This window comes from Erpetoichthys calabaricus, chromosome 11, assembly GCF_900747795.2.
Source record: "Erpetoichthys calabaricus chromosome 11, fErpCal1.3, whole genome shotgun sequence".
Lineage (NCBI taxonomy): Eukaryota > Metazoa > Chordata > Cladistia > Polypteriformes > Polypteridae > Erpetoichthys > Erpetoichthys calabaricus.
Genome location: NC_041404.2, coordinates 37022276 through 37094364, shown reverse-complemented (window position 1 = coordinate 37094364; position 72089 = coordinate 37022276). Strand labels below are relative to the sequence as shown.

The window sequence follows — 72089 nt, the reverse complement described above, 5'->3', positions numbered from 1 at the left end:
CAAAAATTGTCAATCGGTTACATGGCAAATTGGTTAAATGCATATCAATAGACTATGCTGAAACAGTTCGTAGTGATCGTGCTGAAGATGAAAACATCAACTTACAATATCCCGAAGAATATCTACAAGCGTTAACACCATCTGGTCTTCCTCCACAACAATTACTGTAGAAAGAAGGATGTATCCAAGAAAGGTCATGTAGTACATCTTCCACGGGTAACATTAGTCACCAAAGGAGATCTTGATATGCCATTCGTATTAAAACATTAACAGTTTCCCATTAGAATAACTTTTGCGAAGACAATTAACAAATCTCAGAGCGAAACATTTGAATAAGTCTTTTTATTTAATAGATTGTAGTACTAGGGTGTTGTACCATGTTAGCCATTATGAATGTAGAGAAAAGCCAAGCAAAATGACATCTTTTATTGGCTAACTAAAAAGATTACAATATGCAAGCTTTCAAGGCAACTCAGGCCCCTTCTTCAGGTGAGATGTAATACAGATACTGGAGTTCCCTGTGTTTATATACACATTCTAGGACAAGAAACAACATTGGTAAATCTTTAAATGAGAAATCTTAAATGTAAAAAATTAATAGACTCCTTCAGGCTAGGGTTCATTTAACAAGAGAGAAGAACAATGTATGGTCAAGATCTTTGGATAAGATAACTGTCCAACAAAGTCTTTTGAAGTTTCTAATGAGTTTTTCAATACAATGTGGATCTGTAGACAGGTTGTTCGTGTTAGTCTGAGAGATGCAAACAGTCCTCATATCTGGCCATTAAACTCTTGTCTCTATTCAAACCATGTTGCAATGTGTTACATTTTAGCATGAGTTTAACTTCCCATTCTTTTCTCTCTTGCTGTGTTCTGAAGTTGCCCATAAGCACTGTGACTTTAAAGTCCCTCTCACAGTGTCCATGGCTGTTGAAGTGGGCCGCTACAGGAACATCTGTGTTGCCACATTTAATGTGGAAGCTGTGTAAATTCATTCTCTGGCGGAGTGTTTCTCCAGTTTCTCCCACATAGAGTACAGTGTCAGGACTTTTCATGCAGAGAATTAGGTAGACCACATTAGATGATCTGCAGGAAAATGACCCTTTATGTGATGTTCTAGTTGGCAGTGTGGTATAATTATACATTCTGTATTATAAATGTGGGCACACGTTTTACATCTTTTCTGTAGGTAGGGAGATGTGCCATTTTCTGTTGGTTGGAGCTTCGGTTAATTAGTTACTGAAGGTTTGGTGGTTGTCTGTACGCCAGGAGGGGAGGTTCAGGAAATACATTTTTCAGTGTTTGGTCATTGTTTAGCATTGGCTGAAGTTCTTTTATAATTTTTCGAAGTGCTTCAAGATATGGGTTGTAGGTGACAACAAGCGGGATGCGGTTCTTGTTGTCTTTGTTTGTATATTCCAGAAGGTTCTCTCTGGGTATGGCAGTAGCTCTTCTTATTTGAGTGTCTGTTGTTTTGGGGGTATAACCTTGTCTGATGAAATCTTGTCTGAGCTCCTGCAGTTGTTTATCCTAGTCTGTCTGGTCTGAGCAAATACGATTGTACCGTATTGCTTGGCTGAAAATAATGGAGCACCTTACATGCTTGGGGTGGAAGCTATCACGTCTTAGGTAGGTCCTTCTGTCTGTTTGTTTGTGAAAAACAGAAGTTACAAGGGTGTTGCCTTTCAGTTGAATGGTGGTGTCAAGGAAGCTGACTTCTGTTTTTGAGTAATAGTAATTCAGCTTCAGCTTTATGTTGGGGTGAAAAGAATTATATTCATTATGAAAATGGAGGAGGTCCTTCTCACTGACAGTCCAGATTATGAAGATGTCATCTATGTAATGGAGATACAACATTGGTTTTAAGATGCATATTGACATGAAATCTTCCTCCAATTTTGCCATAAATAGGTTTGCATAGTGAGGTGCAAACCGACAGCCCATTGCAGTCCTTGTTTGTTGCAAGTAGAAAGATCTTGACCATACATTGTTCTCCTTTCTTGTTAAATGAACCCTAGATTGAAGGAGTCTATTAATTTTTTACATTTAATATTTCTCACTTAAAGATTGTTTCTTGTCCTAGAGTGTGTATATAAACACAGGGAACTCCAGTTTCTGTATTACATCTTGCCTGAAGAAGGGGCCTGAGTTGCCTCGAAAGCTTGCATATTGTAACCTTTTTAGTTAGCCAATAAAAAGTGTCATTTTGCTTGACTTTTCACTATATTTAATAGATTGAAAGAAACAAAATTCAATCACGGGCAGTTATACGTTACGTTGTCACAATGAAAGTCCAAACACAGAATCAAAATTCAATGTGATATTGATGAAAATTTAATTAAAAAAAATGTTTTTACTGAAGTTTTACAGTTAAAGTGTAAGGTTAAAAAGTATTTGTGTATTAATTTCAAAGTCAAATAGAACAAAATCTTATTATGCAATGAATACCTCTAACGCATCATGAAACATAATTTACTTTCAAATTATTATGTTTTACTATTTTTTACTTAGTTCTATTATGCATATGTAATAATTTCCATGAAAATAAAAATCTGTTTAAATTGTACAACCGCATCCCCATATGCGAGCGACAGAACCGCAAAGAGGCTAATACGTAGCGCAGGCACAGGGGTTGGCGAGTGAAGCGAGCAGGGGGCAAAGCCCCCTGGTTGTCAGTATAAAAATCTCTGTTAGTCACAATAACAAGCATCTTCCATGTGTTTCAGATTTTTGACAGACACATATTAGGTGTTGTCCTTATTTATTTATCGTTAGATTTTTCCATTATCATAGTATCATTTTCTTTACAGATGCTGCCATTTCTGCATTATTTTCATGGGCACTGCCATGCTATTGATGTGAAATTCTGTGACCAACAGCAGTGCAGTGTACAGGGCTGGATTATGGTGCAATGGTGCTCCCTCAACCCTTCCATTGCTTAAATGACAAGATAGTAAGACTCAATAACTGCTGAAGGTGAAATAAAAAAGGTGAAAGGTCCTGTTCAGCCTATATACATCGGACTTCCAATACAACTCGGAGTCCTGCCACGTGCAAAAGTTCGCTGATGACACTGCTATCGTGGGCTGCATCAGGAATGGGCTGGAGGATGAGTATAGGGACCTAATCAATGACTTTGTTAAATGGTGCGACTCAAACCACCTACAACTGAACACCAGCAAAACCAAGGAGTTGGTGGTGGATTTTAGGAGGCCCAGACCCCTCATAGACCCCGTGATCATCAAAGGTGACTGCGTGCAGAGGGTGCAGACCTATAAATATCTGGGAGTGCAGCTGGATGACAAATTAGACTGGACTGCCAATACTGATGCTCTGTGTAAGAAAGGACAGAGCCGACTATACTTCCTTAGAAGGCTGGCGTCCTTCAACATCTGCAATAAGATGCTGCAGATGTTCTATCAGACAGTTGTGGTGAGTGCCCTCTTCTACGCGGTGGTGTGCTGGGGAGGCAGCATTAAGAGGAAAGACGCCTCACGCCTGGACAAACTGGTGAGGAAGGCAGGCTCTATTGTTGGCATGGAGCTGGACAGTTTAACATCTGTGGCAGAGTGAAGGGCGCTCAGCAGGCTCCTATCAATTATGGAGAATCCACTGCATCCACTAAATAGTATCATCTCCAGACAGAAGAGCAGCTTCAGCGACAGACTGCTGTCACTGTCCTGCTCCACTGACAGATTGAGGAGATCGTTCCTCCCCCAAACTATGCGACTCTTCAATTCCACCCGGAGGTGTAAATGTTAACATTAACATTTAACATTATACAAAGTTATTGTCTGTTTTTCACCTGCATTATTATCATTCTTTAATGTAATATTATTTATTGTATCATTATACTGCTGCTGGAGAATGTGAATTTCCCATTGGGATTAATAAAGTATCTATCTATCTATCTATCTATCTATCTATCTATCTATCTATCTATCTATCTATCTATCTATCTATCTATCTATCTATCTATCTATCTATCTATCTATCTATCTATCTATCTATCTATCTACAAGAGATTAAAACTTACCTAGATCATGTGAAAAAGAAATAAAAAAATAAAGAGCTTAAGGGTCGTTACAGAAATCAGCTGAAGAGTTAAATGCTAGCCAGACCCAGCCAGCTGTGTTTACACTCGATGGTAGCAAAGCTGTTATGCTACGAGATAGAAACTAACGTAATATCCGATAACACCATCAAAACAAACTTTTAAACTTTAGTCACTTACCATACCCAAGAAAACATTCTTTAATGATGCAAATTAGAATCGAACATGTCAGATAAGGACAATTAAAAAAATTTGACTAAACTCATTGTATGGCAGTAAAAGAGTTATTATGGGCATGATAGCCAGGGGAAGCAACTCTGTGGTGCCCCCCTTCCCTTGGTGCTCTAAGCACGTGTTTATTTTGTTTAATGGTGTAGGAGGAAGTGGGCATTGCCCATTCCGCTAGGCTTCATTGGCACACCAGGTCTGTAAGGCAGCTGCAGATTTAGCAGACTTCCAGCGCACAAATCTGCCACTGGCACTCCAAGCTAACCATGTTAAATTTGTTGATAAACCAAAAATACTCGTCAACAACATTTTTTCCGTAACAAAAATGGAACAAAAACTAAATAAAAATGTGCCTTTAATGACAATGACTAAGACGAATGCTTTCAAAATCATACTTAACGAAAACCATCCATCCATCCATTATCCAACCCACTATACCCTAACTACAGGGTCATGGGGGTCTGCTGGAGCCAATCCCAGCCAACACAGTGTGCAAGGCAGGAAACAAACCCTGGGCAGGGCGCCAGCCCACCGCAGGGCGCACACACACACCAATCACACACTAGGGACAATTTAGAATTGCCAATGCACCTAAGCTGCATGTCTTTGGACTGTGGGAGGAAACCCACACAGACACAGGGAGAACATGCAAACTCCACACAGGGAGGAACCCCTCCGCTGAAGCGAACCCAGGTCTCCTAACTGTGAGGCAGCAGCGCTACCCACTGCGCCACCATGCCACCTGATGAAAACCAAACAAAAGAAATGTTACAAACAGACAAGTGGACAATGAGCGGTGTGAATCTCTTTGCACATATTTATCACACTTGAGATGGTCTGCCAAGAAATGACGAACGTGAATGCAGTGGTGCAATTTTAAAAGCTTGCATGCATGCTTGTAATTGAATAACACTAGTTTGGGTGCCATTAGGAAATCATCTTGTCAGGCAGAATCCTGCTCCACTAAGATCCACTATGACGGCCAACGTGATTGTCAGGCGAAAAAAGCCGTCAGAAATAAGGACCAAATTTAATTACAACGCTGACGAAAACAAAACCTGGCGTAAGTCATGTGGGATGAAGCTCACAGGAAAGAACACCACAAACCTGAGAGGTTTCTAGAGGTGAGCCATTGATTCATGCCAAGGTATGTAGCATAGGCGGCGACTTGCCCAATGCCAATACCATTACCTCTGGCTCTTATTGACCCTGCTAATACGAATGTGTCAAGTGGGATTGGGAAAAACATGCTTATTAATGAAAAATTAAAAAAAACAAAAAACAAAACAACACACAGACAGACACAGAGGATTACCAGTTTTATGCCTTCATCAGTTGCTTAAGAAACAGATGTGTGCAGCTTTGAGGGCGCAATCAGATGCGCTCAGCCTCAGATGTGTGTTTTAACTGTTTAGCTTGTAGTGTCACGCATTTCCTACAGCAGATGAAATGACTGAGGGATTACTGGAGAAGATGACAGTGGTTACCCAAACCTCATTGCTGGTTGTAGAAGGGGCCTCCATAACAGTTCAAGTTTCAGGGCCCCAAAAACACAGGTCCGCCATTGTCTAAATCTGAAAAACCCTCATTTTTAGGCCATGTTTTGTGCAGAAAATTATAGTCTTATGATAACAAGCCAGCCAATAGGTGCCTTCAACAAAAATGATCAGAAGGACTTGACAATGTGCATTCCACATCAGCTGACCTCAGGAGCTTACCCCCAATTGGGATACGAAGGGTCAAAGTTACTCCTTTTTACAAAATTTAAAAAAAATGGGGATTGGTAATGTAGGCATGTGGAGTGTCTTTTTATGCTATTTCAGGATTGCTGGTCATGAATATGACAATATATTTGATTCTTTACTGGAGGTCCTAGCCCTCTAAGAGCCACTCCTTTTAGGTTATAAATGTCACATTTTAAACATACCTGTAAACATGAAGAGTTTCTGTTTAGACAATTTCAAGGTCAACGATTACGAATATGATATAAGTTTTGATTTTTGAAGCTCAGTAGACCTCTATATTTCTATTACAACCGAGAATATTAAGACTTGAGACATTTAAATTCATGCACACATTGTAAAATTTCTAATATTTTCACACAACTATTCTTGTTTATTTATATAAACTTCTCAAAAATATTAAAGGAACACTTTGAAAACACATCAGATCTCAATGGGGAAAAAAATCCTGCTGGATATCTCTACTGATATGGACTGGGTAATGTGTTAGGAATGAAAGGATGTCACATCGTTTGGTGGAAATGAAAATGATCAACCTACAGAGGGCTGAATTCAAAGACACCCCAAAAATCAAAGTGAAAAAATGATGAGGCAGGCAGACGAGTCCATTTTGCCGAAATTTCATTGCAGCAACTCCAAATCGTATTCAGTAGTTTGTATGTCCCCCACGTGCTTTTATTCATGCCTGACAATGTCCTTGGGGGCATGCTCCTAATGAAATGACAGATGGTGTCCTGGGGGATCTCCTCCTAGATCCGGACCAGGGCATCACTGAGCTCCTGGACAGTCTGAGGTGCAACCTGACGGTGTCGGATGGACTGAAACATAATGTCATACCCAGAGGTGTTCTATTGAATTGAGGTCAGGCGAGTGAGCCTGTGGGTCCAGTCAATGGTATCAATTCCTTCATCCTCCAGGAACTGCCTGCATATTCTCGCCACATGAGGACGGGCATTGTCATGCACCAGGAAGAACCCAGGACCCACCGCCCCACCATAGGGTCTGACAATGGGTCCATGGATTTCATCCTGATACCTAATGGCAGTTGCTGTTGTCTAGCCTGTAGAGGTCTGTGCGTGCCTCCATGGATATGCCTCCCCAGAACAACACTGACCCACCACCAAACTGGTCATGCTGAACGATGTTACAGGCAGCATGACGTTCTCCACAGCTTCTCTAGACCCTTTCACGTCTGTCACATGTGCTCAGGGTGAACCTGCTCTCATCTGTGAAGAGCACAGGGTGCCAGTGGTGGACCTGCCAATTCTGGTATCCTATGGCAAATGCCAATCGAGCTCCACAGTGCCAGGCAGTGAGCACAGGGCCCACTACAGGACATCGGGCCCTCAGACCACCCTCATGAAGTCTATTTCTAATTGTTTGGTCAGAGACATTCACACCAGTAGCCTGCTGGAGGCCATTTTGTAGGGCTCTGGCAGTGCTCATCCTGTTCCTCCTTGCCCAAGGAAGCAGAATCCAGTCCTGCTGATGGGTTAAGGACCTTCTACGGCCCTGTCCACTTCTCCTAGAGTAACTGCCTGTCTCCTGGAATCTCCTCTATGTCCTTGAGACTGTGCTGGGAGACACAGCAAACCTGGCAATGGTACGTATTGATGTGCCATCCTGGAGAACTTGGACTACCTGTGCAACCTCTGTAGGGTCCAGGTATCGCCTCATGCTACCAGTAGTGACACTGACCGTAGCCAAATGCAAAACTAGTGAAAAAACAGATGAGGAGGGAAAAATGTCAGTGGCCTCCACCTGTTAAACCATTTCTGTTTTGGGGGTCGTCTCATTGTTGCCCCTCTAGTGCACCAAAGCAGCTGAAACTGATTAACAACCCCCTCTGTTACTTAACTGACCAGAGCAATAGCCCACAAGTTTCATTGACTTGATGCTGTACTCTGATTAAAAAGGGGTTCCTTTAATTTTTTTTGAGCAGTATACTTTTACCCCATGAAGCAGATCAGCACATTTCTCATCAACATCCCGAATTAGGGCCTCTGGACTGCGGCGGCGTAATGCATTCGGTCAAGCGTGAACTCCATTCTACTATGCAAACTGTATTTTGCAATATATCCGAAATTAAATGATTACACTGATTATTACGTGGGATATTCAAAACGTTTCCGCACTTTTAAAAAAACTATTTATTAAAATTACATCACTTTTCTATAGTCACCTTCGTTTGCGATGCAATTTTCCCAGCATTGTACCAACATTTTAATGCCCAGTTACTACTCCTCCCGTCTTCAACGTTTCCAACAAAAATATAAAAGTGCGGAAGTTTTTTGAAAGTCCCTCGTATTATTTTTTGTTAATACACAGCTTTACGATTTTTTTTGCTCAACATTCCTGTCCACCTGAATATAAGTTCACAATATCAAGTAAAAATAATTTCAAAGAAGGAAATATACAAACAAACAAATAAATAAATAAATATATAAATAAATAAATAACAGTCAAATTAAGCGATGGCGCTAAGACTTGCGTCGAAATGACCAACGAGAGCCCCGCACCCTCACCAGTGGAGAGTCTCACGCCGAAAAACGGTGTGAAATACCGCGCTGCTTTAAGGTACCCGGTGTACCCGCGCCACATTGCTAAGAGTGAGGAGCCCTCGAGCTAAGTCACCCAGGGGCCTGTGGGGGTCTTAAACGGACATTGTCACGACTGAACAGATTGAATCCAAGTTTTTCTATAGGTGATAGATCGGAATATGATTGAAAGAGAACAACGGATGACGACACTTTTGAGTGAGTAAAAGTAATTAGTAACTTGTATTTTTTTTTGTTTGTAGACATTTATTCAGTCCCACTGTATAATGAGGCACTACCAATTGTATGCTTTGATGCCAACGCAGAGTCGAGCCTCTTTTTAGCAGTTTTTAGCACTTGGCCGAATCAGCTTTAAGCCACCTTTATAACGTCACCAAACACCGCTGGCTTCCCCGTACGGTGTTCTTTTCCACACCACATACCTGCCCCAAACCACTCACTCATAAATAAAGGTGCCCGCTTCAGAGCAATGCCACCAAAGGACCCATCAACAACACGAAGGTTCCAAAAGGAACATTTATTAATTTAGATCCGTTAACAGGCTCCATACAGTAAATAACTGCATAAATAGATGTTTAACAGATTTGTGAAACACCAATGGCTCATTTCACATTTAAAAGGACTCCTGCTGCACACAGTAATACAGGCTACGTCCAGGTTTTCTTAATCTTTTAGTGTCCTGCTGGGTAGCCTACAAATACCAAACGTTAAAGATTTCTTTTCTACATATAAGGAAGTTTTTAAAAGCACACAGAACCAGCTTCATATGCAATGAACTCTTCCCTGAATGAAATGGTGCTTAGTCAAGGGGTGGTGCTACGAGGAGCCACACAGCCCAGTAAAGATTCATAAAAGTGCCAGTATTTTTAAGAGTGTCGATGCTTTCCGTGATCTATGTGGCTTCAAGTATTCATTGTGATGTGAGATGTAAGAGCGCATTAATACCGTGGTCATTACTAAAATAATAAGATTACAGGGAAACACATAAATGTCAGTCAATCAGTCATTCTCCATCCCGCTATATCCTAACACAGGGTCACGGGGGTCTGCTGGAGCCAATCCCAGCCAACACAGGGTCCAAATCCCGGGCAGGGTGCCAGTCCACCGCAGGGCACACACACACACACGCAAACCAAGCACAATTTAGGATCGCCAATGCACCTAATTTGCATGTCTTTGGACTGTGGGAGAAAACCGGAGCACCTGGATGAAACCCACGGGAAGAACATGCAAACTCCATGCAGGGAGGACCCGGAAAGCGAACCCAGGTCTCCTTACTGCGAGGCAGCAGCCCTACCACTGCGCCACAGTACACGTAAATGTGATGTATATAAAAGTTTGAATTAAACCTCATTTAACCATCTATTATTTTAACCCCATTTTATCAATTATGAGGGAAATCCTAGAGTCATTAGGCACTAGGCGGGGGACGTGCAGTGCACTGGACTGAGGTGCTGGTCCATCGCATGGCAAACCAAAGCGCGCGGCCTGACTAACGGGAGTTTAATCTTGTCTATATTTAATCGTATTTCACCTCTTCCATATATGATTTTGGGTAGCTGCTTACATGATGAGAACCGTGATTTAGTAGTTCCAAATGTACAGTACTGAGGTAACAAAGTACACACTCTTTCTCTTTCAAATTTAGTTAATTTGGTGTGTTTTTTTTTCGACCTCTGGTTCAATTTACCCACAGTCCGATTCGTTTACTGAAGGTAGATGTGTACACGCCAATCGTACCAAAACATATCAAATGTACCAAAACATCCGGACCCTTCAGTAAGGGCGATCTCGGTGCGGTACTACGTCAACCCTGGAGCGGTTCTAACGAGGTCAACGTGATCCGACATTGGACTGATCTAACTATAAGAAACACGGTGCATTCTGGGTGAAACTGCCCGTGCTGTGACAGTCATTGTAAGCGTCTGTCGTCGGATGGTAAACATGGAACATTAAAAAACAATACGATTAATACACACAAAGGTACAAACATCTACCATAAACAACTCGCATAACTGCCAGTCTATAGAAATAGAACCTGATACTTAGCCCTCGCCCGCACGATCCCAAAAAAAAAAAGTAAATTCACTAGTGATCGGGTAAATCGGTGGCGAGAAACGGACAGCAGTGCCTTGTGAGACCGACGATCAAACCCTGAAAGTGATGTGCGCAGGTGCGGCCGCTGTGTGGATACTGAGGCACAGTAACTTTGAGACCTGTAGTAAATGTTAATCAGACTTTCCAAAATGAACACCATTAACAAATTGGTACAGGAGTTACGACAGTAGACATTGGATCTGAGGTAACTTGAATATTGGTTCCGTTCACATGGTGGGTACTGGAGAGCAAATGCGCAACATCACACAGTTAAATGAAAGCCCTTGAGATTGCCTTCTTCAGCGCATCTGTTTTAAACTTGCCCTTTTCGTACTATGCGCAATAGCACCTAATACTTGTTTTGTTCCGTTTGTTTGGTGACAGACGTTTTGTTCACACACTTGTGCTTGGTAGATGAATAGAAAATAACGGAAAATGCGGCGGTGCGTAAACACAAGTGTTTTTGACTCATATTGGTATTTTGTTTCCCCGGGGAAAATGTTTCTGGCGAATGAAAGAAGCCGTCGACACGCCCGCGGGGCAATTATTGATATGCCTAGTTCAGTTTGAAAGTTTGCAATATGAAACGCTACCGAACTAAGTGGAATTTGAAACAAAGTAAGGAGCCACTTCTTGATTCGGAACAAAGCAAGCGAACTAGGAATATGAAAATGAATGTAAATAACAGTTCTGTAATTGCACTTTACCGAGTTGTGTAGGTCATCGCAGACCTCTGGCTTTACAACGAAACGAACAGGAATTTTTTGCACACGGAGTTGGTTCTTCGGGCTTTGAAAAGGGTCCAAATATGTGGACAAAACGGAAATCTTTAATGTCTAGGCTACCTAACAGGATACTCAACCTTGATGTTGTTAAATGCAGCAAGAATCCCTTTAAAATCACATTTCACACATCTGTTATCATGGTTATTTAGGGATATGAATCAAAATAGATAAGGTTCCCTATAATGGAACCTTCATGTGGAAGTGTCTTTTGGGAACCATTTATGGCAGTGGTTCTCAATCTGTGGGACGGGAAGTAACACAAAGGGAGGCACGAAGATGTGAAAAAAAGAAAACAAGAATCGAAAATATGAAAAAATACATCTATTGAAACCAAAATAAATTAACTTAAACTACATTCTGATACTAGAAAAATAAATATAGAGTTAGATAAATGTCGATAAAAGTTAAGAAGGTATATAAAATATCCATCCATCCATTTTCCAACCCGCTGAATCCGAACACAGGGTCACGGGGGTCTGCTGGAGCCAATCCCAGCCAACATAATAAAATATGCATCTATTATATATCATTAATTAAAAAATAACAAATTGGTATTAGTGGGCTCCTTTCAAAAAAACGTTAGGGGGGCACGATTAAAACTGTTATGAAAACTCGGGTCGCAAATACTTAAAGGTTGAGAAACGCTGCCCTATGGCATCGTTGGCACCTTTATTTTTAAGAGTGCAGTAATGGAGGTCATTGAGAATCCACTCCTGTTCTTATAAATGACATGAAAGCGAACTGCTGCTCCTTCCTTCCGATCTGAATGTTGACGAAATCTTGAAAACACCTCACCCTTCACACAGTTAATCAGTTAGCACTCGGGGTAAGAAAGGGAAAAAGAAGAAGAGATCGTATTGAGAGGAACCAGCAGCCCGGTAAGTAACAAACAGCATTTTAAAAGGAGCGCGCGTGACATTATGATGCGTAACTGTAGTTGTAATCGAATACAGTTTGAATATAAATTACATTATATTACATATACAGCTAATCATATCCATAGTGCTTTTTTTTTTTTTTTGCTTTGCAGAGAAACTTGTGTTAGTGTTGACTATGCTGTATAAAATGAACATATCTAGATTTTTTCTGGGAGGGTGACACAGTGGTTACCGCTTTTACCATATGGATCCATAGCCGTTGTTTCAAAGCCCAGGCTTGTTAATTGTGTGGAGTTTGCACATCCTGATGTCCACATAGGTTTTCCTTTCACATCTCTAAAGACATTCTCATGACAAATTCACTGTAAGAGAGTGTGAGCCTTGGTGTGTCTGTGAATAGATTCTGCGATGGGCTGGTGGCCTGTCTAGGACTGTTTCCTGCCTTTCGTTTGTTGCTGTCTATTGCCATCTTGAACTGGAATAAGTGGGATTTAGAATGTTTAGTTTTCTAAATCATATAGCGTGAGAAAGGGTCCTATATAGGTGTTGGTCCTCTAAGGTCACAGTAATTATGGGCTTCATTCCAACCAAAAGCTTAAATAGATGCCAGTCACCGATGCTTCTGCAGCAAGCCTCTTTGTCTTAGTTTTAACACCCCTCAGTAGCCTAAACTGTTTTATTCACCATTTTTCTTTGCTTCTTGTTTTCTAACTGCCTCCAGTTAAGAAATAAGACGACAACCAAAAGCTCATCAGCTAAATTGTTTGAATCTGCCATTGTATTCTCATCATAAACTGTTTCATTAAAACATCTGGAAATACTAGAAAAGTAAAAGATCAAAAAAGACTTTTTAGCTTTAGTCCACAGAAAATCTGAGTCATGCTCTCCAAAAAGTAAAATCTATTGTATTAGAAAAGATAGAAATGAGAGAACCAACTATCTGCTTTAAGTCAGAAAATACATGGGACAAAAATCTGCACCCAATGCAGTCATCCAGCACCAAGCACACAGCTTAAAGTGTCTGGCTTTAGAACTTTATAAAATCTTCTGCAATATCAGTGAGAAAAATTTTTCTAATATCAGAACATTTTCAAATCATCCTTATCCAAAATACCTGACCTGAAAAGCTTTACACCGCACGAGTTACATTACTTCAAAGACACAGACTCAGTGCGTTTGGAGGTAAAGTAGGTGACATCCAAAAGCACCCATTCTAAAAATGTAGAGAATGGCATTTGGAGGAACAGATAGATGAATATCCATCCATCCATCCATTTTCCAACCCGCTGAATCCGAACACAGGGTCACGGGGGTCTGCTGGAGCCAATCCCAGCCAACACAGGGCACAAGGCAGGGAACCAATCCTGGGCAGGGTGCCAACCCACCGCAGGACACACACAAACACACCCACACACCAAGCACACACTAGGGCCAATTTAGAATCGCCAATCCACCTAACCTGCATGTCTTCGGACTGTGGGAGGAAACCGGAGCGCCTGGAGGAAACCCAAGCAGACACGGGGAGAACATGCAAACTCCACGCAGGGCGGACCCGGGAAGCGAACCCAGGTCCCCAGATCTCCCAACTGCGAGGCAGCAGCACTACCCACTGCGCCACCGTGCTGCCCAGATAGATGAATAATGAAGCAAAAAAGAAATTAAATTTAAATTAAAAAATAAATAATAAAAAACAAACAAACAAAACAAAAAGGGCGCAGTGGTAGCGCTGCTGCCTCGCAGTTAGGAGACCTGAGTTCGCTTCCCGGGTCCTCCCTGCGTGGAGTTTGCATGTTCTCCCTGTGTCTGTGTGGGCTTCCTCTGGGTGCTCTGGTTTCCTCCCACAGTCCAAAGACATGCTGGTTAGGTGCATTGGCGATTCTAAATTGTCCCTGGTGTGTGTGCCCTGTGGTGGGCTGGTGCCCTGCCTAGGGTTTGTTTAACGCCGTGTTGGCTGGGATTGACTCCAGCACATCCCCGTGACCCTGTAGTTAGGATATAGTGGGTTGGAGAATGACTGACTGACTGACAAAGCAAAAAATCCAACATGAAAGCACAGATCCATCCAACCTTGTATGGACCATTTACTTTGGGCCCCTCACCAAACTGAGAGCATTGTTTAAATGCCACAGCCTACCTGAGTATTGTTGCTGACCATATCCATCCCTTTATGACCGCAGTGTACCCATCTTCTGATGTCTACTTCCAACAGGATAAAATACCATGTCACAAAGCTCAAATCATTTCAAACTGGTTTCTTGAACATGACAATGAGCTCACTGTACTCAAATGGCCTCCACTGTCACCAGATTTCAATCCAACAGAGCACCTTTGGGATGTGGTGGAACGGGAGATTCGCAGCATGGATGTGCAGTTGACAGATCTGCAGCAAATGGGTGATGCTCTCATGTCAATATGGACCAAAATCCCTGAGGAATGTCTCCAGCACTTCATGAGGAATTACGACAGGTTTGAAGGGAAACGGGGGTCCAACCTGGTACTAGTAAGGTGTACCTAATAAAGTGGTTGGTGAGTGTATGTCAGTAACAGAAACTTATAAAGGTTCTGATATTTAACTGGCACCCAATGACGTGTTTGCATACTGACACATCACCAGGATAAAGTGGAAACCTGGTTTTCTTATAAACCTCAGCTTACATGTACGCTTCTGGAGTTCTCCTTTGGCAAAATGCTTCCATGTCATTAAACTGTGCAAAAAAAGAGTTAAGCGGCATCACCAAAAATGAGTATGAAGCCTGTGATAATTTTCTTGTGCTATATAAATATGTTTACTTCTCCATGGGAGGTGAAGTAAGTAACATCTGTCCCTTTTTTACATCCTCGACCTGAGCCACCAATGAACCAGTATGAGTCAGTATGAACACCAGCTGCTGCACGACCACATCACACTGTTTCAACATGTCTATAGCAAGCGGCTGGATGAAACCAAAAGTGACACTTTATTTATAGGCTTCTCTTTTCTGCTTGGCTGTGTGACTGAGCCCTGCAAAGGATTGCCATACTGGTATGTGTGCCTCTTGCCTTACAACCCAGTGCTGCTGGGATAAATAATAATGCAGGTGTTTTAACTTCATTAAAATAAGTACTGCATTAGGCTACTCGTTACTTTAAAAAGTAATCTGACTACATAGCACACATGATACTCTCAACACAGCTCCCGAGATTGTCCTGCTGAGCTTAGCACTGTACTTTCAGCTGATCAACAGAAATTAAGTGATTTCTGAAATACTGAGACATATTTATTTTAGCTAGGAGAAGGAATAATGTGATCAGCTGAACATTTGCTTCTGGAAATTTATCTTGTGGACACTTTTACCCATGTCTGCTGAAAGCGTTTGCAAAGCTAACACACGTGTGGATGAGGAGTGTGCAACAGACATGAGCAGACTGCATACATATTATATTGTGTACACAGTACAAGGAAATTTTTACTTGCAGGTCTCCTAAAACAGTTGATAATAATACAAACCAACAAATAAAAGTTTATATACCTCTATTATTAACTAAACAGTCGCCATTGAGAGTGAATTCATAAGCAACATGACAGCATCCGATGGGTTCAGACAGTTTTCAATATGATTTACTGTTTATGTGGAATAATTCTGGTTTAACATGTTAGAAAGAGGAATGAACATTTACAGTAACACTGTGCTTTATTTTGTATTTTAACAGAAATGTCTCTGGATGGAAAGATTGCTCTCATAACTGGAGCTATTAAAGGAATAGGAAGAGCTTTTTCAGAAATACTTCTGAAAAATGGTGCTAAGGTAATGGGCTGAAAATCAGCATCCCTGTGCTACACTGAAACAAAATAATGAGATGGAAAAGGTGCACTTCAAGGACAAGTTAACTGTTCTAAATATTTGTTTATTTACTCCATCAGAAACAGAAATATAGTTTTTTGTTAAGTATTTTTGTATCAGTTAGACACATTATAAAATATCAGTAATTAATAGTATAATTACATTTTCAGTAGACTACATAAAATTATATGCATAGAAATGATTGTCATTTGGCTTATACGTATGGCACATACAAACAAATTGACTCAATCATCGATAATTTTGGTTACTACAGAATAGTAAAGAAGTAAGGAACTGTCTTTAATGAATCCAATTTGAACTTGCCATATTCGGGGTGGGGGGCATGGTGGCACAGGGGTAGCACTGCTGCCTCACAGTAAGGACTCCAGGGGTTGTGTTGCGGGTCCTCCCTGCGTGAAGTTTGCATGTTCTCACCGTATCTGTGTCAGTCTCCTCTGGGTGCTATGGTTTCCTCCCACAATCCTAAGTAATGCTGATTAGGTGAATTGGCAAAACTAAATTGGCACTAATGGCCACCCTGTGATAAACTGGCACCCTGCCCAGGGTTTGTTCCTGCCTTGTGCCCTGTGCTAGCTGAGAAAAGCTCTAGCACACAGCGCAACGCTGGTCTAGATTAAGCGAGTATAGAAAATGACATGTCATATTATAGATTGAGAACACTTTCTCTATTCATTTAACTAAATCTTTCTCTAGGACCTTAACATCATTATTTAAAAGTGAAATTGGTCTATATCATGCACATTCTACCTTTATTGTCTTTAGAAAGACAGCAATTGACAGTTCATGGTAGAATGTATTTCCTCTTGCTTCAGTAAACATTGCTAGCAATTGTTATGATCATATTTGGATATCATTTTTTTGTGGGTTTATTTGTAATATTTTAATGGATTTGCTGTACACGCTTAGGTATTTCTGGTTTTCCCAGAATTCAGATATTTAGAGGTTTGTTGTTTCATTTTGTACCATTCTGATTCCATTTTGTTTTGGTTTTGGGTGCTGCCATTTTGTGTACTTGTCATTGGAACAATAGAGTCTAGTTGCAGACCTCCAGAGCTCCACTCTGTTGAGGGGCCAATTACAGTAAATTGCACATATCTGATGATGTTTAGCATCTTTTGAATCATACATCATAACATCAGAACATAAGAAATTTGACAAACAAGAGGAGACCACTGAATCTATCAGGCTCATTTGTTTAATTGTCCCAATGTCTCACACAGATTCTTCTTAAAGGTTTTCAAGCTTTCTGTTTTAACTCCATGTCTGAGTAGTTTGTTCCAGAGTCCCACAACACTTTGCGTAAAGAAGTGCTTCCTGGTTTCAGTTTTAAATGCACTTCCCCTTAATTTCTGCTAATGTTCTCGAGTATGTGATTCATCTTTAAGCTGAAAGAATGTTGCTGGATCTACTTTATCAATATCAGTGATCTTACACGACACATGTGTGCCATATTTTGTTTTCAAACATACTTGCACAATGTTTAAGGTTAGGGTTGTTGGAAGGCTATCTGATTTATGAATAATCGCGACTGTTGAGTAGTTGTGCTTTGTAGTTGGTGTGCCGTGTAGTAAGACTGTCTCTTGTTGCGTAGTGCTGCGGGCTGTAACCAGACCCTTCTTTGGGTTTCTATTTTGCAAACTGTGAGGTACAGTATAAGCATGCAGTTCGATTTGCTGTTTAATTGCATAGTTCCAGAGGTCTGCAACTAGACTCCTTTTGACTTCCAGTTTCTAGGAACCATGGACCTTCTGACTGATTAAAACATCAGGAATTAACGTGATTTCTTCATCCGAGATTGTGGATTATCTGAACCTTTGCATACTAAAATTATCGTTCTGATTTTGAGCCCTTCTTTTATACTTGTGACTTCTAACTTTGCTTAATGTTCTGGTTTTGACATATTGATTTTTTTGATTCTCACTCTAGCTTTGTTACATGACTTTGTCTCATCTGCTAGTCACTTTCTTTTTGTCATCTTGTTTCATTTTTGTAATTTTTGCCTAACAGCATTAATGGTGTTAACTGAGTTGAAACACTTTTTTTATAAAATTTCACTGGATAACCGCATTTACATTAAATTTATGGCACTACAATAATAATTATTTTGGTTATAATTAATAATATTTGATTAAGATGACAGGGCCTGCAGATGTTGCTCATTTGTTTGCTCTCTGTCTGTCTGCGTGCTGTCTTGTTAGAAGTCATCGCGGTAACTGGCCCCTGGACTTTCTCTCCAAAAAGCCACCAGCTGAAGAACCAAGACCTCAACCACAGGCTTGAACCTCACCCATGATCCTATTGTAGCACAGATTCTTATTTGTTGATGTGAATTTAGTACCTTCACAGTTGTTTGTTTCAGGAAGTTAATGCAGGTTAACTCAAGCACTGTTATGAAGTGTGTGTGTGTGTATGTGTGTTGTGCGGTTAGCGCTATGAGATCTAAAACCTATTTTCCAGACAGCATGTGCCTCCTACCAAATGCAACTCTCTTTGTGAAGCTTTTCTTTGCTATCATTTATATTATGCTGCTGGCATTTCCCCTAATCTGTTTTATAAATGACTGTTATTTCATTTAATCAGGGACAGTTAACACCTTACAGTACACTGGACCTTTGGGTGCCCTTTTTCTGCATTGTTTGTATCTTTGGAGTCAACTGTGACATAATTCAGTATAATTTTGTCAATTCCTTCTTAAAGAACGCTCCTGCAGTGGTGACAATCTATATACAGTATATAAAAGCCAAATATCACTGACTCACTCATCACGAAATCTCCCGAACCATGAGGACTTGGGACTTGAAATTTGGAATGTAGGTTACCCTTGGCCCATAGGTGCTCTCTAAAGAACTTTTTTAAAAATTTCGGGGTCCAAGCACAAAATTTCTTACACTTTTTTAGACCTGTTTGTATGTCTGTCCACTTTTCACGAGAGAACTACTTAACGGATTTAGATTGGGTTTTTTGTATAATTTCTTGAACATTCCGTTGATTTTGCAACTTTCTCATCATGCTAAGTATCATAGTTCGCTTGCAGTACCAATTTATTAGCCCGAATCCGAGAGAGACTCATCGGGCTGCGGGAACGGGGGTGGGTCCCTCCTCATTCAAGCGTCTGCCATGGGGTGTAACCTTAACTCCGCTTGGTTAGCAAACGAGAGAACTATTTAACAGATTTAGATCTTTTTTTTCTATAATTTGCTTGAACATTCTGGTTGATTTTGCGACTTCTCTCATTGCGCTAAGAATCATAGCCGTGGGGAATGGCTAGTCTATATATATAAAATTGTAAGGGGTTTCTGTATGTCAGTCTAAAACTCAACACACCCCTGGCCTTTGAAAGTTGACCTTGGCCTCAGTTGACAGATTATGGCATGACTCAGGCAATGCCACCCATGAATTTGATGTGTGGCTCATGGATGCCCCAACATTTCGCTTAAGAGTCCTTCTCATGGTCCACGAAGATGTGTTGGAGTGAATCTCATGACAGGAAATGCAGAGCAGCACATGCAAGCCGGACATATTGGGCATGAAAACTATGAGGACACCACACGTGTAGCACACACACAGAACAGATTCAAATACATGCAAACAACTTTGTGGAACACACACCAACAGCCGTTTCTGGAAATGCACAGCGATGCACCTTAAGTTTAAGATGAAATACACCGGTGATTGGTGATCAAACAGTGAAGAACATTCCACACACCAGTGACATGTGTGACGACTAAGGGACAATGGATACACGAAAGAAATACTGACAACTGCCTACGCAAACTTACACTCCACTCGCTAAAATGTCATACACACCATTTGACCGTGAGACACAGCACGATCCTTGTGACGATATGACAGCGGGACGCTGCCACACATACCATACTGAAAGCGCAGCCACAACGTACACAGGAAGTGCAAGAACATACACAATATCACATTCACAGTATCAACAGCTCCACATGTTTCACATCCAAGACAAACACATGCGATCAAAGCAGTTGAGGATGAAAAAAATTAAACTCCACACACCGACACGTGACAGCTTCAAAAAATTAGCATGTGCAAAACTGTTCAGATGATGAGCTTAAGCAAACACTTTTCTCCTCAGTTCCTTGCAGAAGTGCCTGATTTCATTAACACAAACAGTCCCTTCACCCAACCCTTTTACAAGTACAAGGGACATTGAGGAAGAAGTAAAACTACAGACACAGACACACAACATTCAGCTTTCAGTGGTTACAACTTTCACCCTCATTGCACATTCGAGCCTCTTAGCAGGACATCTAGCTTCTCAATCGAAAGTTAGTGTCACAGACACTAACTCGACACTCCAAAGATGGAAACACAAAGTGCCTACTCATTCAAAATTCATATTCACGTTTAACATTCTTTTGGTAGACTTCACCCCTTTTCATTGAAGGACTGGAGGTCAGTGTTCCACTAGTCAAGAATAAAGAACAAAGATTGACATTGTGATAGTTGTTATCACAGAAAATGAGCACAATAACATTATTAAGAGGTTTTCTAGGAATTTAGAGGGAACATTTGGTGCACAGGATGATTTCCCCCAGGTTTCAATCATCATATTTCTTTCAAATATCCACTAATCCACGTTTTAGCAAACGAATGTCTGTGCTAACTCAGGATATTCCTTATCTTTTTCAGGTGAGTCTTTTGGATATAAATACATCAGAAGGAAATGAACTAAAAACAGTGTTTGATAGTGCCTATGGTGAAGGCAGGACGTGCTTCATCCGATGTGATGTTTCATCTGAAACTGAATTAAATGGTAATGGAGATTTTCTTTTGTATTTTACAAATACAAGGCCCATTTTAAAGAACTAATGATGAAAGATAGCAATGTGATGAAAGGGTCATTGGTGGCATGCAATACTGATGAAACAAGCTACCAAAAAACATTTCTTAATTGAGAAAATGAAATGCTGTAATCTGTAAAATGAGTTGAAATTGAAGGGACCTATTTGTTTTGTTTCAATATACAGTATTTAAAATAAATGTTCCTTTTAAACTTAGTTTACATTTTCACTTACCACAGTTTTTGTAGTAAACACAATTGTGAAACAATTTATATGTAAAGTTCTCTAATTTGCGTAATTCTACAAGTGAGGCCTGTTCAGAACAAATGAGTCACTCAGCGAGTCAGAGAGTAACCTTGTGACCCTGTGGTTTCCAGTCCACACCTTGTCTGCTAGACGGACGGTCTGACGCATACTGCACAATGGCTAACCGCCCAGCAGAACTTCACCAGGAGCACAATATGCATACAGAAGGTTGAAAGCATGAAGAAGGTTGAAAGCACTAGGGCCTTCATTCCACCGCCTTCTCATGATCCATCCATTTCAATACCCTATTTGGCTGTGTTTGACCACTTCGAGCCTGTTACTCACCCCTTTTAAACTCTTTGGGGACTGAATATTTTTTCCAAAAAAACTCAGTTTTCTGAAAAGCACACAAAGCGATGGTTTCACGCATGAGTCAACGTAAAATGTCTGTTGCTATGTGCTGTGGCTGCTGTTGGCATATGTTCAGCATCTCTGGGAACAGTGGCTGTGTGGGGGCACCTCGATGGTCTGCAGGAATGCACGGTGGGCTGGCTGCCTTCGCACAGCAGGTGGGTGGCGGTGGGGGTTGCAGTGTAACGCAATCTGGTTTGTACCTCTTGACATCATAAGTGGTGGTCCTACCAGGCAAATGCTTCTGTAGGCGCATCAGCTACACAAAAGTGTTCAGCGCCACGGTCAGCTATGGACCGATCAGATGATGCCGATACCTCACTTTTGTTTTTGATATCCATCTCCAGATCACTTGCATCAAACTCAGAATCGAACAAGTCAGAGTCCTACTCAACGAAATTACGTAAAAGGTCCATGGAGTATTTTGGTTTGCACATTCGCTGTGGTCTCTTATCAGATGTCAATGCTATTTTAGAAGTTGTTTGCTCTTCGCTACTCATGCACGCGTAGGAAATCGAGGTTAAATCAACAAACTTATGTAACTTTTCTTCTAGCAAAGAGAGTCAAATTAAAATGTAAGAGTGAGTTTTACAGCTGATTACCGTCCTCTACTCCTGAATTTTGACAAAAGTCGACATCAGCCCTAAAAGAGTTAAAGCAACTGGTTTCCAGTATGAAGCCATCTGGCTCCCCCCTTGATGTTGTCCCTCCTCGACTTCTTAAGGAGGTCTTTTCTACCTTGGGTCCTTCTATTGTTACTATTATTAATGGTAGTTTAACTTCTAGTGTGGTGCCTAAAAATCTTAAACATGCTGTTGTGCAACCTCTGCTGAAAAAAACGGGTCTAGACCACTCTGTTGTGTCAAACTTTAGGCCTATTTTCAAGCTACCTTTTTTGTCCAAACTCTTGGAAAAAGTCATCTACATCCAACTGAAGTCCTTCCTGGATGAACATGCAATTCTGGAAGTGTTCAAGTCTGAGTTTCAAACTCACCACGGCACTGAGTCCACTCTGTTAAGGGTTTTTAATGATATTCTTTTAACAGTGGACTCTGGTGACTGTGTACTACTCATTCTTCTGCCTTTGACACTATAGACCATGAGATCCTCATCTCCAGGCTGGAGCAGTGGGTGGACATCACAGGTTCAGCTCTCCAATGGTTTAGGTCTTATCTCTCAGATAGAAATTTTTGTGTCAGCATTAACATCACTTCCACCTCTGTTGCCCTCCCCTGGGGGGTACCACAGGGCTCCATCCTGGGACCTCTTTTGTTCTCCTGCTGCCACTCGGTGCTGTTTTCTCGAAACACGGTATTTCATTTCATCTTTATGCTGATGACTGTCAGGTTTATTTCCCTCTGAAGCGTCCTAGTCTATGCTCTGTCCAGCCCCTGCTCGATTGCCTTATTGACATCAGCAGTTGGATGGCATTAAATTTTCAAAATTTTAATGAGAAAAAGACAGAAGTCATGCTATTTAGATCCAATGGCACCAACAGGACCCCCTGCATCGACCTTTCCACTATGGCTCAATATGAGAAATCCATGATCACAAATTTAGGTGTGAAAATGAATTGTACTTTAAAACTTGATAGCCATGTGAACGCAGTGGTAAAATCTTGCTTTTTCCAGTTGAGGTGGCTGTCAAAAATCAAACCTGTCTTGTCTAAACGCAACCTTGAAACAGTGATACCTGCTTTTATGACCTCTCATCTAGACTACTGCAATGCACTTCTTTATGGAATTAGCCAGGCCTCCATTGCTCGCCTACACTTGGTGCAAAATGCCGCTGCTCGATTTTTAATTGGTACAAGCAAGCATGAGCATGTTACCCCAATTTTGGCTTCCCTTCACTGACTTCTAGTTCGTTTTTGAATCCATTTTAAGATCCTTGTATTTGTTTTTAAATCCTTTAATGGTTGTGCCCCATTTTATTTGTCAGAACTGCTGCTCCCTTATGCACCGTCTTGCTCTCTCAGGTCAGCAGAACAGATGCTTTACATGTTCCTCAGACACAATGCAAACTCCGAGGTGATCGGGCTTTTTGATTTACAGCTCCAAAACTCGGAAACAATTTGTCATTGCATGTTAGGCAGGCTCCTTCACTTGCTGTCTTTAAATCTTATTTAAAAACCAGACTTTTACTTCCTTGTCTTTACCCCAGTTGATTATCTGTGTACTTTTTATTATGAATTTTTTCAGCTCTTATGTGTTTCTGTTTCTTTTACCCTTTGGTTATTGTGTATCGGATATGTTGGGTTTTATTGTACAGCACTTTGGTCAGCCTTGATGTTGTTTTTAAAGTGCTTTATAAATAAATAAATACGTGGCGGCAATTTACATTTTTAGAATTTGCTATTTGATTGATATAAATATAATTGGAGGATAAGCATATTTAGAGGATTGACTGATTGAATGTAAAAATTACTTTATACTTATTCCTTGTTGACATTTCCAGATGCATTTCAGAAGACAATAGAGACATTTGGAAGGCTGGACATCATCTGCAATAATGCCGGCATACTGGATGAACAGGACTGGGAAAAAATGGTTTCTGTCAATCTGGTACTGTGCTTCTTGATAATTTCTTCACTGATATCCTATAAAGTAGATCATTCAGTATTTTTGGACATTGGTAAAATGCTGTTGTGGATTTGGACACTTTATATCTTAAAACAAATGTCAGTTTGTTTAAATAATAATGAAATCCCAAAGTCCTGCAGCAAAATGTAGACAATTTGGCTTTATCATTGATAAGACAGTACACTTTACTGTGTTATGTTAGGCAAAAGATTAGTGAGGATGGCTGAAAATTTCCTTTAAGTAAATAGTGCCAGTGTCTCCTAATGGGGTCACCAGTGTTATTCAGCAGACCCCTTCACACACATATGCACTTGACAAAGCATTCATTACATTTACTTACCTGGCTGACACCTTTATCCACGGCAACTTCCAACATTTCTGAAACAATCATTTACATTTCTTTTGGTCTTCCTATTGGAGCACAGGGAGGTCATGTGACTTGATCAGGGTCAGCAGGCAGTCAGCTAAAGAAAGGAATCAATAAATAACTATAATCGTAATAAACGAACAAAAAATAGCAGAGAATCCGCAGACTACATAAAGGAAATGGGTACCTGAACAGAAAAGTGAGTCTCAAATAGCTAAACAATAACTATTACAATCGTAATAAACGAACAATAAAAGAATACAGAACCGCTAAGCAAGGAGAAAGGACGGCCTTATATGGCGTTCGTTTATAAAACAGCGGACAGGCTGTGTAAAGGCAGCTTCACAAAAAAACAGATCCTTAACAAATTGTTACTGGTATATTTTCCCTCAATTTAAAAAGGTTTTCTTTTCTTCTTAATAAAAATTTAAAAGCAGTACTTCGCTGGTGCGAAGCGCGGGGATTTGAGCGACTGACGCATACAGACATATTCATGAGTGCAGGTACTTCGGAAACAAAGCACCGTGTAAACCTAAAGTTTAAATTAAGTTCATAGACCTACAAAAGGTTGCCATTGATTTGAGGCAAGATTGCTTTTCTCATGTACAACTATACGTTGCATTCTTAACAGTAAGCTTGCACGGCTTGATCATATTACAACCGGAGTGCTGAACTGACAACGTGGTATACAAACAGAACTATAACAATCGTAAAAAAAAAAAAAAAACAGCGGAGAACCCGTGGATTAAATAAAAAGCCTGCTTCCTTGGCTGTGAAGCGCAGGGATTTGGATATATATATATATATATATATATATATATATATATATATGAATGTATGAATGTATATATGTATGTCTATATATATATATGTGTATATATATGTAGATATGTATATATATGTGTATATATATGTAGATATGTATATATGTATGTGTATATATATATGTAGATATGTATATATATGTAGATATGTAAATATGTATATGTATATATATGTGTCTGTATATATATATATATACTAGCAAAATACCCGCGCTTCGCAGCGGAGAAGTAGTGTGTTAAAGAGGTTATGAAAAAAAAAGGAAACATTTTAAAAATAACGTAACATGATTGTCAATGTAATTGTGTTGTCATTGTTATGAGTGTTGCTGTGTTTTATATATATAAAATACACACACACACATATAAACATATATATACATATACATATACACATATATATACATATCTACATATATATATATATATATATATATATATATATATATATATATATATATATATATATACATATACATATACACATCCACATATCAACATATATATATACACATATATACACACACACACGCTTTATGGGTGATGATTGTTTTACTGTTTTAATCTTTATTTTATTTTATTGTAGAATCAACTCCTATCTGCGCACAGCAGGGCAGCCGTGGGCGGATGCGTATGGTGTATTCACTCCATGTTATCGTGCATTGCGCTGTCAGTGGTATTTTGATAAAAGAATTTGAACAACATATAAGAAGCGTATAAATTATTAAACAGTAAAACATTAACATTTAAGAAGTAAAGTTACATGAAGTACTACTGCAGTGCCTTCGGGTATACCTCATTTTTTGTTTGCCCATTACATGCTTAAATGTATAAATTTTTTGGTGCACCTACCCGAGAACACGCGACATATAACCGAGCGTGGGAGAAGCATGGATTTTAAACACGCGTTGAGTTCATCTGCTGGTCTCCCTCGTGGAATAACTGGTAATGTTTGACTAAAATCTACAGCGAGTAAAACGACATTACCTCCTATTTTTTTTTTTACGATCTCTGAGATCTTGCTTTTTTCGGTTCAAGGCTTCATAAGCTCTTTTATGTTGTATGGTGTACTTATCCCAAACCATCATCTTTGAATGTTGCAAGACTTTCGCCTTGTATGTAGATCGGGGTAATTACATTCATTGCATTCCTAGTCTGAATCACAATCTGATTGTATGGGTGGTTACCTGGCACTGTAGGGTTGCCACCCGTCCTTTAAAATACGGAATCGTGCCGCGTTTGAGAATGAAATTGCGCGTCCCGTTTTGAATCAATACTGGACGGGATTTATCCCGTATTTTTTTTATCATTTTTTTTTTAAAGCAGCGTCTCATGCAAATCATCCCACACGCATTTTATGAAGATGCCTCCTTTCCTACTTTGGATTGGGTAATACTTGATGTCATCGTTAGTTTGATTGGTGTTTTTAACTGTCCAGTGAGTAGGGCGTGTCTTTTAAGTACAGTCTGCAAAGTGTTGGCACTGAGATGTGGCGTCAGCGCCATAGTTGAAGCCCCTAACGTTGCGGTCAGCAAGTCGGCAAACATCCGCCATGTGCCGTCTTTCAGTTGCGAGAAGCAGATCATAGAATGGTTGAAACTGTTGCCCCTAACGTTGCGCCACGGCGTGTGGTTCGTTTATACCTCGTGTCTTCTCATTAAAGTTTTATCTCGCGAATATGTTATTGCAATCCGCAGCGGGAGCGTTTCTATAAACTTAATTGAAACTTACGTTTTACACCGTGCTTTGTTTCCCTTATGAACATGCTTGTATGCTTAACTCGCTCCGTTCTCAATTGTTTAATTAATTTTTTGCTCTTAGCTGTTCGCGGCTCTTCCTCCATTTCCCCCTACTTCGTTCTTTTATCTCGCGAATATGTTATTGCAATCCTTAACGGGAGCGTTTCAATAAACCGATTGAAAATAGTTTTGCATTTACCTTTTTAGTAAAAGGCGAGCTTTTAAGCCTGAGAAATCACCCCGTAAATGCACACGTTTAATTGCACATGTGTTAATATGTATGGTTACACAGTATTAAAAGACAGTGAACAACGTCAGTTACCTTTGTTCCCGCGTTTGATAAAAGGTGAGCTTTTAAGCCTGAGAAATCACCCCGTAAATGCACACGTTTAATTGCACATGTGTTAATATGTATGCTTACACAGTATTAAAAGACAGTCAAAAATTAACGTCATTTACCTTCGTTCCCGCGTGTGACTCGTGCTGTAAATCTCTTCCTTGTATTTAGTTCACGTGATTACGTAGGAGGCGTGATGACGCGATACGTGACTCCGCCTCCTCCATTACAGTGTATGGACAAAAAATATGTTCCAGTTATGACCATTACGCTTTGAATTTCGAAATGAAACCTGCCTAACTTTTGTAAGTAAGCTGTAAGGAATGAGCCTGCCAAATTTCAGCCTTCCACCTACATGGGAAGTTGGAGAATTAGTGATGAGTGAGTCAGTGAGTCAGTCAGTCAGTCAGTGAGGGCTTTGCCTTTTATTATTATAGATATATATGTGTGTGTGTATGTATGTATGTATGTGTATGTATGTATGTGTATATGTATATATGTATATGTGTGTGTGTATGTATGTGTGAATATGTATGTGTATATGTATATATGTATATGTGTGTGTGTATGTATGTGTGAATATGTATGTGTATATATATGTTGATATGTGTATATATATATATATATATATATGTATATATATATGTATATACAGTATATGTATATGTAGATATGTGTATATGGAGATATGTATATATATGTATATATGTATATGTATATATATGTTTACATAACCTCTTTAACACACTACTTCTCCGCTGCGAAGCGCGGGTATTTTGCTAGTACCAATATAAAACTTTTTCCTCAGTAATCCATGCACTTGATGTTAAATCAAAGGGAAATGTTATAAAAGTTTAACAGTTTACACAAAATGAAAAACAGGAATTTCCAGATAAAACAATTTGTCTCTTTCCATCAATGACTACAAGATGGACTTTGCTTGCATACTGTACAGTGGGTTCACAAAGCATTCAAATGCCTTCACTTTTTCATATCATGCTATACTTCAGCCTTGTGCTCAAATAATTTAAATTAAAATTTTACCTTACAGTATAAAAAAACAATGAATACACTAGAATGACAAAAACAAGATTTTAGAATTTTTGTTTAATTATTAATCATAAAAAATTTGGATGTGAGCGTCAGTAGGCTTTGAGCCCTAGGAGCCAGGTTACCCTAACTGTTCCATAACATTTCAGTAATTATTCACTGCTCTGATGCTGATCTTTCTGATCATAAAATAGGTCATTATGACAGCAATTGAGAAGAATTCATAATTAATTGCAGAATTACAGTATTTGAGGGTTCCTCTACAGTGTCTCTTTCTCTTGCATGATTTGGCTCAAAAACTAATCAGTACATTGCCATCTCATAACATACTTAAGTTTCAAGTTTGGTATTTTTTCATCCAACAATTTTAGCTGTAGACCATCTTCAAGAAACTGTGCTACACACACAAACACACACACACATCATTGAGATATTGATGTTTTCGGTATCAGGAGACCCTAAAACATTGACATCTGTTGAAAACTGGAGACCATAGATGATCTCCTCCGTAGACGATAGATTATGGTGGGGGAGGCCGCAAAGCAAAAACTGAAATATCACATTACCACAAGTATTGGGTGGAGATTGTTGGTGGACCATCATTTTGAGGTTACTCCAGAGATGTTTGATTGGATTCAAGTCCAAGCTCTGGCTGCTCAACTCAAGGACATTTCCAGAGTTATCCCTAAGCCACTCCTGTGTCATCTCTGCTTTGTGTTTAGGGTCCTTGCACTGCGGGATGGAGGACCTTTGGCTCAGTGTGAGGCCCAGAGCACTCTAGAGTAGGTTTTCTTTAAGGATATCTCCGAACTTTGGTCTGATCAGCTTTCCATCAACTTTGTCTAGTCTTCCAATCCCTGCCAATGAAAAACAACCCCATAGCGTGATGCGGCCACTGCCATACTTCACAGTTGGACAGGGGCTGCACATGTGAGGTGTGCTGCTTGGTTTCCAACAGACATAACACTAAGCTTAATTTTGTCAGACCAGAGAATCTTCTCATAAGTGTTTTGCAAACTCCAAGTAGGCTTTCCAGGTGCTTTTTACTGAGGAGAGGCTTCTGTCTGGCCCCTATCTTATAAAGTCCTTCTTTAATACCTACCCTAATATGGCTTTTCTCCCACGATTGTTCAGTTTGGCCAAATGGCCTGTTCTAGAAAAACTTGTGGTTGTTTCAAACTTCTTCCATTTAAGAATTATGGAGTCCACTGTGCTCTCTGGGACCTTCAATGCTGCAGGGATTTTTGTAGCCTTCCTCAGATCCGTGCCTTGACACAATCTCATCTCTAAGTTCTGCAGGCAATTCCTTAGGCCTAGAAGGTTTGGCCTTAGCTCTGACACACATTGGTAACTGTGCGACCTTCTGTAGACAGTTGTGTGATTTTCCTTATCATGGGCAATCAATTCAATTGACCACAGGTGGACTCCAAACAAGGAACGTCAACATTGATAAAGAGAATGGGATCCACCTGAGCCAAATTTCAAGTGTCATAGTAAAAGGTCTGAATACTAATATGAGATGTCAGGTTTTTTTATTTTTAATCAGAAGTCCTGAAATTCTGATTTCACTTTGTCATTCTGGGGTATTGAGTGTTGCCTGAAGTGAAGAAAAATGAATTTAGATGATGTTAGCGTCAGGCTGAACCATAGAAAAATATGCAAATAGTGAAGAGGTTTAAATACTTTCTGAATCCACCGTTCAATATGCCACCTTGGGAATTATCACTGCTTGGTAATGGATTACACTTGTGTGGGAAATTACTGGAGGACATGCTGTACATCAGGGGCGTCACACAGATTTGACCTGGGGCCAAACTTGGGCCAGGCCCCTGCCATAACTGAGTGCACGCTCATGTACTCCTGGACACTGACATCCAATCACACACTCTTTCACATCACACACGTTAAGTCAACTCAAACATGTCAAAATTATATCTACTGCAAAGAGGAGACTAAGTAACGTCAAGGGGTTGGGGCACCACCCACTGAAGGAAGGCAACAATGAAAAACACACAAAAGGTTGTGGATAATGTCTTTACAGGTGGGAGCTCAGAATTGAACTGCCTGAAAATGGCCGAACCTCCGGTCGTATGGGATCCAGGCAGAAAGGGGCGGGTCCAGGAGGATGGATAACAGAAGTGACGTCAGTAGTGGAATGGCCATCAATCATCCATTCTGCATAGGGAGTGAAAGAGAAAGCATTACGAGAACACATTAAGAGAACTCGTAGAACACAGCGCCGACCCCTGGTTTAGTGGGTAACTACCATCACCAGAGCCCTTAAGCATAAAGTAAGAAATTATCTAGCATATATTGCACTAAATTCATTTTGGTGCACTTATCATTTTAGTTTTCTCATGCAAATCAACAGTGTACTCAATCAAATTAAAATGAGCTTGGAACTAACATTTAAAATTCATGTTGCAAAGCTAGCTAGCTTGCAAATTATGTCTTGTCAAGCTGTCTTAAGAGGAAAATGAATACAAAGAATTGACATTTCAGGGACGAATTAACCAAAAAGCACGTCTTTATAATACCATCCTTTCAAAATGCTCAGCTGAACTGTCTGATCTGAAATGAAATATCCATGTAGGAAATAACAAAAAAAGTACATCATGAGGCGCTACTATCTTCAGATGCACGGTCCCTGAGTAACTTCCACCTTTGCATTGCTGCTTTCGAGAAGCTGCTGACTTTACAATAACAGTGGCTAATGTGGACTGGTAACACTGGACTATTTTTTTTTTCAAAAGTTTTGCTCCCTGAAAGAGATGTGGTGGTTCTGATAAGACTGTTTCAAGCTAAATATAAATTTAATTTCAGACTGACTGTATCACAAAACACAAAATTAACTTTGATCAAGTTTAATGTGTGTTTTTAATCACTTAATGATGCTGACACATTGCATTAGCTCAATTGAGTTGAGTTTTCTTTTGTAGTCAGCATCTGATTCTTCTCATTTTGGTGTCAAACAATAGTCAGCTAGCATTGATGAATGCCACTTTTCTATTTTTGCAATGTCCTGCTGAAACCTTTCACCATGTTTGTCACGGACTACACCACAGTTCAAGTGTGAATACAGAAAATGAAGGTTAGCGACATGTTTCACTTCATGGCTGTGTATGCTTGAAGCATGTTGTCCACAGCTGGACATAGTTTGATGCTCTGTAGATGCCAAGAAAATTCTCAACAACCCCTTTGAATGCCTCCTGAGTAGCAGATCTTCAAACAGCTTGTCATTGATGGATGACGTGTCTTATTTCTGGATGAACAAAAATGCCTTTCTGAATCTTGTCATCCTCTATTCGTGGTAACATCTGTCTCAAACCTCAAAATCCTTCACCTTCCTTGGACTAATTTTTCATTAGTGATTTATAGCATATATTGGATGATAAATTTGACTGGACTGCCAATACTGATGCTCTGTGTAAGAAAGGACAGAGCCGGTTATACTTCCTTAGAAGGCTGGCATCCTTCAACATCTGCAATAAGATGCTGCAGATGTTCTATCAGACGGTTGTGGCGAGGGCCCTCTTCTATGTGGTGGTGTGCTGGGGAGGCAGCATAAAGAAGAGGGATGCCTCACTCCTGGACAAACTGGTGAGGAAGGCAGGCTATATTGTAGGCACAGAGCTGGGCAGTTTGACATCTGTGGCAGAGTGACGGGCACTGAGCAGACTCCTGTCAATAATGGAGAATCCACTGCATCCACTGAACAGTGTCATCTCCAGACAGAGGAGCAGCTTCAGCGACAGACTGCTGTCACTGTCCTGCTCCACTGACAGACTGAGGAGATCGTTCCTCCCCCAAACTACGCGACTCTTCAATTCCACTCGGGCGGGGGTGGGGTAAACGTTAACATTATACAATGTTATTGTCTGTTATACCTGCATTGTTATCACTCTTTAATTTAATATTGTTTTTATCAATATGCTGCTGCTGGAGTATGTGAATTTCCCCTTGGGATTAATAAAGTATCTATCTATCTATCTATCTATCTATCTATCTATCTATCTATCTATCTATCTATCTATCTATCTATCTATCTGAAAAGGGTGTATAACTTTTCTATCTTTGGACTGAATGGTTATGTTCTTTTTAATGGGATGGGCCTCTTTAGCATGGCAGTCTCCATTTGCAAATGAAACAGTGGCACTTGGGATATCCGAGCTACACTCCTAGCAGCAGTGGCACTACTTTTAGATCATTACAAATGTTCCAGTTTTAGTTGTTGTAATAACAACAATGACAGCATTTATTTATATAGCACATTTTCCTACAAATGATCTAGCTCAAAGTGCTTTATAAGATGAGGAAAGAAAAGTTTATAAAAAATTGAAATATAAAAATAAGATTAGGCAATACTAAATAATATAGAATAAAGTAAGGTCTGATGGCCAGGAGGAAAGAAAAAAAAACCTGTATTTATAGTTAAACTGTGACAGGAAATTACAAAAATAGGCATTTGCATTATAATAATACTAATAAAAGTAATAATACTAATAACAAAACATTACATTTATACAGTAAATCTTTTCTCACTATTTGAACTGCTTTACATAGAGGCAGTGGTGCTGTAAGAATTATGTTTCTAGACTTCTCTAGCGCCTTCAACACAATCCAACCTCTGCTCCTTAGGGACAAGCTGACAGAGATGGGAGTAGATTCATACCTAGTGGCATGGATCGTGGACTATCTTAAAGACAGACCTCAGTATGTGCGTCTTGGGAACTGCATGTCTGACATTGTGGTCAGAAACACAGGAGTCCCACAGGGGACTGTACTTTCTCCGGTCCTGTTCAGCCTATATACATCGGACTTCCAATACAACTCAGAGTCCTGCCATGTGCAAAAGTTCGCTGATGACACTGCTATCGTGGGCTGCATCAAGAATGGGCTGGAGGATGAGTACAGGGACCTAATCAATGACTTTGTTAAATGGTGCGACTCAAACCACCTACAACTGAACACCAGCAAAACCAAGGAGCTGGTGGTGGATTTTAGGAGGCCCAGACCCCTCATGGACCCCGTGATCATCAAAGATGACTGTGTGCAGATGGTGCAGACCTATAAATATCTGGGAGTGCAGCTGGATGATAAATTAGATTGGACTGCCAATACTGATGCGCTGTGCAAGAAAGGACAGAGCCGGTTATACTACCTTAGAAGGCTGGCGTCCTTCAACATCTGCAATAAGATGCTGCAGATGTTCTATCAGACAGTTGTGGCGAGCGCCCTCTTCTACGTGGTGGTGTGCTGGGGAGGCAGCATTAAGAGGAAAAACACCTCACGCCTGGACAAACTGGTGAGGAAGGCAGGCTCTATTGTTGGCATGGAGCTGGACAGTTTAACATCTGTGGCAGAGCGAAGGGCGCTCAGCAGGCTCCTATCAATTATGGAGAATCCACTGCATCCACTAAACAGTGTCATCTCCAGACAGAAGAGCAACTTCAGCGACAGACTGCTGTCACTGTCCTGCTCCACTGACAGACTGAGGAGATCGTTCCTCCCCCAAACTATGCGACTCTTCAATTCCACCCGGGGGGGTAAACGTTAACATTTAACATTATACAAAGTTATTGTCTGTTTTTCACCTGCATTATTATCATTCTTTAATTTAATATTATTTATTGTATCAGTATGCTGCTGCTGGAAAATGTGAATTTCCCATTGGGATTAATAAAGTATCTATCTATCTATCTATCTATCTATCTATCTATCTATCTATCTATCTATCTATCTATCTATCTATCTATCTATCTATCTATCTATCTATCTATCTATCTATCTATCTATCTATCTATCTATCTATCTATCTATCTATCTAGACAAGGAGGAATCACTTCAACCAGCACCACTGTGTAGAATCCACCAGGACGATGTGATGGCAGCCATCTTAGTGCCAGTACACTCACCACACATCGTCTGTTAGGTGCTGAAGGGTCAAGAGAAATAGTTAGTCAATAAGGGGCAGTGGGTGATTAGGGGACCAGAATGGTCAGGCTGTGCTGGGTAATTTAGTCAGGACATCAGGGAACACTCTGCTCTTTTTGAAAGATGCTTTATGACCACACAGAGTCAGGAGCTCATATTTACGAGGTGTGATCAAAAAGTACAGTGACTGTCGATGCAGAGCACCATCCGAGAGCAACACCAAACAGTTCAATGCAGGTTCTGATATGTCCATCCTAGAGCCGAGTTTGTGACAAGTTTCAGCTTGTTTGATACTGTCAATCGTATGTGAGCCACTGTTGAGTCATTAATAATGGATATCGAGCAACGCATTAACATGAAATTTTGTTTCAAATTGCAAAAAGCTCAGGAAACCCATGAGATGTTAAAATCGGTTTATGGTGACACTGCACCAACAATTAAGACTGTTTACTAGTGGTTTGATCGATTTCGTAATGGATCTGACTCTGTTGAAAATGAGAAAAGATCAAGGACGTTCTTCAACATCAATAACCGAGGAAAATGTTGAAATGGTTTAATTCTTCATCATGACAACGCTCCTTGTCACACATCCTTTCTAGTATGACAATTTCTGTCGAATAAAAAGACCACGCTGTGTCCGCATCCACCTTATTTGCCGGATCTGGCACCATGCGACTTCTGGCTGTTCCCTAAATTGAAGACGACCATGAAAGGCAAACAATTTCAATCCACTGAGGATATCCAGGCAGCCACGACAGGCCCACTACAGACATTCTCGAAAGAAAACTTCCAGAACTACTTCTCAAAGTGGCAGAAGCGTTGGGATAAGTGCAGTCGAAGTGAAGGAGAATATTTTGAGGGTGACTAGTAGTTGTAAATCTTTAGCTTCAATAAACGTTTCTTTTTTTAAACATTCACCGTATTTTTTGATCACACCTCGTATGTATCATTCGAAGAACGGCGCCAATTTTTACAGCACTGTAACATGCACCCACAGACAACTGGATAAGCGGCCCATGATACACGTCTTCCAGCACCAAGCCTAGCTTTCCCTAGAAGGTCTCCCATCCAAGTACTGGTGGGGCCCAAACGTGCTCAGCTGCAGTTGGACTGCCTGCTCTAAAGTGCAGGTGGTATGGCTGCTGACTGGTACATGAACACGGCCAGCTTAACGTATGGGCACAATGGGCACTGGCTGGGGGCCCCAGGAGCATAGGGGTCCATGATGTTTCTGATTCCTATGTATGTTTCTGTTTTGTTATCAAAACATGGACCCCAGCACACTACTTTGCCCTGGGGGGCCTATGACGCTGTTAAGACGGCCCTGAGATAGGAAAAGGTAAAGGTGATTTTTGTGGTGTGTCAGCGTACCAAAATATATGAGATACAACCAAAAGCATTCAGGAAGCAAAGTCTTTGTTATCCAGTATTACTTAAATGTTTTATTGTGATATATAACACGCGGACTATAAAATCAAAGCAGCAAATGTGGAATGAATTTCATCCTCTCTGTACCTGATTTTATAGATGTCTGCCATTTGTAGATTAGTCATCATTTTAAAATGTCTGAAATTAATTGTTAACCGGCCCCAAGTGAGTGAGGATGTGTCCATAAGTGGATGGAGGTGTGGATGTGAATGAACCCCAAAGTGGACTGGTGTCCTGGTTTGGATTGGTTCCTGCTTTTGGTTCAGTGTTTCCACAATAGTTAACTCAGGAATCATTGAACTGAATTCAATGGATTTGAAAATGTGAAATTATGGAGCCTGCGGTGGGTTGGCACCCTGCCCAGGATTGTTTCCTGCCTTGTGCCCTGTGTTGGCTGGGATTGGCTCCAGCAGACCCCCGTGACCCTGTGTTCGGATTCAGCGGGTTGGAAAATGGATGGATGGAAATTATGGAGCTGTCCAGACGCTTTCAGTTGGCAGGTTTTACTATTAGCGGGTAGCCAATGGTGCAGTTGTGGTTTTCTGGGGGCTGGGTGGTCTCACGGCCTTGGAATCCCTGCAGATTTTGTTTTTTTTTCTCTAGCCTTCTGCAGTTTTTTTTGTTTTTTCTGTCCTCCCAGCCATCGGACCTTACTTTATTCTTCATTCTTTATTATTGCCTAATCTTATTTTTACTTTTTATAAACCTTTCTTTCTACATCTTGTAAAGCACTTTGAGCAACATCTTTTCTATGAAAACGTGCTATAGAAATAAATGTTGTTGTTGTTCTAGGAGTGTTGAAATTTTCATTTAGCACGTCACACATTACATACATGATTCCTGAAATCTTCCTTGTAAAAGAACTCTCAGGCAGGATTCAGCTTTTCATTAAACCTCTTAATCTACTCGAGAGTTGTGAGTTTTTCAAATATTATGTGTTTAATTGTTATTATACACTCACTGACTGGACAAATTCTTAGGACCACAACACTAATACTGGAGAGGGCCTCCTTCTGCTCTCAAATCAGCCTCAGTTCTTCATGGCATGGATTCCACAAGATGATGGAATCACTTCTTGGAGATTCTGGTCCATGCTGACATGATTGCATCACACAGTTACTGCTGGTTTCTCAGCTGCACATTCATGCTGTGAATCTCCTGTTCTACCACAACTCAAAGGTGTCCTATTGAATTCAGGCCCAGCGACTGGGAAGGCCACTGAATAACACCTGAATGTATTGTCATGTCGATGACACCATTTTGAGGCAAGTTTTGTTTTGTGACTTGGTGCATTATCATGTTAGAAGTAGCAGATAGAAGACTGGTAAATTATGGCCATGAAGAGATACATGTGGTCAACAACAACATGACATTCAAGATGTGACTAATTGGTATTAACGGGCTGAACGTGCAGTAAAAAAACAATCTCCACACCACCAGCCTGGGGCCATGAGGTCGCTGGAAAGGGTTGTGTGGGACTCCCAATATCTATGCAAAAGGACGAAGGTCTATGTCTTCAGAGTCCTGGTGCTTCCTGTTTTGCTATATGGCTGCGAGACATGGATGCTATCCAGTGATCTGAGATGAAGAATGGACTCCTTCGGTACTGTGTCTCTTTGGTGAATCCTTGGGTACCGCTGGTTTGACTTTGTGTTGCTCATGGAGTCCTGAATGAGGCACATTACTTGCATTGTAAGGGATAGTCAGTTACGGCACTACTGCCATGTGGCACGTTTCCCTGAGGGTGATCCGGCTCGCAGGATCCTCATTGTTGAGGCATCGAGTGGCTGGACCGGGCCAAGGGGTTGCCCACATAATACCAGACAGAGCAGATAGAGGGTCATTTCCGGTGGGTGGGACTGGACTGTGCCAACCAGGATCCCGAGCTTTTTTGTTGTGTAAAGGGTGCGGTAACATGCTGTACCAGTGCATGCTCTCCAACCTGACCTGACCAGCCTGGACTGTTGACACAATGCTGGTTGGGTGCATGAATTCATGCTGTCGTTGCCAAATTCCTGCCCAACCATCTGAGAAATCAAGATTCATCAGTCCAGGCTACATAATTTTCCAGTCTTCAGCTGTCCAGTTTTGGTGAGCCTATGTCCACTGCAGCTTCAGATTTCTGTTCTTGGATGGCAGGAGTGGAATCTAAAGTGGTCTTCTGCTGTTGTAGCCCATCCACATGACATGTTGTGCATTCTGAGATGCTTTTCTGCTCACCACAGTTGTAGAGAGTGGATAGCCGAGCTACTGTAGCCTTTCTGTCAGAATGAATCAGTCTGGCCATTCTCCTCTGCTCTTTCTCATCCATGAGGCACTTCTGTCCACAGAACAACTGCCCACTGGTTGTTTTTTTTTGTTTTTTGCACCATTCTGAGTAAACTTTAGAGAGTGCTGTGTGTGAAAATCCCAGGAGGTCAGCAGTTACAGAAATACTCAAAGTAGCCCATCTCATGCCACAGTCCAAATCACTGAGATCACATTTTTCTCCACTCTGGTTTTTGACGTGAACATTAACTGAAGCTCATGACGTGTATCTGTATGACTGTCTGCACTGCGCTGCTGCCACATGATTGGCTGATTGTATAACTGCATGATTAAGCAGGAGTACTGGTGTGCGCTCAGTGAGTGTATGTGTGTAACATTCAGAACTGTGTGTGTTACGCTCTTCAGTTTAAGTCTGCAGAGCTGCATTCTGTCTTGGGCTTCCTCAAGATGCTTTTATTGGGGAGGCATTTTAATTTTTCTCATTTGTTAATGTGCATTAGCTTCTCCGAAGAAAGAATTTGGGTTGATCATGCTGTGGGATGGCCCAAAGTTTATGTGTGAATTTTAAAAGATTCCATAGCCTGTAGTGAGGGTCATTTCAAAGGGCACTCTAAAATGATAGCTACACATTCCTTCGACACTAAGAGCCACTGAGCTTATCTCGTCTTATTTCCTGTTTCAAGTGAAGCCCACTCTATGTTTATATTAGAAAAAGTGAAGCAAATGTTGCAGAAATGTTCCACTTTTCTTTTCTCAGAATGGAGTTATCAGAGGTACGCTTTTGGGCCTGAAGCACATGAAGAAGGAAGAAGGTGGCGTAATAGTCAATGTTTCGTCTTTGGCAGGTTTGTGTGAATTTGTATTTCAGTTTGATAAAAAAAAATCCAATTGCTGTTTTAGCTTTCTTTCTAATTAAATTAAATGAACAAATGTTTGTTAATGAACCCCATTTCCACCCAATCCAACAATATTTTATTCAAATTGTCATTGATAAATATATCATTACAGCTACTCCAAGATGCAAATCCCAGATAACCTGATCATTGACCTGGTGTCAGAAACAAATGCAGAATGGTTTTCTTGTGATATTTTAGTTTGTTAAGAAGACAGTGACATTGTAAGTGAGCTAAAAAATGCTTACAGTGGATTCAGAACGTATACATAAAGAGCAGTTGCAGTGAAGCATTATGCAGGCCAACTGCAGTTAGAAGCCCTAGTTGTGTTTCCTGACATACTTCTTCTGAATAATTTGTTACCTGAAAGTCCTCAGTGTTGGTGTGTAAGGGAGAGGGTGCGCAGCATTGTTCATAATGGCACTCGGTTTGGTCTTCATTCTCTGCTACTCTACTATCTACAGGGGGTCCAGAGTGTGTCCCATAACTGAACCTGCCCTCTTAATTAAGGTTGTTGATTTAGTGGTCCTTTCTCGAAGTGAGGTTACCAGCCTAATGCACCATAGCACAAAAAATCCCACTGGCCCTCAGAGTTGTAAAAGATGTGAGGGATGTCATTTCTCACCTAAAAGGAATGCAGTTTCCTACAAGAAGATAGACTGCTCTGTTCTTTCTCATTCAGTTCATCTGTGTTACAAGACCATTCAAGCCTGTCATTGATAATAGACCCCCAAGTACTTGTAAGGAGTGTACCACCTCCATATCCACTCTCTGAATACTGACCGGACATCGAGGCTTTTGGTGCATGGAAAGTCAATGAGCAGTCCCTTGGTTTTGCTGATGCTGAGTTGCTGACAATTCTCTTTGCACCAAGGAACAAAGTTCTCCACCCGACTCCTACGCTCGGTCTCATCCCCTTTGTCCTTAATAAACTGTAATGTTACCCAGTGCTTACCTCTCACCACAAAAAACTTTAGCATTCTGCCATTGTTAGTCTAATTATTTTAAACTTCTTCTTTTAGGACTTGGGCCTCTTCCTTCTGCACCTGTCTACACAGCAACTAAACATGGAGTTGTTGGATTCAGTCGTGCTTTAGCTGTAAGTATCCAGGCCGGTGCTCCCATCATATTTGAAGGTTTATTCTGTCTGACTATGTACTTCTTACTAAAGAAGTATTATACGTGTGTGTGTGTGTATGTGTGCTGTATACTCCAAACCCAAATAATAAATCAGTTTGTAAGGGATGAACATTGGTTTACGATCATAAACAGAACAGCAAAAGAAAGATACCTAACTCCAGAATTTATAGAGTGCAGTCCAAAAGTATTTGTCCCATGTTTGATTCTCTATACCATGGAATTATTCAGGTTACCACTGATGAGCCAAAGCTGAATTCCAGCTGGGTGATACAATAATACAATACAAAACACACATCTACTTATTTGGCTGACGCCTTCACCCAAGGCAACTTACAACCTTTATGGTGCAATTGGTTCCATTTCTTTTGGTTTTTCAATTGAAGCACAGGCTGTTCAAATGACTTGGTCAGGGTCACACATGTCAGTAGTGGGATCTGAACCCAAAACCTCAGAGATTGAAGTCCAAAGCCTTAACCACTACACCACAGAAAGAAGTCTGGTTCTGAATGTATGAAGAAAAAGAAATGTACAGCTCTGAAACCAGTGTGTCAAAATCCTGACCTAAACCACACTGAGATGTTCTGCATGGACCTATGATGAGTGGCTGATGCTTGTTGAGTTTGTAGAATGGTAGCAATTCTACACAGAGTTAGTTAGGACCTGAAGATTGATAGATAGATAGATAGATAGATAGATAGATAGATAGATAGATAGATAGATAGATAGATAGATAGATAGATATGAAAAGCAATATATAATTTAGATAGATAGATTAGCGTCAGTGTGAGAGCCCAGTGATCTCAAATCAAGTGGCTTTATTGTCATACCATCCTTACACATTATTGCAGCATACAGTGGCACTAAGTAATATTTTCTCCAGGACTGCAGTGCAACAGATATAAACACAGGGGAAGTGCAAGCCAAGTGAAGAGCTCTAGTATACTCTGCTACTGATGATAACAACTACTAATAACAAAGACAAAAGTGGCAGTACTGTACATTAATAGAGTATAAAAGCAGATCTAAAGGCAGGGGGCAGCACAGAGTTCAGACGGCCAGCGGTAGAAGCTGTTTCAGAACCTGGCAGAAAGAGTTTGAAGGCTACAGAGCCTTCTGCCAGATGGAACTGGGATGAAGACACCAAACAAACAAACAAATAAAACTTTGGTCTAAACACACTAGAATGAACATAAAGCAAGAATACTTACAACTCTAGTATAAAAGAATGACCTCCAACTCCTGAGCCTTCTCAGCAGACATACATAGCCAGAGGGCGGGCCCAGGAGGAGTAGCATCTTGATGGCCCCGCCTCCTAGGGCTCCATCCAAAAAGAAGAAGGAAAATAACTACTTGTACAACCTAATAGTTATAACACTATATTAGCATATATCCTTATATTCATCAGCCATTACCCTGTTCATCTTGAAGAACACTTATTTATTCATTTGTGCTCATTCTTTTTGTGTGTTAGCTAACCAAACCTTTTGTACAAAAAGCCCCTTGCCTGTTAAACTCCTGTTAAAAAACTCAAAAAAATCAAAGGTAATGCTGACTTTCCCCCAAGAACTGAACAATCATAGCCTTGTTTACATCGTTTATTCACCTAAAAACTGTGTCTTATCTATATAATCCCATATTCTTGTATTAACACATCACACAAATTACATATTATGAGTCTTGTTTAACAAACTATAAAAAAGCAGGATTTTTCACCCCAATACACTTACAAAATATGTTGCATGACTTATATGAAAAAAGAAAAGTTTCACTCTTTGTTCAGGTGAATGTTGCCAGGCGTTTACTTAAAAGCTCACGAGAAGTCCATTCACCTTACAATGAATGAAAATCAAATTTTGACAGAAGTGGTCTTTATAGTTCAGCCCATGGCATTTCATGAGAATTCCTGTGCTTAGGTGAAATGGCAGAATTAAAATTTCTTTTTTTATTTACAAAATATTTTCCACATTTGTCAAAGTTTTACAAGCCTGCAAGGTGTGTCCTGAGAAGGGCAGTAAATAACTTGATCAATAGAAGCTCAAGTAAGTTTTAGAATGAAGTACAAAGCAAAAAGAAAGTTCACAGAATGTGACCAATCTCACTTTACTAAGGCTACATGCACAGAACATTTTCATTTAAAAACGGAGACATTAGTGTCTGTTTTAACCTTTCATCTGCACTACCCCAGTGTTGTCAACTCCCAAAAAACTGAGACTTTTGAAAATGCTCTCCAGAGTCGTACACTTCTGAAAACTCAGCCTCTGTGTTACAAAGTGTGACATGCAAAAAAGAAGACCCTAATTTGTGTGTGCTTATTATAATTCTGCTCATTAAAAACATCTCATTGCTTGACTGCCGACCCTTCATGGAAGTAATGCAAGTGTGCCCAATGTAGGCGAACACCTACGTCATTTGGGTTTTGGTCATTTTAGTGGAGATAGAGATACTTTTTGTAAATTATTAGAAAACACTAGTGAAGACAGAGATCATTTACATCTGAAAATGACATTTTTAAATTATAACATAACCAAAGATTTACACAGTGCACAGACTACCTGACAAATCTACTCTCTATACATAAAAGTGCAACGGTGACATTTTTATGTCACGTTTATTGTCATGCTTTAAATTAGCCTTATTTTAAAACCTACACATATATGTTTGGTATCATTCTTTTCAGAATTTATCGAGCTTTAATGTGATGTTGTTAGATTTTCAGATTCTTATTACGTTTTTAAATTATAAACTAAAAAATATCAAGAACTCACGTCCCGACTTTGTGCCAAGAGATTTAACCACGCCTGGGGCCGGAAATAAAAGACAAAGAGTAGGACAGCTGCTGTATAGGCTTTTAAATGTTCTAAACGCCATGCGAGATGCAGATCACGTGGCACGGCAGCAGCAGCAGCAAGCCAGCAGCTGATCGAACAAAGAGGAGGTAAAAAAAAAACTGTATTTGTTTCCCATTGTATCACCATTTAAGGGGGGGTTTCTGAGGAGTGACCGCATCTCCTTGGGGTGCGTTCAGACCCCCTCTTCACAACACAAGCAGCAGAAACGCGAAGTGTCTGGCGAGTGAACCGAGCAGGGGGGAACCCCATAGTATTTAATAAAGTTTAACATATTTGTCCAAACTTGCATGTCAAACTACGAGCTTCACAACATTAAACAATATGGCAGCGGCCATTAAAACCACTTGAAGTGAAGTCTGTGAGGAAATCTAAATCTAAAACAGCTGGGTTTCTCACACCTTTTTTTCTCACAACCCAGTCCATGATGACCATCAGATTGTCCCCCCTTGGAGAAAGCTTCCCCCTTAGGAAATTGCTGCTGATAGTCATAGCAGGGGGTGATGGGTCTTTGCACTTGCAGAATTGCCACTGACATCATAGAGGGGCAATGCTTAAAACAAACCGCTGCAACCCATCTCGAGACACAAACCGTACAGACCCCATTTTTGAATACAATGGTGAGTAATGTCCCAACGGCGGCATTGCACGACTCATTTTGGTCTGCGGCTCATAGTTTGAGAAGCTGTGTCAAAGAGCATTGCACAAAACCACATAAAAACTACAAATCTCTCATTACATCTCATCTTCTTATCTGCTTTCCTATTAAAGATTGCGGTCTGACTAGAAATACATATAGCAATGTACATAAAAATGCAGAAATAATTTCTAAGAGGCCTAAACCAAAAAATGATGACATACCTAAGAACATTAGAACACTCTAGACAAGAACAGGCCATTCAGCCCAACAAAGCTCGCCAGTCCTATCCACTTATTTCTTCCAAGAAAACATCAAGTCGAGTTTTGAAAGACCCTAACGTGTGTCCAACCCTAAGCCTAGATGTCCAACTAAAGATAAGGGTAAGCATTTAGGAGAGGATGCAAAATTACCTCCAAGCAGTCACAATTGTTACTGCCATTAACTCACCAATTATATTTAATGTTTTAGCACATTTTGCAAATACAAAACCTAATACCTGTGGAACTGTAATTTGCATGTTATTTTTTTCAGGATGGATCAAGCCTTTTAGGACTTGGGATTCGGATTAATGTCTTATGTCCAGCATTTGTGGACACCCACTTCTTTAAATCTGAAATTAATGAAACTTTGGCTGCCCTTCAGGATGCTCGGAATAAACTTTTCCACCAGTTTGGTGTTTTGCAGTAAGTTACCTTTCATCTTAATCTACTGATGCTTACGGTTATTCTGATATACAAAGGGCAGTCAACAAGTTCCCAGAATTGTGATATAGCGGGAGAGTGAGAGATCAGATTACGCACACATTGTTGTGGAGTGCAGCACGTCTATAGACCAGTTACAACAGGTCCGGATTGGTTTTCGGCTTGTAGTAATTGTTTTAATTACCGTTTGAGTTAGACGTGTGCATAGTCATTCGGCACAATGTCGCAGTTCGAACAACGTGCTAACATCAAGTTCATTTACAGATTAAGGACTCATAGTGCTGCAGTGCCGCTAGCACAGGGGTGTCGAACTCCAGTCCTGGAGGGCCGCAGTGGCTACAGGTTTTCATTCTAGCCATCCTTTTCATTAGTGACCAGTTTTTGCTGCTAATTAACTTCTTTTGCCTTTATTTTAGTTAACTTGACTTAGACCCCTAAGTTCTTTCTGTTTCCTTAATGAGGAGCCAAACAATAATGAGACACAAAACAAGCTGCCACATCACCAGCTAACCACATTATTTGAGCATAAAGAAAGGTGAAGGTCTCAGTAAGGCTGACCAAAACATCTTGACGGTGTTCTTAGAAAAAAAAAGAAAATCAACAGTTTTGGAAATGTCTGCTGTGGCAGAATGAGAGCAGCAACAAGCTGTGGAATTAAGTAATTGGTTTAATTAACAGCAAGAATTGGCTTCTCATTAAGGAACTGGTTGGAGTGAAATTGCCAGGAGTTTGAAGCCCCAGTTTAGCTGGTCATCTGTTGGCTCGTTTCACATCTCATTTCTGTTTGGCTGCCATTTAATGAAGAAGTGAATCAGTTCAGAGCACTGAATCCTTAAAAACAGGGCTATTAAAATGAAAGGAAAACAAGTTAATTAGCAGTGAAAACTGGTCACTGATTAGGAAAAGGGTTAGAATGAAAACAAGCAGCCACTGCAGCCCTCCAGGCTTGGAGTTCGACAGCCGTGTGCTAGAGTATCCGAAGCTGATTTCCCCAATCTGCACGTTGTTTGAACTGCGACATTGCGCAGAATGACTATGCACATGTTTAACTCAAATGTTAATTAAAACAATACTGCACAGCAATGCAAATAAATTATATCTTGTGTAATAAATATTCAAACTATATCAACATTGTTCACTTTATTAAGAGTGCAGTCATTCAATTATTACTACACTAGACAAAGAACCCGTTTCGACAACGTAAGATGAAACGGTTGTGGTTGTGCTAGTATGCATAGATTATCTATCATATATTATATATTATCTTCCAGTACTATGAAGCTCAAACAGCGAAGTGCCAGTACAAAGTAGTGCAGACCAAGCGAGTCCTGGCAGCCATCCATATGAGGGGAGAGGGTGCAGACAGAATGGATACGCAATTAGCCATGCGACGCAGCACCAAGTCAAAACAAACATTAAAGGAGACCTCAGTCAGAGTCAGAGAGTGCATGAGACCCTGTGAAATAATAATAATAATAATAATAATAATATTGACAGATGCATTACTATTTCCATGGTGATTTTACCTTTTTGATGGTAAAAAAAATGCAAAGCATCGGCACACATAGACTGGAAACAAAGAAGATGTGCCAGCTGTGTCTGTTTCATCGGAGCAGATGCTTTGCATTTTTTTTCTTCCCTCAAAAAAGATAGAAATTGCTTGTAAATAGCAATAAATCTTTAGTTATTATTATAATTAAGTAGAGTGTAGGTTTTGTATGTGTTTGTATACATACATACATATTTGTTTACGTATTTGCTAGTTTATGGCCATTTGTTGTATTTTGTTTGTGGTTATCATTTTGTCTGTGTTTTGTTGTTTAAGGTAGGGTGGTGCAGTTGTTAGCACTATTGCCTCTCAGGTCTGGTCACATTTTTGGTTATAATGATCGGGCTGGCATAGCTGACAGATGTTTCTCTCCCCCTCAGGGACACTTGAAAGACTATTGCACCGTTATAATCCACTCAGAACTCGTTCAGTCACTCCTTGCCAATCGACTTCAACGTATTTTGCCAAGTTTGGTGAAATTCCCAAACATTTCCACAAAAGATAAAGTGAATTCAACTGAGTTCATTCATCACTACTGTGGATAAACAACAAAAAGTTCCTGCGTGATATTTTTTGGTTTGCTGTTTTATGCTGTGTTTCATTTGAATGGAGAAGTCAGAATTTCCAACTGGAATTGAGTTGGATTTCCAACTTGGAAACATGGGGCTGGTCTGTCAAGCCTGAGTTTGTCTGACTTGAGATCATGACGACAATCCAAACTGGCGATGTACAATATGAACTTTAGTGAAAGCTGTAGTATTATACTGTTTATTAACACTTCTGTCTGTTTGTGTCTCATTAAATCAGTTGTACACACAGCACTGTCCAACTAGACATGTTTCCATGACATTTGAATAAACAAAATCCCACAAAATGTTTTGTTATCGACTGCTATTTATTCTGACGGAGCAAGCACAACAAAGGTTTTCCTGGACACGTCCATATTGGTTTTCTGAATGTTTTACTGGAGCACTGTGAACTCGAGTGTGACGTCATTCCCAGCCCCAAAATCTGAGGTAAATGGAACACAGCATTAGATTAAGAATTTCTGTGATCCTCCTGAACATTACGAGTTTGGTTTATAGATTTGCTTTTGGCTACAGATTATTGGATTTCTTATTCTTTTGGTTTACATGTCATTTCCTGGACCATCAGTTAAAGTTGACTACCCAGGCTGTACACCACTCATATCTGATTATCCAACAGTTACATTAGTAGAGGCCTAGGAGAATACAGTAAGCAGTGGACTCATCGCCTGTGCCTCAGTATTGTGCTTGCTTGCCTTTATGACGGCCTGCTGTGTTTCTGAATTCTGTTCTTTGAGCCTTCAATGACTTTCGACCTTCCCAATTCTGGTTAGACTACGGCCTCACATAGGCCAGCTGATGCCGTCGTGTTAGTCCCAAATCCTCCTTTTGCTTGTGTTGGCCTATCTTCAGGTAAGACAGGTTCTCTTCTGCATCCTAAAGGTGTGTGTATGAAGTTAATCTGCAACTCCTGACGTGTCTTGTGTGTGTGTGTGTGTGCGTGTGTGTGTGCGCACAGTGGACTGGCGCCCTCTCTAGGTTTTATTACATCCAATGGCCTCTCATGACTCTGGATTGGATTATGCAGTTTTTAGGATTATTATTTATGATTTGTACGGTTAATAGTGGGATGGATATTTTACTGACATGCTCTATTTACTGCCCCCCCCCCCTTTCTCAACCCTACTTTAGACCTTCAGAAGTGGCTGAAAGTTTTCTGCAACTGGTGACAGACAAGAGCAAGAATGGAGCTGTCCTGCACATCATGAAGAACGGTGGAGCCCAGTATATGGACATCTCTATGTAAATCAGAGACTTGTGGCAATTGAAAATGACCCAGCTGGCGTAATTACATGTTTATATTTACTTTCTGTTTTTCTTGGTTTAAAGGATGAAAAATGCTCAGATTGATTAGGCGGCAGGACTACCACATGGGAGATCCTAGAAACCTGCGGTAGACGTACACCAGATTGATGCCCGTTTGTAATACAAATGCTGTTCACGTACCCCTAGTCTCCATGGGGTCCTTGCTGGTAATAAAAACATTTTTAATATTATTTTGCTGCAGTATATTTGTTTTTCTTCCATCCCGTTCAGTTCCAACAGATACAAATAATGCATGCTTCCTATTTTAGACATCTTTACTGCTGTACGTTTGTAGACCCTGAGTGTGATGAACGTGAAATGGTGTAAGAAAAGAAATGATTTTATAAAACAACTACTGATGGAGGAGCCCAGGAAAGATGGAGGATAAACAGCAAATCCAGGAGCACATAGAGTAGCATACTGCGATATTTGAACTGATCTGAGAAGAGAAGACGGATCAAAAAGCCTTTGGTCAAATTTATTAGTATTTATTACATATAGGAGGTTCCATTTTTATGTTATTTTTGTGGATGAGGAGTCTAGTAACTTTTTTTAAATGTGCATGAAGATAAGAAGGACCTTGTAAGTGACTACTATGGGGTATTTTAATGGAAAGAGCTACCAAACATGTCATGCTTTTCTTACTTCTCATGTAGATTCCTGCAATTCACTGTGTTCAGGTCTGCCTGCCAAATCTCTAAATAAGCTGCAATATATCACACAATTCTGCATCCATGTTACTCAGTCATGCTAGGAATTCTGCACACCTCACCAGTGGCGTAGCTGGAGGTCGTGCCTCTCGGGACGGGGCGGTGCTTCAATTTGCCACCCTCCAACATATCTGAATATGTTAACCTATTTAAATAGAAAATTAAAATGACATATAGAGAAAAATTAAGATACATTTTGCAGAGATTTATTTATATATAGAGAAACAGCAATAATTTTTCAAATATTATTTATAAGCATCAACTAGACAAGAATAGAGTATAGACGCACTGATAAGTCGTGTTCTAATTATTAGTTTAATATAATTATGCTGCAAAAACCAGAACCAGAGTAGTGTCCAAGTGAGAGGTGGGGATTTTGTCTGCGCAGAGCAAGAAAATATTTGGATTGATAAAAATACAAAATTATAAATTGTATTTTAGTTGTTTATCTTCCTAGAAATTATTATCGGTGTGATGTTTATGTTTATTTTTGTTATTGCCTCATAAATTTCAACTGCTGTGTCTGATGCCGTCACAGAAGGACAGTCTGAAAATTATTTTTGAAACATTTGTGGATAAAAATCAGAAAATTTGACTTTTTTCATTCATGAGTGATATTTTTTTGAACCCTGCTGCTTACACACGAATTGTACTGAGCATTTTGGCCAATAATGGGGCAGACCGCCCCCTCCACCCTCCCCTACTACACCACTGAACCTCACCACACCCGTGCTATTTTAGTTCCACTGGCTTCCTGTAGCACCTCGTATAAAATGTAAAGTCCTAGTCCTTACCTTGACGACTCTATAAGGCCTCGCTCCTTCTTACACTTCTGAACTTCTCCGCTGCTCACTCAGATCCTTGGGCACTGCTCTACTTTGTCTTCCTCTTGCCTCTCGCACATCTGTCTCCTGTGGGATTACACAGATCTTTCAGTGTCGCTGCACCGCTATGCTCTGGAACAATCTTCAACAGCATCTCCATGACTATACAAATTGATGCTCATTAATGTCCTACCTCAAAACACAACTTTCTGCTCAATGTTCTCATTCCTTAATTCAAACCTAACAGTCTTTACTCATCGGTTCACCTTTTAATATAATATCAACGTGTCATGTAATATATATTCCAAAACCCAAAAGCAAGGAACAGGTTATTAACTTTCAAAGCACCAAACAGCTTTCATGGAGTAGATGTAGAGGTGGTCCAACTCCTACAAGAACTTGGTGGTCCACGTCAATGACAGGCTGGACTGGTCTCAGAATCCAGAGAAACTTTATAAGAAATGGCAGAGCAGGCCCAGTTTAGGAGACTGCGTTCCTTTAATGTGGGAAGTGACATCCCTCACATCTTCTATAATTGTGTGACGACCAGTGGAATTCACTTTCACTGCACCAGAAAACCCCAATGTCTGGTCACTATTTAGGCTGTAGATATAGAGGTGATCCATCGTTGGTGGTGTCCACATTAATGACAGGTTGGACTGCTCTCAGAACACAAAAGAACTAAATAAGAAAGGGCAGAGCAGGCTCTTCTTCCTTTTGGAGACTGCATTCCTTTAATGTGGGAAGTGACATCCTTCACATCTTCCATAACTCTCCCCAGCTATGGAAAAGCCTAGTATGTCAAATAGTATGGCAAATTGAGAAAATGATGTTGCCCCTATAATTAACGATCTCTAGATTTCATTTTACTTAGTTTCATGTACACAATATTGTTTTTTTTTCACAAATCAACAACACCTGCCATTTAAATCACGCAGGCGCAGCATTTAAATCACGTGATCATAATCCAATGTTTTCATTGCTGGGCGGTCTTTCTTCATTGGTCAGTGGAGTTGAATTATAACATCAGGAAAGACCTAGAAACTTGAAAAACTAAAAAAACTCAATTTTGAAAAAAATTGGCAGTTACTAGAGTTTTCCATTGCACATGAGAACACCGTGATGACCAGTGTGATTTACTACACTGTGGTGTGCTAAACTGGTAACATCACTTCAAGAGAGGCCCACCGAATCAACGAGCTAATTAAAAGGACAGGCTCAGTTATGGGACACACTCCGGACCCTCTGGAGGTAGCAGAATAGGAGAGAAAGAAGACAAAACTGAGTGTCATTATGAACAATGCTGGACATCTTCTCTCTGACATACTAACACTGAGGACTTTCAGCTAATGAATCATTCAGCAGAAGGGTGTCAGGAAACACGACGGGGGCTCCTTTATAACAACAGCAATACACCTTCATAATGCCTTGCTGGGATTGAGACCACCAGCTCAGAACTTTTCTTTTTTTCTATGTATTTATATATTTATTCATTTATAGAACTCTTGTAAAAAGTAAAATATCTATTATATAGTGTATTTTATCTATCTATCTATCTATCTATCTATCTATCTATCTATCTATCTATCTATCTATCTATCTATCTATCTATCTATCTATCTATCTATCTATCTATCTATCTATCTATCTATCTATATTTGACATATGTTCTGGGGGAGCAACCATGGGCTGCTCAATACCTCCCCCTGGATGCTTGGTGGCAGCCTCCCTGGCTGTCGGTGGTGCCTCAGCTTCCCACAGGGTTCCATGGGAGATGGAGTTCTCCACAACCCTGTTGGGATCTTGGGTGGCTGCCAGGGGATGCTGCATGGGTCCCTGAGCCTGGCTGGAAGAATCTTCAGCCCCACCCAGAAGTACAACCGGAAACAGGTGATCAAGCACCTGGAGCACTTCCGGGTGGGCTATAAAAGGGGCCAGCAACCACCACTCAGTGGCCAGAGTCGGGAGGAGGATGACAACGAAGCTTGACGGGAGGAGTGGTGGTGCCAGAGAGGAGTGTGTTTTTGTGCTTGTGCTATTTTGGACTGTGTTGTAAAGAAAATAAAAGTCTTTGTGTTTTTACACGTGACTCCGTGTGAGTCTGTGCCGGGTCGGGCACAGTATAGCGCTCTTATTACACTATCTATCTATCTATCTATCTATCTATCTATCTATCTATCTATCTATCTATCTATCTATCTATCTATCTATCTATCTATCTATCTATCTATCTATCTATCTATCTATCTATCTATCTATCTATCTATCTCAGTGGCATAGCGTGGGTGTCAGCCGCCTGTGGCGGAGGAAAATTCCGCCGCCCCCTTTTTTAGGTATAGTTCAAATTTTTACAAGATATTATTATTATTTATTGTGAAATTTTGCCGCCCCCTAAAAGTGCCGCCCGGGGCGGGCCGCCCCTGCTGCCCCCACTACACTACACCACTGATCTATCTATCTATCTATCTATCTATCTATCTATCTATCTATCTATCTATCTATCTATCTATCTATCTATTTATTACTGTCTTAATCTTCTTTATTTATTTATCTGGTTTGTACAATGCTATATACTGTATATTCTGCCGTTCTTTATTATATTCTGTAAGTGCCTTGAGCATGGGAAAGGTGCTATATAAATAAAATGTATTATTATTATTATTATTATCTATCTATCTATCTATCTATCTATCTATCTATCTATCTATCTATCTATCTATCTATCTATCTATCTATTTATTACTGTCTTAATCTTCTTTATTTATTTATCTGGTTTGTACAATGCTATATACTGTATATTCTGCCGTTCTTTATTATATTCTGTAAGTGCCTTGAGCATGGGAAAGGTGCTATATAAATAAAATGTATTATTATTATTATTATTATCTATCTATCTATCTATCTATCTATCTATCTATCTATCTATCTATCTATCTATCTATCTATCTATCTATCTATCTATTTATTACTGTCTTAATCTTCTTTATTTATTTATCTGGTTTGTACAATGCTATATACTGTATATTCTGCCGTTCTTTATTATATTCTGTAAGTGCCTTGAGCATGGGAAAGGTGCTATATAAATAAAATGTATTATTATTATTATTATTATCTATCTATCTATCTATCTATCTATCTATCTATCTATCTATCTATCTATCTATCTATCTATCTATCTATCTATCTATCTATCGTGCCTTTCAGATCTATCTATTTATTTTTAGTAAAAGTTATTTTAATATCAATATAGGAGTGTCAGTGACAAATATATACATCGGCTTGTGTTTTATATTGGCAGGTAACAATTAAATACAAATAAAAAAGAGAACTAATACATAAAGCTATGTCATTACACAATGCTTTTATTTGTATTTCTTTAGAATGCCTTTAGGACCGGGCAGCACAGTTGCATAACAACTGGGACAACTGCCTCATACTCAACCCAGTCACTGCCTGTCTGCCATGATATTTAGACAGACAGACAGACAGACAGACAGACAGACAGACAGATAGATAGATAGATAGATAGATAGATAGATAGATAGAAGGAAAAAAGGGCAGAACACAGGGAAATGATGTGATTGCTTTAATTTACCACTAGAGGCCACTAAAATGTCATGTAAGTGGATTTGTTTCCTTATTTTTTTTTTACCTGCACAGTCACGTTACCTTTGCAATCAGGATGGTGAGTTCATGAGGGTGGAAAACTTTGAGAGTTTTTAATATACACATCTGAACACAGTGATATCTTAAAAGTTTGTATTGTTTTCTCTCCTATTTTCTGCTTGGGTTATAAATTCATGTCAGTCAGCATCGCTCAGTGTTTCAAGATTCAGATGTCGTTTTGCAGGAAATAAATGTAATGCTGCCAGTTTTTTGATTTACTTTTGAGGGATAAATTGTCATTAAAATATACAAGGTCTTATATCGTTTATATGAAGAATGGTAAACATTGAATAATGTAGGGGCCACACAGGGTGGTACACTGTAGCTCTTCACACTTCTGCCTCATAGGTTTGGGGTCCTGGGTTAGAGTCCTGCTCTTGAGCACCATCTATATCGAGTCTGCTTGTTCTCCCCATGTTTAAGTGGCTTATTCTCAAGGTATCCTGGTCCCAGGTCACCAAAGAAATGAGTGTCACATTCATTGGCGATTCTAGGCCAGGTGATTTTACACATCCAGAGTTGGATCATCACAACCCAGAATTGTAATCTGCAGGTTTAAAAATATTATTTTATTGGTTATAGTTTGGCTTCCTACAAAAACAATTGCAATCATTCCTTTATAGGCATTTTCTGAAAGATCTGGTGTCACCTGATTATGTGCCTCTGTCTATGCATTTGAGTGTCAGATGAACTTCCCTTTGGGCTGACTGATCACTCATTTGGGTTCATACAGTGGAGGCAATCAATATATGCATTTCATTCTGTTTATTCTAATTCAGGATTGCGATGTTAGAGCTAGAGGGGCACCAGTCCATCATAAAACTCACACACAACCAATTTAGAGTTGTCAGTTCAGCTTACCTGTATATTTCTGGGGGTCTGGGTGAAAAAAATAACATAATATCTGAAGGAGACCCCACAAACACTCAGGGAGAACATGCAAGCACCAGACTGGCAATGTTCAGGCGCTAGACTTGAGCAGTTAATGCTGTGAGATTTGTGAAGCAGAAGTTCTGCACACTCTACTGTCAACCAAAAATCTGTAATTTAATAAACACTGAGCTCTTTCTACTCTTAAGAGACATATTTCAGTGTTTTTTTGCTTTCAAAGTACAGTAACACCAGCTACATCCACCTTAACAAAAGCCTGTGTGTGTATATCTGCCTGACCATCCAGTTACTATGTCTCTATATTTCCAACAGAAGGCACATCATAAACATTAACACTGCAATTGACGATTCTCTTATCAAATGGCATAAAACAGAGAAACAGGAATTGCATTGGTCATTCCAACAGATGGCGCACCACATACCTTTGTAGTAGTAAAATGCATTGGATTTATCCTTCTAATAGAAGGCACATCACACACACACACGCATTGCATTGACAATTCTCCAATCAAATGGCATATAACAGAGACACAGGCACTGCATTTGATAGATAGATAGATAGATAGATAGATAGATAGATAGATAGATAGATAGATAGATAGATAGATAGATAGATAGATAGACACATTATTAATCCCAAGGGGAAATTCACAATCACGGAGCTGCTGAAAAGACTGCCACTCTCGGCGGCGCCTGAGTCAGGAATTGCATTTGTCCTACCAACAGATGGCACATCACAAACATCAACACTGTGTTTATGATTCTCCTACCAAATGGCATATAACCGAGACACAGACAATGCATTTGTCATTCCAACAGCTGGTGCATAACAACCATTTGCAGTAATGCATTTTATTGCTACAAATGTTTATAATGTGCCACCTGTTGGAATGAAAAATGCAATGCATTTTATTTTTACTACAAGCATTACAAATTAGGGGCGGCACGGTGGCGCAGTGGGTAGCGCTGCTGCCTCGAAGTTAGGAGACCCAGGTTCGCTTCCCTGCCTGGGGTTTGTTTCCTGCCTTGTGCCCTGTGTTGGCTGGGATTGGCTCCAGCAGACCTCTGTGACCCAGTAATTAGGATATAGCAGGTTGGATAATGGATGGATGGATTACAAATTACCTTCTAAAAGGTGGTGGTGAGAGCAAAGTGACATCAGCGATGGGATCAACGTCAAGCTGCACTTTAAATGTTGAAATTAAACAAATGTGCTGCCAAAAAAGAGAGCTCTGTTTGCTGCAGCTGAGCCACCAGAAGTAATAAAATACATTGTGACTTCTCGAGGAAATGAAAGAATGAAATGAAAGAAGGAACTGTGCAGGAAACATAGGATGTTTCAATAGCTCCTTCACTTTAACTTGGTTTGTATCTGTGTTTTATTTTAGGTTTGTAGGTCTGTGTATTTCATTAGTACAGAAAAACTGAACCAAAAGTGGACGTCAGGAAGGCAAATTCTGAAAGCTGAAAAATGGCCAGTAAGAGTCACAAGAGTGGGTGCTGGAGGCCTCGATGTGCGAGCAAAGTGTACAGCAAGACCCAATCATCCCTTATGTACAGTACGTGTGCGTGTTGTGTGAAGATTTTAATCTGAATAAAGTAGCAGGCATTGCTGGAACTACACAGATAAAGTGTAACTAGAGACACGACAAGCTGGCCGCCTCCGTAGTGACCCTTTGCATTTCATTTGTTAAACACGGTCTCACGTTTTGTTTTTAGCATACTGTAAAAAGAATGAGAGTGATATGCAAGCCCAGCCCTAAGATTTTGGGAAATCATGCATTCGTTATCTAATGTAGTGCCTTTCTCAGCAAGAACAGCCACAAGATGCTTTACAAGCCAATTAACAACTTTATAATACGATGGCCTCCGCGGGCCTCAGTGATTTTAAAGTGAGTGGGAGGTCGACGGATGACTAGTGGGCGGCATATAAAAGTGTCTCTTGACAGAAAGCAGCAGCATTTCTAAGACACAGTACGGTGTCGGGGCATACCTAGGTGGGCTTTCTGAGTGCTTTCTTGGATGGCGTGAGGTGGGCCCCTCAGAATCTGCCACCGTGCTCAAAAATTATAGGAACGTCTCTGTTGGAGACTGGGTGGAGCAGGGTGCGGGTTGGTGCTCTTGGGTGAAATCCTGACCTGGTCGCTGTCTCTGTGAACTTTCTGTTTCCTACCCATGTTCTCAGGTTTTTTGGGGGTAATTGGGTTATCTTTATATTTGTTGGGGAGGCAGTATGACAGATAAGAACACTAAGAGGCTGGACAAGCTGGTGAGGAAGACCAGCTCGTTACTGGGCAGGACTGTGGACTCACTGGGAATTGTGGTGGAAAGATGTGTGGGGAAGAAGGTACAGGCCATCCGTGACAGTAGCAGTCACCCTCTCCAGGTCAGAGAAGTCAGAGCAGCAGTCGTCTTCTCTCACTGCACTGCAGAACACAACACTTGCTGCTGTGAGATTTATAACACTGTGGTCAATACCAGTGACTCAAAACCGGGGCACCACTCTGCTTTCTAACACTGCAACAATGGACCCATTTGTTTGACAATTTATTTAACTACTAGCCAACCCGCGGCGTAACATACGCCGCATAATTATGTATTGATGGGTGAACACTTGCTGAACGACACAGTTGTCCAAATGGGGTGGGTTTGTGGATACCACTGTGAGTGAATGAAAAGATGGACCTCTGGAGAGAGCAACATACAATTGTCCGTGACTGAAAGCGGGATCGTCTGTGATGATGGAGGCCACACTGGTGAAAGTTACTTCGTCGGTAGGGATAAGTTTCAGCACTTGTTCATTAAGGTGTAGCGAGTCTTCGTTGTTGATGCTTGATATAGCTTGCGTACTGAGTTGTTCAGGAGTCACAGTTGAGAAACACTTTTTTAATGTATTTTAAGCACAGGGAAAAAAATGAACATGTGAAACATCCGTAATGTAATAAGCCACCAAGAAAAGTAACATTGCAACAATGCACGCTACGATCCGATCACTGTAAACAGAAGTGAAAACAAAATCGAGGCCGGTGCATTCTTTAACTGCCTTGTAGCGCAATGGTAGTGCTGCAGTTTTGCAGTAAGGAGACTGTGGAAGATTTTGGGTTCGCTTCCCGGTTTCTCCCTGTGTGGATAGCGCTTTGAATACTGAAAACACCGGTATATCAATGTAATGAAGTATTATTATTCTTATGCATCCAGCGCTCTTTCTCACGTGCGCCTGTATGCGTGTGTGTGTGTCGCTCGCTCTCTCTCGCTCGCTGCACGTGTTCCTGCAGGCATACCAGTAAGTGAATGAAAAGATGGAACTCTGGAGAGAGCAACATACAACTGTCCGTGACTGAAAACTGGTTTTGGCAGATACATGCACATCTTTTTGAAAGTTTGGCCCTGTGCCTTATCAATTGTCATCGCAAAGGCAAATCTAACAGGAAATTGTCTTCGTGTTAAAGTAAAAGGCAAATTATCCGCGACAAACTGTTAATAGTAGGTTCTTGGTCACCTCCCTGACTAAGGCCCTTCTCCCCTGATCGCTCAGTTTAGATGGCTGGCCAGCTCTAGGAAGAGTCCTGGTGGTTTCGAACTTCTTCCACTTACGGATGATGGAGGCCACTGTGCTCATTGGGACCCTCAATGCAGCAGAAATTTGGAGGTCTTGGAGGTCTACAGACAATTCCTTTGACTTCATGCTTGGTTTGTGCTCCGACATGAACTGTCAACTGTGGGACCTTATATAGACAGGTGTGTGCCTTTCCAAATCATGTCCAGTCAACTGAATTTATCACCGGTGGACTCCAATTAAGCTGCAGAAACATCTCAAGGATGATCAGGAGAAATAGGATGCACCTGAACTCAATTTTGAGCTTCATGGCAAAGGCTGTGAATACTTATGTAAATGTGCTTTCTCATTTTTTTTATTTTTAATAAATTTGCAAAAACCTCAAGTAAACTTTTTTCACGTTGTCATTATGGGGTGTTGTGTGTAGAATTCTGAGGAAAAAAATGAATTTAATCCATTTCGGAATAAAGCTGTAACATAACAAAATGTGGAAAAAGTGATGCGCTGTGAATACTTTCTGGATGCACTCTATCTATCTATCTATCTATCTATCTATCTATCTATCTATCTATCTATCTATCTATCTATCTATCTATCGATCTATCTATCTATCTATCTATCTATCTATCTATCTATCTATCTATCTATCTATCTATCTATCTATCTATCTATCTATCTATCTATCTATCTATCTATCTATCCACTTCACAAAGATGTGTACATTAGCGTCAGTGTGAGAGCCCAATGATCCCAAATCAAGTGGCTTTATTGTCATACCATCTTTATACCTTATTGCAGCATACAGTGACACTAAGTAATATTTTCTCCAGGACTGCACTGCAGGGGAAGTGTAAGCCAAGTGAAAAGCTCCAGTATACTCTACTACTGATGATAACAACAACTAATAACAAAGACAACAGTGGCAGTACCGTATATCAATAGAGTATAAAAGCAGATCTAAAGGCAGGAGGCAGCACAGAGTTCAGATGGCCAGCAGTAGAAGCTGTTTCAGAACCTGGCAGAAAGAGTTTGAAGGCTACAGAGCCTTGTGCCAGATGGAACTGAGATGAAGACACCATAGGAAGGTGGTGGGGCACAATGCTTTATACAGATGTCTTTAATGAAGGGTAGAAAGGTCCCAATGAAAAGCCCCCCCCCAAAAAAAAACACAAAACTAAACAAAAAACTGAAATAGAGAACAAAAGATAGATTGGGAGAAATTTGGCTTCTTACAGAAGCTCTTTAAATAAATAAATAAATGCATAAGTTGATAGTTAAGTAAATAAATAAACAAACAAACAAATAAAACTTTGGTCTAAACACACTGGAATGAGTATAAAGCAAGAATACTTACAACTCTAGTATAAAAGAATGACCTCCAGCTCCTGAGCCTTCTCAGCAGACATATACAGCCAGAGGGCGGGCCCAGGAGGAGTAACATCTTGGTGGCCCCGCCTCCTGGGGCTCCATCCACAAAGAACAAGGAAAATAAGAACATTCAAAGGGTCAAAGTGTAATTTGAAAAATTACAACTGAAACTAAGAGAAATGCCATAAAGATATGAAGAACAATAATAACTCAGAATTAACAAAATCAACACTAAAACAGAAGCACATAAACTCACACCGATACGTAACACTTTCCCTTTGTTTAAAGGTTTATGTGCTCTTCTCAGAGGCTGGCATTTCTCATATTCTGAACACGGTTTGGGTATCTTTGGACTTGGAATTGGATTTCATGTTTGGTTCTGGTGCTGGTCTTTTCTTTGATGTTGTTAAATTTATTTCAGTTCTTTTGTTTTACGTTTCTTCATATTACCTTTTTGTTTCTGGGGAATTGCTTTTTTCTTGTTTCTGTTAGTGCAGTTTTCTGTTTATTATTCTTATTTTATTGGTTTATTTAACTATTAGTGTGGCTGTGTACCTTCAATGTATCTTAAATTATAGTTACTAGAATGGCAAAGGGGGCGGCATGGTGGCGCAGTGGGTAGCGCTGCTGCCTCACAGTTGGGAGATCTGGGGACCTGGGTTCGCTTCCCGGGTCCTCCCTGCATGGAGTTTGCATGTTCTCCCCGTGTCTGCGTGGGTTTCCTCCGGGTGCTCCGGTTTCCTCTCACAGTCCAAAGACATGCAGGTTAGGTGGATTAGCGATTCTAAATTGGCCCTAGTGTGTACTTGGTGTGTTTGTGTGTGTCCTGCGGTGGGTTGGCACCCTGCCTGGGATTGGTGCCCGCCTTGTGCCCTGTGTTGGCTGGGATTGGCTCCAGCAGACCCCCGTGACCCTGTGTTCAGATTCAGCAGGTTGGAAAATGGATGGATAGAATGACAAAGGTTCAGGAGTACAATGCAATACAATATAATTTATTTTTGTGTAGCCCAAAATCACACAAGGAGTGCCACAATGGGCTTTAACAGGCCCTGCCTCTTGACAGCCCCCCAGCCTTGACTCTCTAAGAAGACAAGGGAAAAACTCCCCCCAAAAAAAACCCTTGTAGGGAACAAATGGAGGAAACCTTGGGAAAGGCAGTTCAAAGGTAGGTTGGGCATGCAGTGGGTGTAAAAAAAAAGGGGGTCAATACAATACAATACACAGAACAGAACACAAGTAATCCTGAATACAATATAATAGTAAAATAAAAAATATTTCAAGTACAGAGCAGAATTTAAAAGGAGATGATATCACATAATAGGATTTGGATTTGTTCAGAGTCCTGGAGACCTCAGTCATCAAGCTACCTCCCCTGTTTGGCCATTCAGTGCTGTGCCAGCCAATTCCGATGAAAGGACCCCTCTACCCCATGATTCTTGTGATCCTCCATCAGAGATGACTTTACCTTAGGCAGGCAGAACAACTTGGCAGGTGGGCCATGGCACCAAGTGCCACATTTGAGTCCCGTGAAGAGAAACAGAATAGGTGAGGGTTGGTAACAAATTATAACTATCGTGTTACTTATGTCTTAGTGCTAATGACTAACAACAGAGATGCAGTCTGTACAGTTAATCAGCAGCTCTAGTCAGGATATGCTAAACTGAAGTAGTGAATCTTCAGCCAGGATTTAAAAGCTGAGACCGAAGGGGCATCTCTTATAGTAGCAGGCAGACCATTCCACAGTTTAGGGGCCCTGTAACTAAAAGTTCGACCTCCCACTGTTATTTTATTAATCCTTGGAATCATAAGTGGACCAATATCTTGAGATCTTAATGTGCGCTCTGGTTTGTAAGTCATGATAAGTTCAGATAAGTAAGCCGGCTTTATATGTTAAAAGGAGGATTTTGAAAGCTGCCCTAAACGTAACCAGGAGCCAGTGTAATGACTCTAGGACAGCAGTTATGTGTTTGTATTTTCTTGTTCTTGTAATAACTCTTGCAGCAGCATTTTGGATTAACTGGAGGCTGTATAAAGAACAATTTGAACATCCAGTGAACACCGCATTGCAGTAGTCAATCCTACTAGAGATAAATGCCTGAATTAATTTCTCAGAATCCTGCTTATTTAGAAAGCGCCCTAATTTCCCAACATTTTGGAAGAAACATGATTTGGACAACTTTGTAATGTGCGCTTTAAATGACATGAGCATGGCAGATGTCCTCTCGAGGGATCTGAGGAGCGACAACGAGAGCGCAAAGGAAGAAGGGAGGAGAGCTGACCTTGGACGGTCTGGCCGTGATGTCCTTAAAGCAGCCAAGATGGAGGTCGGCTGAAAGGAGCTCGCTGCTGTTGGGTCTCCGCTGGCTACGCGAGTTATGGGTGAGCCGGGGAGAATGAGAGAATGCTAAGATCGTGAAGAGTGAGACTGCATTTTTAACCTCTGATTTTAAAGGATTTATTTATTGTTTTTATCCCCACTGAACGCTTGTTTTTATGGATTATTTATTGAAACCGTGATGCACTGCACTTTGGACACTGTTGATTTTTATTGTGGAATAAAAGCACTTTTGCACTATCCCCTGGCTTCATGAGAGATTTGTCCTCATTTGTCAGCTCATCTTGGTGACATTACTGATGGTGTCAGGTTCAAGAGCTCCCCAAAGTCGAATGGGAGCCTGGAGCGAACCCGCATCGTCACATATATCACGTCAGCATCATTGCTTACAATCAACATGTGATGACAGGCTTGCAGCTCCGACAGGATCAATCTGTGTGCGTCGGTGTTTGATGAATGGTTCCATGTGGTGAAGCAAATCATCAAACTTAAATGCTGACATGTGAATGTCTTCATGGTGTTCTTTTTCATCCATTTCTCGGATAGGCAATACAAGAGTCACATATCTCTCCATCGTAATGATATGATACACTACATACTGTTTCAACATTCTGTGCTGCAGTTGCCATCTGTTGTTTTGTATAGACAGCACACTGCTCTCATAGCAGCAGTGCCCTCAAGCTCATGTGTCACGTAGCATTAAAGGGACACAATTCTAGCATCTCACTATATATAAAATCCAATGTCTGTCTGTCTGTCTGTCTGTCTGTCTGTCTGTCTGTCTGTCTGTCTGTCTGTCTGTCTGTCTTCTCTCTATATATAAAATCCAACATACATCTGTCTGTCTGTTTGTCCTCTATATATAAAAATCCAACATCTGTCTGTCTGTCTGTCTTCTCTCTATATATAAAATCCAACGTCTGTCTGTCTGTCTGTCTGTATGTCTTCTCTATATATATAAAATCCAATGTCTGTCTGTCTGTCTGTCTGCCTGCCTGTCTTCTCTATATAAAATCCAACGTCTGTCTGTCTGTCTTCTCTCTATATATAAAATCCAACATACATCTGTCTGTCTGTTTGTCCTCTATATATAAAAATCCAACATCTGTCTGTCTGTCTGTCTTCTCTATATAAAATCCAACATCTGTCTGTCTATTTGTGTTCTCTCTCTATACAAAATCCAACGTCTGTCTGTCTGTCTGTCTGTCTGTCTGTCTGTGTTCTCTCTATATATATAATCCAATGTCTGTCTGTCTATCCGTCTGTCTGTCTTCTCTATATCAAATCCAATGTCTGTCTGTTTGTCTGTGTGTCTTATTTCTATATATAAAATCCAACATACGTCTGTCTGTCTGTTTGTCCTCTATATATAAAATCCAATGTCTGTTTGTCTGTCTGTCTGTCTGTCTGTCTGTCTTCTCTATATAAAATCCAATGTCTGCCTGCCTGCCTGCCTGTCTGTCTGTCTTCTCTATATATATATAAAATCCAACGTTTGTCTGTCTGTCTGTCTGTCTGTTTGTGTTCTCTCTCTCTCTATATATAATCCAATGTCTGCCTGCCTGTCTGTCTGTCTTCTCTATATATATAAAATCCAACGTCTGCCTGCCTGCCTGTCTGTCTGTCTGTCTGTCTGTCTGTCTGTCTGTCTGTCTGTCTGTCTGTCTTCTCTCTATATATAAAATCCAATGTCTGTCTGTCTGTCTGTGTTCTCTCTCTCTATATATATAAAATCCAATGTATGTCTGTCTGTCTGTCTTCTCTATATAAAATCCAACATCTGTCTGTCTATTTGTGTTCTCTCTCTATATATATAATCCAATGTCTGTCTGTCTATCTGTCTGTCTCCTCTATATAAAATCCAGCATCTGTCTGTCTGTTTGTGTTCCCTATATATATAAAATCCAACATCTGTCTATGTCTATCCATGTTTCATGAGAGAACTACTTAATGGATTTAGATTGTGCGCTTTTCTAGAATTTTCTTGAACACTCCAGTTGATTTTGCAACTTCTCTCATTGCTCTAAGAATCATAGTTTGCTTGCAGGAGTGATATACTCACGCTAATCCGAGACAGAGGCTGAGGGCCGACGTCAGGAGTGGGGAGCCGGGCGGTGCCCTCCTCACTGTCCTGTTTCGCTACGACGCTGGCGGAGCCACGGCAGACAGCTGGTCATATACTGTATAAAATCACCAAACATAACATAAAGAGAGAGAAATAAGCATTCAAAATGAACAAAGAGAGCAATAAAACATAAAAGACACACCACGTCAGAGTGATACTTAACTGTGTCTCCGGTGTGTTTTGCTATACACGACTTTCTACGTTTTACATTAAGTCCAGAGAAGTGAATCTCTACATTTATCTGGTCTGAGATGTGGAGGTCCTCACAAGCCCCCATTCTGGATATGCATCTGGGGAAAGCCTACAGTAGATACTACCATCTGGGTTCAAAAACAGGCTAATGAGTCCCCTGGGTCATCCTGTAAGAGATCGCCTGAACAGCCCTTTTCAACTCCAGCCTTTTGTTGAAAGCCCAGGCAATCCCTGGGACACATGGTCATCATAATTGGAAACGGAAACGCGGTGAAGATACAGTGGAATCAGAAAGACTTTATGCCCCCTCAGTGTTATCTCATTTTGTTAGGTTACAGCCTTGGGCAAAATCATTGAAATTCTTTTTTTTTCTACATCAAGCAAAATGAATCCACTGTATATAAATCTCTCTGCTGCCACCTTATGGTATGGGAGACTTTAGACATGCTTCCCACTGTCACCCAGTATCCCGAGTTTAAATTGCTGACTCAGGGGGGATCTGTGAAGCTCCATACCCAATACTGGGGGTAGTACTCATTATCGGTGGTAGGTGATGATAACACCCCCAGTGTCCCACCATCAGGGCACTTTATGGGCTGACCCTTGTCCTGCACTATGAAAGCATAACTACAAGGATAGCAATGACAAGCTGAGCAAACTGGTGTAATAAAGACAAAAGAAACTAGATAAAGAGTTGGGACACCATAGCGGTCCTCATAAAATCGGGGAGTCCAAAGTACAATTGAAAAAAACAAGTTGGGTCTTTTCAGACTTGAGCCTATGGCCGAGGACAGGAGAAGGTGGGCTCAGGAGGTTGGGAACCGGAAGTGACATCATTAGGAATGCCACTGCCAATCACTGCATCTGTAAACGAAGGAGGAGAGAAGCCATTAGGTAACAGTGCCAACCCCTGGTTTGGAGTTTAATTACCTTTAGATAAGCCTTGAAATTGTCTCGCACGTGTGTGTCACCAGGCAAGAAGGGACTTGGTCTGGGAGGTGGCCAAGAACTCAATTGTCACTTCTAACAGAGCTTCAGAAATCCTCTGCTAAGAGAAAGCTGTCAGAAAGACAACCATCTCAGCAGCACTCCATCAATCAGGAGTTTATGTTAGAGTGGTCAGACGGAAGCCACTTTTAAGTAAAAGGCATCTGACAGCCAGCTTGGACTCACAGAGTATGAGGAAAAAGATTCTCTGACCTGGGCAGAACTCCAAGCAGTGTGTCTGCTGAAGACCAGGCACTGCCTCATACAATCCCTATGGTGAAGCATGGTGGTGGCAGCATCAGGTTATGGTGATGCTTCTCAGTGGCAAGGACAGAGAGGTTGGTCAAAATTGAGGAACGAATGAATGCAGTCAAGTACAGAGAGGTCCTTGAGGAAAATCTGCTCTAGAGGGCTTGCGGCCTCAGACTGGGGTGACGGCTCACTTTTCATCACAACAATGACCAAAGCATGCAGCTAAAATAGTGCTGGAGTGTCTTTGGGACAAGTGTCCGAGTGTCCATGAGCGGCCCAGCCAAAGCCCCATAGCACGTCTATGATGAGACCTGAAGATAGCAGGCGCTTCCATCCAGTCTCCCAGAGCTTGAAAGGATTTGCTAGGAAGAATGGGATAAACTGCCCAAATCCAGGCGTGCCAAGCTTGTAGAGACTTACACAAAGCTATAATTGCTGCTAAAGGGGCTTCTGCAAAGTTAAGGGTCTCAATACTTGAAATCCTTTCTGTGAGCATGTCTTCATGTTGTCATTATGGGTTATTTCAGTTATCCATTTGAAATTACATCTCCCAACACAACAAAATGTATAGAAAGCAAAGGCCTCTGAATACTTTCTGAGCTCACTGTTTAATATGCCATTTCATTCATTTTGCGTGGTGCAGATCAGATTTTATTTTTCAATTTTCCATATACAGTGGTGTGAAAAACTATTTGCCCCCTTCCTGATTTCTTATTCTTTTGCATGTTTGTCACACAAAATGTTTCTGATCATCAAACACATTTAACCATTAGTCAAATATAACACAAGTAAACACAAAATGCAGTTTGTAAATGGTGGTTTTTATTATTTAGGGAGAAAAAAAAATCCAAACCTACATGGCCCTGTGTGAAAAAGTAATTGCCCCCTGAACCTAATAACTGGTTGGGCCACCCTTAGCAGCAATAACTGCAATCAAGCGTTTGCGATAACTTGCAATGAGTCTTTTACAGCGCTCTGGAGGAATTTTGGCCCACTCATCTTTGCAAAATTGTTGTAATTCAGCTTTATTTGAGGGTTTTCTAGCATGAACCGCCTTTTTAAGGTCATGCCATAGCATCTCAATTGGATTCAGGTCAGGACTTTGACTAGGCCACTCCAAAGTCTTCATTTTGTTTTTCTTCAGCCATTCAGAGGTGGATTTGCTGGTGTGTTTTGGGTCATTGTCCTGTTGCAGCACCCAAGATCGCTTCAGCTTGAGTTGACGAACAGATGGCCGGACATTCTCCTTCAGGATTTTTTGGTAGACAGTAGAATTCATGGTTCCATCTATCACAGCAAGCCTTCCAGGTCCTGAAGCAGCAAAACAACCCCAGACCATCACACTACCACCACCATATTTTACTGTTGGTATGATGTTCTTTTTCTGAAATGCTGTGTTCCTTTTACGCCAGATGTAACGGGACATTTGCCTTCCAAAAAGTTCAACTTTTGTCTCATCAGTCCACAAGGTATTTTCCCAAAAGTCTTGGCAATCATTGAGATGTTTCTTAGCAAAATTGAGACGAGCCCTAATGTTCTTTTTGCTTAACAGTGGTTTGCGTCTTGGAAATCTGCCATGCAGGCCATTTTTGCCCAGTCTCTTTCTTATGGTGGAGTCGTGAACACTGACCTTAATTGAGGCAAGTGAGGCCTGCAGTTCTTTAGACGTTGTCCTGGGGTCTTTTGTGACCTCTCGGATGAGTCGTCTCTGCGCTCTTGGGGTAATTTTGTTTGGCCGGCCACTCCTGGGAAGGTTCACCCCTGTTCCATGTTTTTGCCATTTGTGGATAATGGCTCTCACTGTGGTTCGCTGGAGTCCCAAAACTTTAGAAATGGCTTTATAACCTTTACCAGACTGATAGATCTCAATTACTTCTGTTCTCATTTGTTCCTGAATTTCTTTGGATCTTGGCATGATGTCTAGCTTTTGGTCTACTTCTCTGTGTCAGGCAGCTCCTATTTAAGTGATTTCTTGATTGAAACTGGTGTGGCAGTAATCAGGCCTGGGGGTGGCTACGGAAATTGAACTCAGGTGTGATACACCACAGTTAGGTTATTTTTTAACAAGGGGGCAATTACTTTTTCACACAGGGCCATGTAGGTTTGGATTTTTTTTCTCCCTAAATAATAAAAACCATCATTTAAAAACTGCATTTTGTGTTTACTTGTGTTATATTTGACTAATGGTTAAATGTGTTTGATGATCAGAAACATTTTGTGTGACAAACATGCAAAAGAATAAGAAATCAGGAAGGGGGCAAATAGTTTTTCACACCACTGTATGTTGATGCCCAGACTTTACCCACAGTGTTCTGCCCAGTTTCCCAGCGATACACAGTCACACAAGTGAATGCTATGCAGGTTTGTGGGATTAATAAATAAATAAATAAATAATCGAATTGCCGGCTCGATGTCTGTGGGAGGAGCCAGTGATTGGCAGTCGTGGGAGGAGCCAGCGATTGGTAGAGGTGGGAGGAGCTAGCGATTGGCAGTGGTGGGAGGAGCCCGTGATTGGCAGTGGTGGGAGGAGCCAGTGATTGGAATGGGTGAGAGGAGCCAGAGATTAGCAGTGGTTGGAGGATTCAATAATTAGCAGTGGTGGGAGGAGTCTGCGATTGGTAGTGGTGGGAGGAGTCAGAGATTAGCAGTGGTGGGAGTAGCCAGTGATTGACAATGGTGGGAGGAGTCAGCGATTAGCAGTGGTGGGAGAAGCCAGTGATTGGCAGTCGTGGGAGGAGCCAGCAATTGGTAGTGGTGGGAAAAGCCCGCGATTGGCAGTGGGGGAGGAGCCAGCGATTGGGAGGGGAGGGAGGAGCCAGTGATTGGCAGAGGCGGGAGAAGAGCACACTCTTGCCGGGAGGAGCCAGGTAAAGGCAGCAGGGCCACGGGTTGGAATAAAAGGTTGTCTGCCCCTGTTGGATGGACGTCTCTCTGTGCTGTTGGGCCCAATCAGGGTAAGATGGAGAGACATCAGTTGTAAAAGGTACCAGAGCTCAGAATTTTAACCTCCTCAGAGACACTCTTTGTGATAGGATTATTTATTTATTTATTGAACATTTTGTGCACTGCAGTATTTATTTGGACACTAATAAAAGCACTGGCACAGTTTCACGTACCCCTTGCTATGTTTGTGTGTTGTGCCCTCATCCGCTGGCTCATCCCCAGAGTACGTTATCGGCGGTAGCGGGTTCAAGAGGTTCCCCGGAAGGACCCTGTAGCGTGGGGCCACCCCGTACCTTCACATGGTTAGATATGTGCCCTTTGTCTTCTGCATCTTAATATCACAGGAAAGCATGGGGAAAAATGCAGAGGTGGGCAAAAGTAGGCTTACATTTGTGAGTGCGCAAGACTGTCATTGTGAGCACTAACAAGACTGAACCTACGTGCATTGTGCCACTGTGACATTAATAAAGTTATTGAGTTAATCAAGCTGTTGTAATAATCATAACATGTGCGTCTTTTTCTACACAAACAGCTGTAAACCTACTTTTGCCCCCTATCCCTGTATAGCTGGCAAGAGTGTGGGCACCGTCCTGTCGGATGAGTGTTCATCTAAAATATTTCAGGCAGGATGTCACAGAAGACCCGTTCTCATACTTATTTAAAGACAGAATAGCCTCAGGAGGACAGAGAGCCCCCTCTTACAGTTCGTGGTCTTTTTTAGACTGCGCCCTCTTAGAGTTGATGTAATATTCATGCAGTGGACTTCACTTCTATTCCATCATAACAACCAAAAAAAAAAACAAGGAGACAGCAATGCAGTGAAATGCAGCATGGCCCAATTAGGGGGGGCCGACTAAATGAATAGGGAAAGTACTCAGCTGCTGCTTGTTAAAACTGAAACCAGGTGAGCAACACCAGCTAGTAATGGCCGACTCAGGAAAGACGATATTGTGAGACAAGTGCCTTTCTGCAAAGGACACTCATTCAGGGAAACCAGACCTTTCATTCTAAAGTAACAATATGAAAATAACCCTGGCCATGTTTAAGGACACTGCAGTGAAAAGACAGTAAACAAGTTAAAAATGTCAAATTGAACTACGCCTTGGTGGGAAACTACATTCTAGAATATTCCTTTAATTGCTGTGCTATGTTTTGAATGTCCTACTAAAGGATCCACGCTTGGCAGCCTTGCCTTCATTTACACTGTAAATTGCTCGGCGGGTTGTTTTTAATGGGATTATAATGACAGTTATGGTTTACAAGAATTGATGTTTGTGACTTTTATGAGGTGAGAGTGAAGGGGCGGGCCGAAATTTGGCCGTAAAGCTTGAAGGAATGTTAATTGGCCGAAGCTGTGGCCAGTCTGAGGCAGGGGTCTTTGTTCTGAGTGTGCTCACACAGGGCTTCTGTTGTGTTCCCCTCAAAAGGCAACAAGATTTAAAATCTGTGATGTTTTTCCCCCTGCAATTTAATATGCTTAGCTTCGAGTCTCAAAAGGGTTTGCACTTTTAATTTGCTCCATTTCTGCTAATCAGATCGCTCGCTCCCAAAGTCAGGCGGGTCTGTGCCGCTGCTTATACGAACAAAAAGACAATAACTTTTCAGAGCTTTGGGTTCCCATGTCAAAAGGGAGATGCATTTTGTGCAATTAAACACACAAAAAATGTTATTGTAACGTTGATTGGAGCGACGGAGCCATTAGCTAAGCAAATGAGCTCAATGGAGTGAACGCTCTCCTCTTGCTTGTAAACTTTTTGATTTTATGACTGCCTCTCATTAAAAGTAAAGTGCAAAGGAATTTATTAAATCATCCAACATATTATTTTTTATATTTGAAATCATGTCAGCTTAATTTTTGAAGTGAGATCGAAAACAGCAAATCAAATAAAAACTAAAAAGCAGCTTAAAATGACTGACAGAGCACTTTGATGGAATAAGTGTTAGGCCATTCAGCATTTCATCTGAGTTCTAAACCAACACGTTCAGTGCACACCTACTCACAAAACATCTGCCTGGCTCTCTATCTCTCTGTGTTATATAGCGCCTTTCACATCCATCTGTGTTATATAGTGCCTTTCATATCTATCTATCTATCTATCTGTTAGTTATAAAGTGAAATCACATATTATTTAGTGCCTTTCATATCTATCTATCTATTGATCATATAGTGTCTTTCACATCTGTTATATAGTGCCTTTCATATCTATCTATCTATTGATAATATAGTGCCTTTCACATCTATCTGTTATATAGCACCTTTCACATCTATCTATGTTATATAGTGCCTTTCACATCTGTTATATAGTGCCTTTCTTATCTATCTATCTATTGATCATATAGTGTCTTTCACATCTGTTATATAGTGCCTTTCATATCTATCTATCTGTCTATCTATTGATCATATAGTGCCTTTCACATCTATCTGTTATATAATGCCTTTCACATCTGTTATATAGTGCCTTTCATATCTATCTATCTATTGATCATATAGTGCCTTTCACATCTGTTATATAGTGCCTTTCATATCAATCTATCTATTGATCATATAGTGCCTTTCACATCTATCTGTTATATAGCGCCTTTCACATCTATCTATGTTATATAGTGCCTTTTATATCTGTTATATAGTGCCTTTCATATCTATCTATCTATCTTATATAGTGCCTTTCATATCTATCCATCTATCTATCTATATTATATAGTGCCTTTCATATCTATCTATCTATTGATCATATAGTTTCTTTCACATCTGTTATATAGTGCCTTTCATATCTATCTATCTATTGATCATATAGTGTCTTTCACATCTGTTATATAGTGCCTTTCATATCTATCTATCTGTCTATCTATTGATCATATAGTGCCTTTCACATCTATCTGTTATATAGTGCCTTTCACATCTGTTATATAGTGCCTTTCATATCTATCTATCTGTCTATCTATTGATCATATAGTGCCTTTCACATCTATCTGTTATATAGTGCCTTTCACATCTGTTATATAGTGCCTTTCATATCTATCTATCTGTCTATCTATTGATCATATAGTGCCTTTCACATCTATCTGTTATATAGTGCCTTTCACATCTGTTATATAGTGCCTTTCATATCTATCTATCTGTCTATCTATTGATCATATAGTGCCTTTCACATCTATCTGTTATATAGTGCCTTTCACATCTGTTATATAATGCCTTTCACATCTATCTATCTATTGATCATATAGTGCCTTTCACATCTGTTATATAGTGCCTTTCATATCAATCTATCTATTGATAATATAGTGCCTTTCACATCTATCTGTTATATAGTGCCTTTCACATCTATCTATGTTATATAGTGCCTTTCTCATCTGTTATATAGTGCCTTTCATATAATCTATCTATTGATAATATAGTGCCTTTCATATCTATCCATCTATCTATCTATATTATATAGTGCCTGTCATATATATATATCTGTCTATCAATCATATATTGCCTTTCATATCTATTTATGTTCCTAATAACTTGCCACATGACTGGCTATCACCCATATATCCCATTGCTTTCTAGTATTGAAAGAAGTGTCAGTTCCCCTTTCATATTTATAAAAGCAAAATAATCTTCCTAATTTTCTGCAGAGAAGGCTGTGGTTTTTGCTTTCTGCCATTAAAAAGCACTCTATTAATTTATAAATGCATGGTGACTTGGAAAAGAAAGTGCACACTGTTTCAGTTCTGTATTTTTGTATTTGATGACATAAGTAACAAGCATCTCAACTGAGTAATAAAATTTAATAAATCTAACCTTGGATAGCAAACAGTGCATCACATATTTAATTTTGTCATTACTTACTCAATAAACAACACACCAGCATTCTGACATAGTTGCCCCCATGGCGGCTGTATTAGGTCTGTCAGATTCAACGAGGCACAGGTCCATACTGTCTCAGTAGCACTCTGCAGATTCTTTGACCACACATTCAGGATGTGAGCCTCCTCTTCTACATCAGTCCAAAAGACGCTCTGGTAAATTGAAATCTTGGGATGCTGCCGGCCAGTGGAGCAAACTGACACAACCATCACTCCTGTGGGATCAGCTTGAGGTGATGCACTCTTTGTGAGACTTAAGAAGAGGCAGACTGTGGCCTTAAAGGGTGGCACATGGTCAACAATAATGCTATGGTGGGCTGGGGCATTCAAATGATGCTCACCTGGTATTCAGATGTCCACCAAGAAAACATGTCGCACATCACAGCAGGGCCTCCAGCAGTTTGTACCTGTGAAGCAAGGCAGGAGGAATCCATTAGTTCATACCGTTGACTTCAGACCCTAACGCTGCTCTCTGTGCACATCGCAAGCTGAAGCCGTTTTGTCTGACCAGTTTGGTCACTGCATGCTCACCATACTCTCATCTCTTAG

At 40.5% G+C, this 72089-nt stretch overlaps 1 protein-coding gene across 1 annotated transcript; it reads left to right on the top strand.

The window, feature by feature from the left end:
* Positions 1–12256: 12256 nt before the first annotated feature.
* LOC114659995 (15-hydroxyprostaglandin dehydrogenase [NAD(+)]-like) lies at positions 12257–48029 on the top strand. Its single transcript, XM_028812532.2, has 9 exons — positions 12257–12342; positions 16033–16127; positions 20844–20967; positions 24110–24216; positions 38936–39023; positions 40094–40170; positions 44229–44380; positions 47666–47776; positions 47864–48029. Exons 2-9 carry the CDS (start codon positions 16035–16037, stop codon positions 47886–47888), a joined length of 777 nt encoding a protein of 258 aa, XP_028668365.1. The 5' UTR covers positions 12257–12342; positions 16033–16034; the 3' UTR covers positions 47889–48029.
* The last annotated feature ends 24060 nt before the right edge of the window (positions 48030–72089 follow it).

Excerpts from the sequence above, each read along its gene's own strand:
- LOC114659995 (XM_028812532.2), top strand. The coding sequence starts at position 16,035 with ATGTCTCTGGATGGAAAGATTGCTCTCATAACTGGAGCTATTAAAGGA. Across the intron at positions 16,128-20,843 it reads TTCTGAAAAATGGTGCTAAG|GTGAGTCTTTTGGATATAAA; the intron begins GTAATGGGCTGA and ends TATCTTTTTCAG. Across the intron at positions 40,171-44,228 it reads GATTCAGTCGTGCTTTAGCT|GATGGATCAAGCCTTTTAGG; the intron begins GTAAGTATCCAG and ends TATTTTTTTCAG.